The sequence below is a fragment of the Acinonyx jubatus genome, chromosome B1, assembly GCF_027475565.1.
Source record: "Acinonyx jubatus isolate Ajub_Pintada_27869175 chromosome B1, VMU_Ajub_asm_v1.0, whole genome shotgun sequence".
Taxonomy (NCBI): domain Eukaryota; kingdom Metazoa; phylum Chordata; class Mammalia; order Carnivora; family Felidae; genus Acinonyx; species Acinonyx jubatus.
In genome coordinates, this window is record NC_069382.1 from 36,720,444 (window position 1) to 36,792,532 (window position 72,089).

The 72,089-nt window shown below is 38.7% G+C and overlaps 1 protein-coding gene across 1 annotated transcript; it reads left to right on the forward strand.

Moving 5' to 3' along the window:
- Nucleotides 1-16,490: 16,490 nt before the first annotated feature.
- SLC18A1 (solute carrier family 18 member A1) lies at nt 16,491-38,472 on the forward strand. The gene is made up of 14 exons (XM_027077493.2): nt 16,491-16,709; nt 17,343-17,706; nt 18,303-18,361; nt 20,975-21,058; nt 22,198-22,290; nt 23,852-23,941; nt 24,190-24,233; nt 26,510-26,570; nt 26,654-26,749; nt 33,326-33,404; nt 34,306-34,357; nt 35,866-35,929; nt 36,189-36,308; nt 37,554-38,472. Exons 1-14 carry the CDS (start codon nt 16,586-16,588, stop codon nt 37,640-37,642), a joined length of 1,419 nt encoding a protein of 472 aa, XP_026933294.1. The 5' UTR covers nt 16,491-16,585; the 3' UTR covers nt 37,643-38,472.
- Nucleotides 38,473-72,089: the final 33,617 nt, after the last annotated feature.

Here is a 72,089-nt window from a genome sequence, read left to right on the forward strand (position 1 = left end):
TAAATAAAATAGCCAGTAGTAGAATTACCAGATTGTATGGTATTTCTAGTTTTAATTTTTTTAAGAACTTACATATTGTTTTCCATAGTAGCTGTACCATTTATATTCCTACCAAGAATGCATAGGGTTTAGTTTTTCTCCATATCCTTACCAACACTTTGTTATTTCTTTTCTTCTTGATACTAGCTATTCTGACTGGTGTGAGGTGATACCTCATTATGGCTTTGATTTGCATTTCCCTGATGATTAGTAATGTTGAGTATCTTTTCATGTGTCTGTTGACCATCTGTATGCATTCTTTGAGAAAGTATCTATTCAGGTCCTCTGCCTATTTTTAATTGGATTATTTGGGGGTTTTTTGGTGTTGAGTTGTATAATTTCTTTGTATAGTTTGGATATTAACCCTTTGTTGGATATACCATTTGCAAAGATCTTCTCCCAAGTTAGTAGGTTGTCTTTTATTTTGTTGATGGCTTCCTTTGCTGTGCAAAAGCTTTTTGTTTTCGTGTAGTCCTAATAGTTTATTTTTGCTTTTGTTTCCCTTACCTCAAGAGACAGATCCATGAATATGCTGCTAAAGCTGCTGTCAAAGAGATGACAGGCCTATGTTTTCTTCTAGGAATTTAATGGTTCCAACTTTCACATTTAGATCTTTAATCCTTTCAAGTTTATTTTTCTGCATGGTATAAGAAAGTGATCCAGTTTCATTCTTTTGCATATAGCTGTTCAGTTTTCCCAGCACCATTTATTGAAAACACTGTCTTTCCCCCATTGGATATTCTTGCTTTCCTTGTTGTAGATTAATTGATCTCATAAGTGTGGGTTTGTTTTTGCACTCTCTATTTTGTTCTATTGATCTATGTGTCTATTTTTATGTCAGCACCATACTATTTTGATTACTATAGTGTTGTAGTATATCTTGAAATCTGGGATGGTGATACTGCCATCTTTGTTCTTCTTTCTCAAGACTGCTTTGGTTATTTGGGTCTTTGTACCTCCCTACAAATTTTAGTATTATTTGTTCTAGTTCTGTGAAAAATGTTATTGGTATTTTTATAGGATTGCATTGAATCTGTAGATTGCTTTGGGTGGTATGGACATTTTAACAACATTAATTCTTCCAATCTATGAGCATAGGATATCTTTTCATTTGTTTGTGTTATTTTCAGTTTCTTTCATCAGTGTCTTATAGTTTTTAAAGTACAGGTCTTTGACCTCTGTGGCTAAGTTTATTCCTGGGTACAGTTGTAAACAGAATTGTTTTCTTAATTTCTCTTTCTGCTACTTCATTATTAGTATATAGAAATGCAACAGATTTCTATATACTAATTTTATGTTCTAAATTTAGTGAATCCATTTATTACTTCTAATAGATTTTTGGTAGAAGGATTCTACATTTAATGGATATTGGTATGCATATAATATATAGCTAGTAGACTTTTTTTTAAAGTTTATTTATTTATTTTTAGAGAGAGAGAGAGAGAGAGAGAGTAAGGTAGGGGCTGAAAGAGAGGGAGAGAATCCCAAGTAAGGTTCCATGCTGTCAATGTGGAGCGTGACACAGGGTTCAATCTCACAAGCTATGAGATCAGGATCTGAGCCAAAATCAACAGTCTGATGCTTAACCAACTGAGTTATCCAGGGGCCCCTAGCTAGTGGATTTTAAGTATATGGAACTATTTGTACAAAATAATAGTGAGTAAAATGAGCTAAACACAAATATAGACCAATTGTAATAACATAAAACACCTTTGTACGTTGATAAAAATCAGGAGACATTGTGCAGTGATATAAATAATTGATATTGCAATTTTTTAGGAGGTATCATTATTTTCTTTTTAAATGGACATTAATAATCCAAACTCACATACACTCACACAGACAGCTTGACCTGAGGAAAGGGGTGAAATTCAGTATTAGGGTTAAGAGGCTCTGGAGCTAGACAGATTTAATTTAAATCCTGATTTTATTAGTTCTATAACCTTGAACAAAAATTTGTTTATTTATTCTTTCTAGGTCTCATTTGCAAACTGAGAATCATAATACTACCTTCCTAATAAATAGTCCCCCTATGCTGGTTATTGTCCTTTTCTTATTTGTTGAAATCCTGTCCTGACTTTACCCACAAGGAATGCAAGACCAGCTGGCCCTAGCAGTAGGGAATGTGGTCAGAACATGAGACTCAGAGTCACCAGCCCCAGATTCAGTGTGGACTATCTCCTAACGCACAGTGTAACTGTGGGCTGATCCTCAATTCCTTTTGTCTCTGAGTCTCCATATGTCAGTTGGGAAGATTTTATGTGATAGTTCTCAAGGATTTAAAAAGAGGGCTTTTAGAAATCAACATCTCAGAAAAAAAGGCAAAAGCTTATTCTTTTATTACAAAAGATTATTGTGGAAGAAAATCAGAGAAGGGAAGTAAAAAAAAAAAAAAAGCTCATGCTAGTGACCTAATTTTCCCCATAGAAGGTGTGTCTCTTTTCATTTGCTGGAAAATTTTGATCAAGGAAAGCATTATAAAGACAAACCACAACAGAGTATAAAACAGAGCTGTACATTTCCAGGCAACAAGGCAAAAACTAGCATGAGATCATCAATATAGAATTTTGGGCATCAGATGGGAAATTAATTCCTGCATAGGTGTGTGTATTTTCTCTTTCTTGTTGTTAATGTTGGTTATTTTGTAATTCTGACCGTCAGATGCAAAGTGAGCTTTATAGGCTGAAAACTGTATTGACTTCCTGAAAACAGATCTCTGGTTCTATTCTATATTATTTTCATTGTCACTAAGATCACTGATGTGTTGTGGAAAGAGAGGGAACAATAGAGGGCCCCCTACAATCAGAATAATGACTACTGAGCAAATGGTGCAAATATTTAAACTTACAAATCCGAGACAAAGACAATGGTTGGAAGTTCCTTTATCAGGTGCTGCTTGTATCATTGCTTAGCAGTGTGAAATGGGAAGAGGTTTGAAACTCTAGGTAACTTTTGTCAAAGCCTTTCTTTTGTTGCCAGATCAAAATGGCCTTTTCTCATCCCAAACGTATCCATCCGTTTATCCATCAGTTGGATAAATGCTGATGTGTCTATTTGATGGAGCATTATTCAGACACCAAGGCAGATAGAAAAATATTTTAAGCATGGGAAATTTTTCACAATACAGTATTAAGTCAAAATTCTATATGGAATGGCATATACAGTATAATGTCTATTATCTGTATGTGAATACATACCCTCAGAGAAAATATTGGAAAGGAATACATACACATATTAACAGTGACAATCTCTGAGTTATGGAAGGTTTGGTATTCTGTCAATATACGGTATATATATACATATATATACTATATGTATATACTATATATATACTATATATACACATATATACATGTATATATATACACACATATATACATATATGTACAGTATATATATATATATATATATATATAGCATGAGCCTCCATTGCATTTTTTAATCTGCAATAAAATTAAGAATGTTAAGATGCTTCTGTTTAAAATGGTACAGTTTTTGTTTTAACGGGCAGATTTGACTAGTGGTAAATAAGCATACAATCAGGCAAATGAAAAGTTTTATATTATAGAGATTTGAGAGGAAGCTGGGTCAAAGAAAGTAGTGACAGATGACACAGAGTCAGCATTTGATGAGAACTCATTGTTTTACCTCAAAGACTAGAGGTCTTGGGATAGACCTTACAAATCAACTAGACTTAACTCTCTAATTTACAGGCTAAGAAACTCAGGGAAGTAAAGTGATTTTTCCAAGTTCCAGAAGCAAGGTTGTAGAAGGGCTAAAACCTTCTACTTCACTAGACTTTAGATCTTAGAATTTCCTAGACCTTAGGTCATCCTTTTTGGTTTGTTTGTTTGTTTGTTTTTGCTCCATAGCTTCCATAGCTGCCCAGTTCTGGCTCTATCACCCGTGTATACATTTCTTTTAAGTCTGGCAGATTCCTTCTGATGCAGGGCAAATATAGGGTCTGTTCTATCCCTATTTAGGAGACTTTTGGAAGACCAAATTAATTCTAAGAGAGGTGGGGGTTTCTGATTCTTTGAAATAAGAATCCAAGGCCCAGGCACTGACCTGGTGTCTGTCTGAAACCTCTACTCTGGTTGCAAAGATGACCTGGGGACAAGCTACACTTAGAACATCTGGGATTCTCAGGAAAAAACCTAGGGACTTATTCTGCTCTGGATCAACTCTAATTTACCAATAGTTGTCATGGCAGTGTGCCTGTACTATCTCAATGTCTGTATCTGACCATCACTAAGAAAGCCTTATGTCCCAGCTTACTTACAACATGCTTATTAGAGAAGTACGGTTAAAACTTGAATGATATTTTCTATCAACAAGTGCATAAGTGAATACTGATAATGAACTCAGCATGGTTCTAGGCACTGGAAAACCTTGGAAACACTGAAGGACATGTTTCTGCTCCCAAGTGGTAAGTGCATTGGACTGAGCTTTGTGCTTTTAGCCAAACAGTTTCTTTAAGCCTGTAACAAATTGTTAAAGCAAAGGTGACATATTTGTAAAATGTTATTTATAAGAATCTAAAGGTTAAATTGTGGAGACAATATTAGCACACTTGATCCAACAAAAACAACATGCAAAACAGCATGAAATGTCATGCTGATTGTCTAACTAGTAAGAGAAAAGTCAGCTAAGATTTGCTTAGGTTAGGGTGGTCTCCACAGAAAGGCAGATCTTTGAGAAGATTTGGATTAGAAGAATGTTAGTCAGGTGTCTGATGTGAGTCTTGAGCAAGGCACATAAATTCTCATGGTAAGCAAGAAGTAATAGCTCTGAAGCAGTTCCTGGTAGATATTCAATTTAGAACAGAAATTTATTTTAGGGAACTTAGTGTTTGTAAATTCCATCCCAAAACAGAGTTTAGTTGGAGCAAAGTCAATGTTTTACTGTTCCTTTGATAAATAAATTCATGGAATCTAATATTATGTGTCTACTATGTGACAGGCACTCTTACAGGCACTTATTGCTAATCTACTCATTGAACCTCCACCACAAACTCTATAAGTTGGCAAACCAACGCACAAAAACAAAAAACAAAAAACAAAAAACAAAAAACAGGTAGTTTGTGCAAAGTCTCATAGCTAGTGAATAGCAGAACCAGGACCCAAACCTTGCTAATTCAGGTGCTTCTTTTCTTTTCTTTTTTTTTTATTTTTTTTAATGTTTTTACTTATTTTTGAGAGAGAGAAGGACAGACAGAGCACAAACTGGAGAGGGGGCAGAGAGAGGGAGACACAGAATCTGAAGCAGGTTCCAGGCTCTGAGCTGTCAGCACAGAGCCCGATGTGGGGGTCGAACTCACAAACTGCGAGATCATAACCTGAGCTAAAGTCAGATGCTTAACTGAGTAAGCCACCCAGGTGCCCCACAGGTGCTTCTTTTAGACTTCCTGGTGTTTATAGAAAGATATTTACAGAAAATATGGCCCTTGTTTTTAAGATAGTACCACTGGCCTTTCATACCCTTCTGAAGTCATGGATATTTCTACAGACTCTTTGATCCAGTGCAATGGTGCATGAGATAATAGATTTTTCATCTCTGGTCTATGAATTAAAGTTAATAAGGAACCAATGCTAAGGCCAAGATCCCAAGGGTCAATGGTGAATTTCAAAACTCTCCCTCTGCTTGCTGAATTCTGCTCACACAGTCAAGATGGGTGGGAGCTGAATTCCATATAGAAAGTGGAATTTTCTTATGTTTACACACACACACACACACACACACACATATATATATATATATATATATATATATATATATATATATATATAATTTCTTTTTTTTTTTGAGAGAAAGCTGGGGAGAGGCAGAAAGGAAAAGAGAAATCCCCAGCAGGCTCTGGGCTGTCAGCACAGAATCACACATGGAGATTGAACTCATGAACCTTGAGATCATGATTGGAGTGGAAACCAAGAGTCAGATGCTTAACAGCTTAACCAACAGAGACACCCAGGCACCCCTCCTTATTCCCATTCTTAAGCAACGAGGCTCTGGAAAGTGCAAGTGTCCTTCAGGGTATCTAATACCTTGCCAGTCTTATGTGATGCTCAGTGAAGCAAAAAAGTTCATCAGCATCTCATCATCATTATCACCAACAGCAACAACAAATAGTTATATTGAGTACTTCAACTGGGGAAGATGCCAGATGCTATGTAGAATGCAAAGATAAGGAAGATAAACCCCTGCCCTTAAGTAGTACACGTTCTAGCAGCAGATAATTGCAATGCAAAGAAAAATGCCACAAGTGGAATAAAGTATTATATCTCTGCTTCTGGCTTTTGGCCAGTCTTGTTCTTAACCAATTCCTGCATGGCAGTGGGCACTAAAGAAAAGGAGATGGAAAAGTGCTCACTGGTAACTGTACTGGGGCTTCATTTCCTAAGCATGGTGGGTCACACTGGGCTTGGGTCACACTGGGCTTGAGTCACACTGGGCAGAGATGATACACACTGATAATTTGGGGGAAACACCCAGGCTGAAACTTGATAACAAGGGAGGATTTTTGAAGTGACATACTGAGAGGCAATAAAAAACTAGGAAGAAGGGAGGGACTTCACCAGGTTAAGTTAGAAGAATGTAGAAAGTATAAGATAGACAGTCATGTAGAGAAAAGAGGCTTAGGTCTCTACCAAGGAAACAAAGGACTGAGGTAGCAGGTGAGAAGCAACAGCCAGAAAAGCCTCTTAAGGGCAAATTCTGCAAAGACAATCTACCACTTAGTTTTGCCTTGTAATGGGACAGATGCAGGCTTCTCCTGGTAGCCCTGGCTAAAGGAAATCCAGACTGAGTTTGAAGGCACCTGGCTCTATAGATGAGAAAGCTGGTTTCACAGAGGCAGATTTTATACCTTCTTTGGTCTTAAACATTTCTAAGTCTGCTGTCTCTATAGGCAAGGCTATCTTCTCAAGAGCAATCAAGAGATGTTGGTTGGGAGTGGGGGAGTGCTGAATTTCCCTAGCTCCAGTGTACTTATTTATTTACTATCCAGTTTGTCACCAGGGTCCCTACAATACAGTTACTCAATGAAGTTCCAGCTTGTTTTAGGTTTGGTTTTAAACCACCTTGTGTCCCTTGATCTGAAACAAACTCTTTCCTCACTTTACCAAGCATAGCAATTCCCTACAGTTTTGGACACAAATCCACCCCTACAGGGTCTACAATGCCATGTAGATCATAGCCATAAAGTAACATCTTCCTGGCCTTCTTTTCAGAAGCCTATGACCGAAACCAAAAGCTTCTAGTCTGAGGCTGGAACTCTGGCATATACTTGGTATAAGAGGAAGTCTGAACTGTTTGTTAAGTGTTTCAACAGCAAGAAAAACAGGAAGCAATGAAAAACAAAAGCACCCTCTAGGTCTGAGCTAGAGGACTATCTGCTCTGGCAGGCCATGTCAGGCACAATTAAAGGTAAGTATAATTAGGTTATGCATGTTATTTGTCTGGAGAAAGAGCTGTCTTTTCTGATGATGCTGTGTGCTAGCCACTTTAACTGGAGTGATAACCACTCTCAAAGAGCCTCAAACGTTCATCTCCATCCCAAATTGCTCTCAATAACCTGCTCTGGCTAAAAATCATTAGTTTGTATCAAGGATTCAGAGTTCACCAGCTCAAATGCATATAGACTGGTGACTTTTTATCTTTACATTTTCTATTAATTTAGATAATAAATAATCACCCATAATTTGCCACTTAGCATAACCACTAATATAATTTAAATATATTTATCCTATGATATGGAGTTTTTATAGGTATATAATTACAATATACATAAAATTTTGAACACTTTTTGGTCATGGCACAATATGCATAAAATTCATTATCTTAACATTTTTTGGACATGAAGTTCAGTAGTATTAAGTATACTCACATTATTGTGCAACCAATCTTATTCTTCATCTTGTAAAACTGAAACTCTATATAAATTAAACACCAATTCCTCATTTCCTCCTCTTCCCCAGACCCTGGAAACTACCATTCTACTTTCTGTTTTTATGAATTTTGACACTCTAGATACCTCCTATAAGTGGAGTCATACAGTATATGTCTTTTTGTGACTGGCTTATTTTACTTGTTAGCATAAGGTCCTCAAGATTCACCCTTAAGATTAGCATGTGTCAGAATTGCCTTCCTTTTAAAGGGTGAATAATAGCCCACTGTATGGATATACCATATATGTTTATCCATTCACACATCAATGAATATTGGGGTTACGCCTACCTTTTGGAAATTGTGCATAATTCTGTCATGAATTTACATAAAGTGTTATGTCCTACCTTTCACTTCCCATTATATCTAGGCATAACATAGATAAATTTTTCTAGATTGATATATATAGTTTTCATAATAATCTTTTCTTCTCTGTTTTAATAGCAACATGATAGTTCTTCAATACCATGTACTTAAACATCTAAAAATTTTTTTAACATTTATTTATTTTTGAGAGACAGAGACAGAGTGCTAGTGGGGTACAGGCAGAGAGAGAGAGAGAGGGAGACACAGACCCTGAAGCCAGCTCCAGTCAGCCCAGAGCCCAAAACGGGGCTCAAACCCACCAGCTGTGAGATCATGACCTGAGCCAAAGCTGGATGTTTAACCAACTAAGCTACCCAGATGGCCCTTAAGCATTTTTTATAGTTGAATATTTGATGTTTGACATGTCCAATTTTCCCCTAAATGCTATGGTAAAAGTTTTGTAGTTATCATGTTCTTTCCATATTTTAGCTTATGTTTTTTAGAATAGATTTCTTAGAAGTGAAATTTTGGGTCAAAAGATATGAATATTTTATGACTTAAATGACAAAAGTTAGAAACCCACATTGCTTTCTAAAGAATTGTATCTGTTTGCATAGCTTCAAATAGTATATATGAATTTCTATTTAATTATACACACATCAGCTTTATTTTTTTTACATTAAGAAATTAAACAGGAGAATGAAAAAAATACTAGAAGTGATAAATGAATTCAGTAAAGTCACAGGATACAAAATCAAGGTACAGAAATCCATTTAATTTCTATACACTAATAATGAAGCAGCAGAAAGAGAAATTAACTGAATAATTCCATTTACAATTGCACCAAAAATAATATATCTAAGAATAAACTTAACCAAAGAGGTGAAAGACCTGTACTTTGAAAACTATGAAACACTGGTGAAAGAAATTGAAGATGACACAAAGAAAAAGAAAGACATTCCATGCTCATGGATCAGAAAAACAAGTATTGTTAAAATGTCTATACTACCCAAAGCAATCTACACACTTAATGCAATTCTTATCAAATTACCAACAGCTTTTTACACAGTACTAAAACAAACAATCCTAAAATTTGTATGGAACCACAAAAGACTCTGAATAGTCAAAGCCATCTTGAAAACAAAACAAAACAAAACAAATAAAACCTAGAGGTAAAACAATTCCAGACTTCAAGTTACATTACAAAGCTATAGTGATCAAAACAGTATGGTACAATCACAAAAACAGAGACCTAAAAATAAACCTACAATTATAAGGTCAATTAATCTTTGACAAAGGAGGCAAGAATATGCAATAGGAAAAAGACAGTCTCTTCAACAAATGGTAGTGGAAAACTGGACAGCTACATGTAAAAGAGTGAACCTGGACCACTTTTTATTCCATACACAAAAATAAACTCAAAATGGGTTGAGGACCTAAAATGTGAGACCTGAAACCACAAAAATTCTAGAAGAGAGCATAGGCAGTAAATTCTCTGACATTGGTTGTAGCAACATCCTTCTAGATATGTCTCTTGAGGCAGGGGAAACAAAAGCAAAAACACACTATTGGGACTACATTAAAATAAAAAACTTTTGCACAGTGAAGAAAACAATCACTAAAATTAAAAGGGAACCTACTGGATGAGGGAAAATATTTGCAAGTCAGAGACAGACAAACACCACATGATTTCAGTTAAATGGGGAATTTAAGAAACAAAAAAATGAACAAAGAAAAAAAATGATACAAACCAAAAAAAAAAGAAAGAAAAAGAAAAGAAAAATAGACTCTTAAGTATAGAGAACAAAATGATGGTTACCAAAGGGCAGATGGGTGGGGAATGGGTGAAATAAGTTAAAGGGGATTAAGAGTATATTGTCTTGATGAGCACTGAGTAATGTATGGAATTTTTGAATCACTATATTGTACACATGAAACTAATATAACACTGTATGTTATCTATATTGGAATTAAAATGAATAAAATTAAACAGGAGGAAGATAAAAGCTCATTCCTATTTACTAGACAAAACTCTGACTGTTAAGAATGATGAGTCTTTGTGAGAATACCCCAGATTTGGCTAGCCTATAAATGCTAATATGGTCACAGTCAATCCATATAAATATAAACATATATATGTATTAGAAATATGACTTACATAATGGGTGCTCAATAAATGGTAGCTATAATTATTGTCGCTGTTGTTTCTATTAATGCCCCAAGTATGATGATTTTCAGTCTGTATCTGGTCTCTCAGGCCCTCAGCTCCTGTAAACCATAGTTTTCTGGTTATGTGGGGCATTCTCAGTTCTAAAGTATCTCCGAACAGCTTTTTCTTCCTGCAAAGATGCTTCATCTGAGCCCTCTGCTGTTGGTGCTCACTACTAGTCATAGCTTTGCTTTGCTGGTGGTTTCCCTAAGCTCCCAGAGTTCCAGAACCACACTAAGGGTAGACAGCATGATGACAGAAGTGTCACATGGGCTTCAAATAGGACATCACCTTATGAGTGTCTATATTAATAAGGCTCCTCCATCTTTTGGCCCCAACCCCCTCTCTTCACAAAGGCTCAGGCCACAGGGTATGTAAGGGGGGGAAGTACATCATGCTCCCTGCAGTAGGCAGAATAATGCCTCTGGAGATGTCCACATTCTAATCCTGGAACTTGTGAATATGTTACCTTACATGGTAAAGAGCCTTTATGGATGTGATTAAATTCAGGATCTTGAGATGGAGGAAATTATTTTGGATTATCTGGATGGGCTTAGTGCAATTACATGAGTTCTTAAAAGTTAAGGGAATAGACAGAAGCTAAGAATTGAGGGAGGGAGAGAGAGAGAGAGAGAGAGTTAAATGAGTTAGTGCCTTGTTGCTGACTTTGAAGGTGGAAAGGAGCTGCAAGCCAAGAAACTCAGGCCATCTCTAGAAGCTAAAAAAGTCAAAGGAACAGAGCTTCTCCTAAAGCTTCAAGAAGAACTGCATTTCTGCCAACACCTCGATTTTTAGCCCAATAAAGCCTGTTTTGAAATTTTGACCTTTATATCTCTAAGATAATAAATATGTGTTGTTTTAAGTCATTAAATTTGTGGTTATTTGTTATAGCAGCAACAGGAAACTCATATGCTCCCTTAAATATCCTTGCCTCTTCACCTTATTTCTCTTTCTAGATTTCCTTTAAAGCTCTTTCCTTCTTTTTTGCCCCTAAATTGAAAGTCTTCAAGTTATTTAAAAACAATTAGGAGAAACCATAGGTGGAAACTACTGTTGCTACTCTTGCCCTTTTGTAAACTGTTAATGTTTTTGACCCACTGATGACTCTTAGTGTCAGAAAAATATAAATCTGTAGTGCCACTCCAAGACCCCACAGTGAGTCAAACTCTCTCATGTAGCCATTCATTCAGTCATCCATCCAAGAAATATTTACTGAAGGCCAATATGTGCCTGGCAATCAGCTAGCACCTTTATGCAAAAAATGGCAGCATGAACTATGTCTTTACAGAAGCCATAGAAGTTGGATTTTTATGATTTGAGAACAACTTGCATAGTTTTTTGTTTGTTTGTTTGTTTTGTTTTGTTTTGTTTTGTTTTGATCCTGTGGGTGTTCCAGGATTTGTTTCTTTCCAGAAGGCAATTGGGGTATATGGAGTCTCTTTGACTAGGTAGCAAGGGACAGGAGCTGTACTGTGGCTTCATTCTATCTTCCAATTTACATTCAGATCCAGGCAAGAGTTAATTAGTTCAATGATAGATAAGCACAGAGGAAAAACAACACAGCCCAGTCCATCTTCGCATAGGATAATTTCCCCTTCACTTTATCCTCTCTAGTCCTGCCTTCCTGCTTCTGACTGCAGGGAACAAAGGGTCTGAATGAAACCTGTTGGAGGTTCCAATTAAATCTTTGTGGACAAAGGGCTCACATGACATCCTCAGATAACAGGTGGCAATAAATACATCAGCACATCTACTCAGAGAACAGAGTCCCTGCTGAACAGCTAACAGCTGCCAATAACTCCTTGAGTACCTCACAAAAGATGGGCTTTAAGGTAAGATGTTTCTCTTCCTGAACACATTTAATCCTTCCTTATAATTTGCATCCTCAACAAAGAATTTTGACTAAAATTCCCTAGTAAACTAAGTTTACTACGATTGGTTGGCAAATTCTTGATTTGGTTTTGTTGGTTTCGTTATATATTTTTTGATCTGTCCATATAGTACTTATTCCATTTTACATGTAGTTTTCTATTGCTTTTTTTTCTTAGTCTCTTATTTTTTTCCTTATGTATCCCAGGTTAAATTTGTATTTAGATATACCTTATTTATATAGAGAAATGAAGGATCTTAAATGATTGCATGCATTTTCTGGTTAAAACTTATCTGAGAATTTGGTTCAGTGGGGGAACCTCTTGGTCAATTAGAACTGTCATATGGATGATGTTTTTCTCTCAGCTCTGGTCTTAGAACAGAACAGAGTAGCTCAGTACTTAGGATACTCCCAACATTTGAGGCCCACTGTTGAACTCCAGTGATAATCATTTAAATTATTTACTTCTTATATTATGAAAATAGTTTAAAATATTTAGAAATTATAGAAAAGCAAAAAGAAAATAATTTAAGCAGTGATTATAATAGCTGACACTGGGTGTGTATCTTTCTAATCTTTCAAAATATGCACATTTTTTATTTTTTATGTACTTAAGATCAAGCTGCAAATACAGTTTGTTTTTTAACTGTATTTCCAAGTCATTAAAATCATTTGAAAAAAATGATTTTAAGAGCTGTTTATATTCCACCATTAAAATGTTTTATTTTTTCACTGATATCAATAATTTGGCAATTAATAATTTTAAACATAAATCTTTGGGTGCACTTTTGATCTTTTCTTTAAGATAGGCTCTTAGAAGTGGGGTTACCAAATCAAAGGTTACATAATTTTAGAGCCTGATATATTTCATGACAGTAATATATTTTAAAATTTATATAATTGTCATTGTTGATACCACAACAGAAGCCACACACACAAAAATAAAAGTATTCCCAGAAACTGTTATTACCTGAAGTTTAAAAAAAATACTGTGACTTAATGCTGATTAATGACATGAAATCTTAAGGAAAGAACTAGCCATGACAGTATTTTATTTACACATAGTAACACACCTTTCTGAGCAGGGATTTATAGCTCAGACAAAATAGGAGTGTTTCAAGTACCACAGAGCAAGGGAAGATGGTGGAATATAATCCTGCAAGTTAAAAAACTTGGAGCATTATTACAGTTTAATACTAATTGTGTCACCTGAGACAGATGTCCTAACTTCCTGAGTCTCAGATTTCTCATCTGTGAGATGACAGTGTTGGTCTAGGTCAGGTTGAGGCACATGAGATATTTTGGGGTGGTACAGACCATAGGCTATAATTTTGGGTTGGTACATAGGCATAAACCATATTTTTTTTCAAATGTTTATTTTTGAGAGAGAAAGAGAGAGAGAGAGAAGGATAGAGGATCCAAAGTGGGCTCTGTCCTGTCAGCAGAAAGCCCTATGTGGAGCTCAAACCCACAAACAGTGAGATCATGACCTGAGTCGAAGTCTGATGCTTAACTGACTGAGCCACCCAGGAACCCCACCATACTTTTTTCTTTTCTTTTGTATGGCATATTTATTTCTTAAAACAACAGTATTTTGATTTTTAAAAAGAGTTGATTTAGAGAAAAAGATTAAACAAGTGATAATACAAGTAGTCCTCAGATATTAACATAAACCATTGAAGTGATAGGCAAATGTCTGACATGTGACAAAGAGAGTTAGGTGAATAGAGCTAGAGTCTGCTTAATGTGCTAGGTAGAATTCCAAACAAATGAAGCAACAAAAAAAAAGAAATCAAGTAATTGATACCATTAACAATTGCACCCCAAACCATAAGATACCTAGGAATAAACTTACCTGAAGAAGGAAAAGATTTGTACTCTGAAAACTATAGAACACTTATGAAAGAAGTTGAAGAGGATACAAAGAAATGGAACAAATTCTGAGCTCATGGATTGGAAGGACAAACATGTTAAAATGTATATACTACTCCAAGTAATCTATTTAATGCAATCCCTATCCTAAAATTTATGTGGAAACACAAAAGACTCTGACTAGCCAAAGCAATCCTGAAAAAAAAAGCAAAGCTGGAGGCATCATGATTCTGGATTTCTAGTTATGTTACAAAGCTGTAGTCATCAAGACAACATGGTACTGGCACAAAAACACATAGATCAATGCAACATAAGAAAACCCAGAAATAGACCCACAACCACATGGTCAACTAATATTCAACAGGTAGGAAAGAATATCCAATGGAAAAAAGTCAGTCTCTTCGACAAATGATGTTGGAAAAACTGGACGGTGAAGTGCAGAAGAATGACACTGGACCACTTTCTTACAGCATACACAAAAGTAAATTCAAAATGGATGAACGACCTAAATGTGAGACAGGAAACCATCAAAATCCTAGAGAAGAGTAGAGGCAGCAACCTCTCTGACCTCAGCCATGGCAACTGCTTACTGGACATGTCTCCAGAGACAAGGGAAACAAAAGCAAAAATGAATTGCTGGAACTTAAGATAAAAAGCTTCTGCAAAGCAAAAAGAAATAATCAACAAAACTAAAAGGTAGCCTATGGAATGAGAGAGGATATTTGCAAATGACATATGTGATAAAGGGTTAGTATCCAAAATCTATAAAGAACTTCTCAAACTCAACACCCAAAAAACAAAAATCCAATTAGAAATTGGGCAGAGACATGAATAGACATTTTTCCAAAGAAGATATCCAGATAGCTAACAGACACATGAAAAGATGTTCAATGTCACTCATCATCAGGGAAATGCAAATCAAAACCATGATGAGATACCACCTCACACCTATCAGAATGCCTAAAGTTAATAACACAAGAAGCAATAGGTGTTTGTGAGGCTATCGGGAAAGAGGAACCCTCTTGCATTTTTGGCAGGAATGCAAACTGGTGCAGCCATTCTGGAAAACAGTATGGAAGTTCCTCAAAATTTAAAAACAGAACTACCCTATGATCCAGCAATTGCAGTACTAGGTATTTATCCAAAGGATATAAAAATACAGATTCAAAGGGGGCACATGCACCCTGATGTTTATAGCAGCATTATCAACAGTAGCCAAACTATGGAAAGAGCCCAAATGTCCATAAACTGATAAATGGATAAAGAAGATGTGATACACACACGCTCACACACACACACACACACACACACTGGATTATTACACAGAATTCAAAAAGAATGAAATCTTGGGGCACCTGGGTGGCTCAGTTTGACATTTGGTTAAGCGTTTGACTTTGGCTCAGGTCATGATCTCAGTTTGTAAGTTTGAGCCCTGCATCAGGCTCTGCCCTGGTGTTGCACTGGTAGTGCAGAGACTGCTGGGGATTCTCTCTCTCCATCTCTCTCTGTCTCTCCTCTGCTTGTGGTCTCTCTCTCAAAATAAATAAATAAACCTAAAATTTTTTTAAAAAAGAATTAAATCTTGCCATTTGCAACAGCATGGATGGGGCTAGAAAGTATTATGCTAAGTGAAATAAGTCAGTCAGAGAAAGACAAATACCGTGATTTCACTCATCCGTGGAATTTAAGAAACAAAAAGATGAACATATGGGAAAGGGGAAAAAGGGAGGGGGAATGAACCATAACAGATTCTTTCTCATAGAGAACAAACTGAGAGTTGATGGAAGGAAGTGGGTGGGGGATGAGCTAGAAGGATGATGGGTATTAAGAAGGGCACTTGTTATGATGAGCACTGGGTGTTGTATGTAAGTGATGAACCACTGGATTGTACTCCTGAAACCAACATTGTACTGTATTTAGTGCAACTAAGTAGAATTTAAATAAAATAATATTTATATTTTTAATATATTATATATTTAAATATGTATATATGTATATATATAAAGAATTCAAATAAAAATTTAAATAAAAATTTGAAAAAAAGAAAAAAAATATGCTAGGTAGAATTCCAGATATAAAAAGCTGGTAAGCAGTGCTTTCTTATAAGGCATTCCAGGAACCCAGTAGAATTGTTGAGATGTATAAGTGAACAGAGACACAGGCATGGAAATGGTTCAAATACCATTCTAGTATCTGCAACTATTTGCACTTTTTTATTTTAATCGTGAGTTCCACTTGTCTGGGCAGGATTTCTCCTCTCTTCTGTAAAGGCTGCAGAAGACCTATAGCTGTAAGAGGACCTTCCATAAGAAACTGGAGAAGACACCTTCAGCCCAGCTCTCACCATGCTCAGGATAGTTTGGGATGCTCCTCAGCAGTTGTTAAAGAAGAGGAGAGAGTCCCGGAAGCTGGTACTGGTGGTGGTGTTTGTTGCTCTGCTCCTGGACAACATGCTACTTACTGTAGTGGGTATGTTTGGATGTCTCTGCCCTGGGGGTTAATTTGCTCTGGGCTCCAGCAGGGAGCACACACCCTGCTAAAATTTAGCAGTGAGTGGACTTGAAAAACACAAAAGGTAAATGAGGTTCAGAAGTGTTCTGTGACTTCCCTACTAATAGATGCTAAGTTGGGGTTCAAGCTCTGTCCAACTGATCCCAGAGCTAGACCTTCTTGCACTATACCTCCCTGACCCTACCATCTCCATTCTTTGCCATCTCTGTATGAAAGCTGAAACAGTAAGACAAAGCTTGCCTTGTTCAACCTCAGCTGTGAAAGTGAGCATCTGGTGAGTTGAAAATTTCCCCACTCTCTGTATGTATGTTTGAGAAAAATTGTGAAAACTCCATAAATAATGATTTTGTGATTAAAAATAAATGTTAGTGAGTAGGTGATTGGCCCATACAGAATCCAGGAGTAATGTGACCAATTTTATGTTAGTTGGAATTTACTTAATCTAAAAGGATAATTTGGATGGCACAGTCTTTTAGTAGGCTTCAAATCATGTCACATGGAGCATGATATAGAGCCTATAGTAATGTCTTTGAACCAATTAGCATTAAAAAGTATCCTTAGCCCTCATCACTTGTCCTTCTTGACTTTCAGTGCCCATTGTACCCAACTTCCTATATGCCACAGAGTTCAAAGAAATCAACACTCCTCTGCACCTTGGCACCACCACAGTTTCCCAGCATGTCCTTACTCCTCGTGCCTTTTCCACAATCTTCTCCTTCTTTGGAAATGACACCATGGCTATTAAAGAAAGTGCACCCAGTGGCACAGCATGGACAGATCGCACTTCTGGTACCATCCCTCCTCTAGTCACTGAAGCCATCCCAGCACAACAAAACAACTGCTTGCAAGGCACAGAGTTTTTGGAGGAAGAGAACATACGGGTTGGGGTTCTGTTTGCTTCAAAGGCTCTGATGCAACTTCTGGTCAACCCATTCGTGGGACCTTTCATCAACAGGTATCTCAATAAGTTCAGTGCTCTACATGGTACTCACTGGCTCAGAAGTAAGAGGATGGGCTGTGGTATCATAAAGGTAGTTAGAGGAAGAAAAGAACTCACTTGTCTATCTCTGGGGAGTCAGCTGTTTACCCAAAGGATAACATGGTATTGATGAAATGCCATGGAGCTCAAATTTTCTTAATGATGTAATGACTATTGAGTACCAAGAAAAGAACCAGTGGTCAGAAGTATACTGTTGATGTTATTTCAGTGCTCTGGAACATATCTCAAAGGCAGGACTACTGCAATCTAGAACACTGGTTTGTTAGAAGTGTTTGGGATTACCCTGATGTTTCAAAGGGATATATACTCTGACTAGGGCATCCTTCCTGGAAAAAAAGATTTTGGCCCTGGTCTCTGGGTAAATTTGCATATTTGTTTATTTGCTTATACACATTCATATGTCATATTCATCTCTAAACTTGCATTCAGAGACATGTTTTCCATGTACTCAATAACTGCATTTCTATTCCCAATTATAAGAAAAAAATATATAGTCCAAGTATATGGATGCCTATTGGGACTGTATCTTTTTCTTTTTAATTCTCTTTTAGGATTGGATATCACATCCCCATGTTTGTTGGCTTTGTTATCCTGTTTCTCTCCACAGTTAGTAAGTAATTTGCTTCATCTTTTATTTCATTCATTGATTACCTTTGATTTTATCACATGCACTACAATAAAGAGAGTAGGGTCAAGCTAGCTAGGTAGTATCTAAATAGCCTGACACTGATTTAAATATTTTGCTGCTTTTGATATGGGGACTAGAGCAGTAGTGGCAAATCATTCTACTTGGAATTTGTATATTCTGCTATAGAAGAAAAGACACTTTGCTTCCATCAGCTGGGGAAAATTGTAAATACTTTTTAAATAGGTGGGCTATAGTGTGTGTGTGTGTGTGTGTGTGTGTGTGTGTGTGTGTGTGTATCAGTAGTCCCTTGAATGAGTTTAGTACAAACCTCCCATATTTGGGGAAAGGTTGTATTATTTTGATACACAAAGGTAAAGGGCCACCAGCAAAGAATCTAAATTGGACAATAGCAACTGGATAATACCAAAGAGTCTACTGCCTTCAAGTAAAGACATTAAAGGTTATAGCTTAGAGAAATAATTTTGTTTAAAAAAAAAACAAGAAAAAGAAAAACAGTCTATCCAGTATAATATAAATATTCTAATAAAATAGAGATGGAATAAAAACAGTAAGTGAACAAAATATGTCTGGAAATTGACCATGAGAATTAAAATAAGAAGGAATGAAGGGGGGTGGGAGGTTAATACAGGAGAAGGTAGCTTGCCTCTGCTTACTCTGCTTCCAGTAACATTATTTCCTTCTCTCTCCTGTTTTTCTTATCACCTTTTTGTTACTTTTCTGCTTTTTCTATTGCCCCTCTTCACGTTTTCTTCCCTTTCAGCATAGGGCTTAACTCTTATCAACCAATGCTTAACGGGAATTTGTTGCATTCAGGGGTGGAAAGCTGCAAAGAGAAGAAGCTTGATGTGTGAAGTTCTGAGAACTGCAGCTTACTTGTGAAAATTCTAGCTAAATAAAAGAAAATGAGGAAATTCAAGTTAGAAATGTTTATTGAACTTGTAGAATCTCAGTCCATGCCACATAATAGATTAAAAATGAATAGGATTCTGTTTTATCAAATGAGACCATAATTCTCACCAAAAAAAATTTGTAGAGCACACATATTATGTCTTGATGGCAAAAGCCATTGAGGGGAGTTAAAGAATGAAATGACATGGTTCCAGTCCAGAGGTTTATGATGTGTGTCTGGGGAGATAAAACAAGCACCCTGCAAAATAAGATAATGCTATAGTATCCCAAACTCTTTAGTATAAGGTCCTTGCTTGATTCTCTGCAATTAAATAATAATTATTGTTTCTATGTTATAACCAGTGTTGCTATACTGAATTGGCCTAATTCTAGCAAATGTTTGGTCTTTACAGAATTTTATGTGGCATCTCTTTAGGGTTTTTTAAATACTGAAAAGAGGTTGCTGATGCCCATTATTACCCTTAAGGGCCTCCAGCTTAGACCTATGCTTAATGTAATTAGGGTGAAATGGCAGACCATGTTTGGGGGCAAAGTGAGAAAGAAATTGTTTTGGTTTTCCTACATAGGGTTACCAACCATTCTATTTTGCTTGAGATTCAGGGGCCTTCCAGAATGCAAACTCTTTGGCAAACTGTAACAAGTTGGTAACTCCATTCTCAAAGAAAATAGGAATAGCCAATCTTGAACAGACTGAAAATCAGAAAGCTTAGGAGAAGGCATTAGAAAGCCAGCAAAGAGAAACCAAGTCCATGCATGTTTGAGAGACTGTGATCACGTCAGGAAGTAATGGGAGAAAATTATAAGACAGCAAACAACCAAACACATCTGTAATGAAAGGGTAAATGGATTCAAATTCTGCTGATTCAAATACTTTGGGAGAGAGTCTTCTTTCTTTCAGGGACATTGTCCTGAAATGGAGGTGAGACATGTCTAGATTTACCAAGCTTACCACCAACACCCTGTAATTTATTTTTTGATAATGTATTTCTATTTGGTACTCAGTTTTTTGTATGCTAGTCTTGAGTAGGCTGAACCTCTTAAAGGGCATGAACTGGATGTTTTCTTTATTTCACATCTGCTACAGAGTCTGTATATGATAGATGTGTGTTTGGTATTACTTAACACATACTCACTGGTTTGATTTGGTTAAAAGATCTTCCAGGTAAAATAAGAGGAAATACCTGATTGGATCACAGGATATTATTTTCTACCCAATGCCAATGGTCCTTCAATTACACATAGCTTTTGTCCCCTCACTTTAGATGACCCAATGGAGCCCAACAATGGCAAAGGTCAAATGTGGGTGTTGAATATAAAGGATTGAGAAGTAGGATCTAAAGGCATTAAAGTTTTTGGACAGCCATGATTCCAATGGACAGGATGTTGAGCTTTGGACAGGAAATGTGGAAATCCAGCCTTCCATCCACTGTGTGGTGAATTGGTTTATGTCTCTGTGGTTTCTCAGTTTTCATGTCAATGAAAATTAAATCCTAAATAAGGCATAGGAGATTAGAAAGACAACTCCAAAAACAGAGAGCAGTGATCATGCTTTATTAAAACATATATTTAGTGGCTTATATCTATAATATCATGGGCATATTTTCTGGTGGCCAGGGATAAAGACAATTTGCTAACTGGAGCATTCTTGCTGTTCTCTTTACTCAGTGTTTGCTTTTTCTGGTACCTATACCCTACTTTTTGTGGCTCGAACCCTTCAAGGCATTGGATCCTCATTTTCTTCTGTTGCAGGTAATACTGACATCTTATGCACACACACACAGACACACACACACACACGCACACACACACAACACACACCCCCATACATCTCTTACCATCTTCAGACCCTATAAGATTTATATGAATAGATAAGAAGTATCCTAGTAGGAAGAAATTATGATTCAAAAACAAGACAATTGCGTCACCTGGGTGACTCAATTAGTTAAGTGTCTAACTCTTGATTCTGGCTCAGGTCATGATCTCACAGTTGTAGCATCAAGCCCTGCATCAGGTTCCATGCTGACAACGTGGAGCCTTCTTGGGATTCTCTATTCCCAACCCCCCCCACCTCCCCCTCCTCTCAAAAATAAAATAAATAAACATTAAAAGAATAAACAAAAACAATATAATTGTAGTTATTGGCAGTGTTATAAATACCTAAGCCTGACATAACTTCCTCTGATAATATTTGGATATAGCCATCTTAGGTCCAAGTAAGCTCAGTAAGACCATGCAGTAGGCCAGGTTTGTATTTAATGCTACTCTATGGTCTTTTCTCTGTCCCCCTCTTAACATTTTATAGAAAGAATAATGTGAATACTACCAGTAACCCTATCACACTTTGCAAAGTATCATCAAATACAACATTTAATGTAATCCTATGAAGTAGATATTTTATGCCATTTTTCACATGAATAACTGACCTGAAAGCCCAACCCATGCTGTCTTCCAGATACTCTGTTTATGTCTTCCTTGAGCACCTCCATTGAATAGAATAGTGTTCTGTGTTTATAGATTTTTTCCTTTTTTGACCTACTTCATATACATTCCTTCAGGAAAATAAGGTAGGGAATGATAAAATGCAATGAAATGCAGAATCAATGGACAGTGGTATTCTGTATTACCCTTCCCAGAGACTTTTACACTTCCAACAATATTGTGAGCAGAAGGAGACAGCAATGTGAGAGTTTGGGGGACCAGTGAGGACAGTATTTATAAAGTACTATGCATTAAGTTTTATAAAAACCCTCAAACTGGAACTCTAGGTAAGATGATCCCTGAAGATATAATAGGGATAGAAGACTAAGAACTAATAGACCAAGAATTCAGTGAAAGAGGCAGACAGAGGGCTCCTGTATGCTAACTCCATTATGTAACTCTTCTTTCAGGTCTTGGGATGCTGGCAAGTGTCTACACTGATGACTATGAGAGAGGGCATGCCATGGGAATTGCCTTGGGGGGCCTGGCTTTGGGAGTGCTGAGTAAGCGTAACCTGGACCCAAATCTAGGTTCAGAGGGTAGGGTAGTGCATACTCTTTGAAGATGGCTCCAGGAGGCAGGTGTTTCTAAGTTCAAGGAAGACAGTATTTTTTTTCCCTTTTCTATCCAATTACATGTGGAGTCCTTCTGAAATGTTTCCCAAAAAAGGCAAAGTCTCTTTCCCCTTAAGAAGCTTAATAGCCCATGAGGGCCTGGGAATGGTCCAGAAACCTAGTCTATTCAAGTTGAGCAAATATACCCATGTTAGCAGCCACTGTCTCACCTCCATTTCCACACGTGGCTAGTGCTCTCAAAATGAAAGGAGCTCCTTGACAGATTTTGTGCTAAATATATTGCAGACATAATCTCTCTTAGTCATCACACCACTATAAAGGAGGAATTATTGTCTTCATTATACAGATGAGAACTAAAAAGTTTAAGCAACCATCCAAGATTACACATACAGAAAATGCCAGAGCCAGGATATAGACTCACATTTTCTGGCCTAAAAACCCAAGCTGTAACATACTTCCTTTGAGGTTCATCTCTCATATGATTCATTTGACTAGTCCAACAAGTCAAATATTTTACGGAGCACTTATTTCATGCCAAGCACAATGTTAGGACAGAGGGGATATGGGTAAGAAGCCTCACACATTGTTTCTCCCCTCCTTGCAATCTAATTGAGGGAAAAACACCAAAGGTCTGTTCCCTGGTCCATACCCCACCTCCCACCACAACCATGGGAGAAGAGGGAACAAAAACCCTGTTCTTTGTTAATATCCATTTTCCCACCCAAGCTAAAATTTTGGTTCATCTTGGTCTCCTTTATCACTTCTCACTCTCAAATGGATAAGCCCAGTATATTCTGTATAGCCACTTCCTCAAGGTTGGTTCCTCATCACATCTCAGTTGGAACCAGCCTACTGCCTGATCTTGTTCACCTTCTTTTCTTCCCCCAAGTTGCCACCAGAAAAAATGTCCTATGCCCAGAGCTGGTGGCATTTCTTCCCTGCTAAAAAACATGTTTCTCCATAGCTCACAAGGCCAAATACATGCTTTATCTGGCTATATGGGGCACTTGACTATTTGGCATCAACATTCCCCACCTCTACTCTTTCTCTCTCAAATACTCACATTCTAGTGACTGAACACTGAACTGACTTCATTCTATTTCTTCTCCAACTACAGTCTCTTTTATGACACCTCAATGTTCTTCACTTATGCTTCTTCCCCACCTGTATTATCCACTTGACAAAGCCCTTGTGGCCACCTGAACTCACTGCACTGTGTTTACACAGCACTTTGTAGATTGAAACTTTCCTGTTGAACTTTACTTTTCACCATGTTCTAATTATTTGGGTCATCCCACCCCACCCCAATCACATGAATTTTCTCTGTTTGAAAGTAAGCCCCTGGGAACCAGGTCTTCTTCATCTCTGAATCCCCTCATGTGGAGCTCAGTGCCTAGGAGAGCTTTGGTAAATCTCATTGGATATATGTGGACAAATCACACCAACTAGGAATTGACCCTTACCTCTGAAATCTGTTTTTCCTTTCCAGTGGGAGCTCCTTTTGGAAGTGTGATGTATGTGTTTGTTGGGCGGTCTTCACCCTTCCTTATATTGGCCTTTCTGGCACTACTAAATGGAGGTAAGTCACCATAAGAGATCACCAGACAGATGATAGCTTAAATCAGGTTGGCAATGTACTCTGCTATGGTGTCAGTCTTGACATACTTGAAAAATCAAGGACTGCCCCATTCTTGGAAAGAAGGAAGAAATTCAGAGAGTTAGATCTCTACATGATAGGGTGATAATAGCAGTATGGCTGTTACTGGAGTTTCCAAATAATCAGTGGACAAACTAAACTATCTCTTTCTCTGCCTCTTTCTTTCTTAGCACTCCAGCTGTGTATCCTACAGCCTTCCAAAGTCTCTCCTGAGGTAAGAGGGCACCAAGCTCCATTGCCAAGGGATATATAGAGTGGTTAAGTGCTGAGACCCAGTCTCCCCTAGATCATCCCTGTCAAACCATAAGAAGAAAGGTGAAGAAGAGTGGAGTGATGGAAAGTGAGAACTATATCTGGATTCCAAGATAGTTCCATATTTAGGGTAATGTTGGGGATGGTGAGGGAGTCTGGTTTGATGTTGGACAAAGATGGAGGAAGGACCTTATGAAAAATGAAAGAAACATTACAGAATTTATATATATGAACTCAGAACAAGAGGAAATGACATTGGGACCTGTGAATTCATGGTTATAACACCTCAGAGCTAGAGAAGACTTTAGATGCTGTTCAATCTCTCCACCAAGAGCATCTTTGCACACTATCATCCTATCATGATTAAATATCAGAGTTGGTATTTGTCTGACCCCAAGCCAAAGACGGCTCTGAGAAATTCATATCAAACCACATACAATAAAAGACAAGTAAATACAAAAAAATGTGGGAAAGTTTGATCTAAAAACCTTGATTTTATAGCCACGTCAGACAGAAGTGTGGGTAATATGGGAACACACTACTTGCAATTGGGATCTGAAGTGGGGGCAGTCTTGCGGGACCAAGTTGTTAATCTGTGGGGTCTGTGCTAACTCCAAGTACTTAGTGTCAGAACTGAATTACATTCTAGGACAACCAATTGGTGCCCACAAAGAACTGAAGAGTTGCTTGGTGAAAGTTCCCACATTCAGTGTCAAAAGTGTTGTGAGAGGAGAAATTATTTTCCTTTAATATCTTTTTCAATAATTTTGACTTAGATGGTAATGTTACAGATATGCAAAAAATTCAATTATTATTTTTCTGGCTGTATGAAACGCCATTGTGCATGTACCATATTTTATTCAATCTCATAGATTTGAACATTTAGGTAGTTTCTAGTACTTTGCAATTATAAATAGTGCTACAATTAATAACTTTATGTATATGCATTTTTATTACATTGGAAGTAATCTATAGAATAAATTTCTAGAGGTGGAATTTTTGGGCCAAAGGGCTTTTTGGACTTCTTTATGTGTATTTTATGATTTAGGTTTGTCTCTTTAATTTGAATTATATATTTAGTTTTAATATCTCTGAATATTTCAATCCACCCCTGTGTGTATGCACAGATGATTATCATACCAAAACTATTCATTCTATTACAAGATAAGATGTAGTTAGCACCATGGATTAAGGCACAGAATTCAGGAAGTTTGAAAGGGGGAGAAGCTCCAGCTACTGAGTCATGGAATACTGTGGAAAAGAAGGAGCTATTTAAGTTTGACTATGAAGAAGGGTAGAATTTGGATGATTTGGACCTGTAGAGAGAAGGAAGATAGTTTAGGCAAAAATAACCACGAAGTTAGTTAGGCAAAAATAACCCACTGAATGAATGGGAAGAAGATGGAATGACTGAGTTTAGCTGGAATAAAAATTTGCTGGGGGTAGACAGAAGTTAGAACTGAATATTTAAAACTTTATTTTATTTTTATTTTTATTTTTTAAAGTTTATTTTGGTATATAGAGAGAGCATGAGCAGAGGAGGGGCAGAGAGAGAGGGGGAGAGGGAATCCCAAGCAGGCTCTGCACATCAGTGTGGAGTCTAACGCAGGGCTCAAACTCAAGAACCACAAAACCATGACCTGAGCTAAAGCGAAGAGTTGGACGCTTAACAGGCTGAGCCACCAGGTGCCCATAGGCTCACATTTTAATCTAGATATTCAAACACTTTCTGCTACACTTGTCTAGTATGGCTCAAAATGGTTAGAATAAAGCATTCAGAATGCTTGAGAAGCTTTCTAAGTTATCACCTCTGTGTTCACCTTTGGGATTCAGTACTTTGCCTGTGGTTCTCCCAGGGCAAACATTAATGCCAGTGAGATCTAGTGGTAAGGCCCAAGACCAGAAGTCCAGACATCCATTGTCCAAAGCTGGTCTTGCTGACAATCCACTCTCATATGGTTGATGATCATTTGAAGGCAGGAATCATGTATGGAATATGTTGTCCTACTCTTTATGACTACTACATTGTCTGTCTTACACACAGGAGGTAAACTGCCAGGTGACTCTGTGACATTGGGCAAGTCACTTTATCTCCTTTAACTTGTGTGTCTGCTCTCTTCAGTAAAGGAGCTGACATAGATGGTCTCTAAGGTCCTGTCTGCATATTCTCAGATTCTATGAAAATAGGAGAGATGTACACTGTACAAATGGATGTTTTTTTGTTGTGCATGTTCTCAGAGTGCCAAGGGGACTCCACTGCTTACACTTCTCAAAGACCCTTATATCCTGGTGGCTGCAGGTAAGCTGACAATGCCTCCCTTTGGGATAGGAAGAGTCCGGGCTTCAGGGTAGCCATGGGGGCTCACAGAAATGTCTCTCCAGGCTCCCTCTGCTTTGCTAACATGGGAGTGGCCATGCTGGAGCCCACACTGCCCCTCTGGATGATGCAGACCATGTGTTCCCCTGAGTGGCAGTTAGGTAAGTGACCTTATTCCCCAACTTGGGCTTGGCCAGAGGTGTGTGCCATGGCCATTTCTCAGGTAATTGAGAAGCATTATCAGGTCCAGGTCTTCAGGGTCACAATGTGCTTCCTTTGTCACCACTTTTCTTTTTTTTTTTTTATTTGTATTTTCTCTTTCCATACTTATAAATTGAGCCTGAGTGGCCAGGCAGTACCTCCAAGAAGCATCCTGAGATGGGCAGGGTGGGAGGGATTGAGAGGGGCTATGGAGTCAACACGCCCAGCTAAGTCATAGAATGATCAATAATTTTTAGTCAAAAGACCTCAGTTTTCATTTCAGCTCCATTGATTGGCTATGCAAACTTATGCAAACCACATCAATTTTCTGAGAATAATTTTTTTCATCTCTGAAGAGGGCATCAGAATACTGTCTAGTTCAAAGGGTAATATGAGGAATACATGTTATAATTTATAGAAATGCTTTGCACCTGTGGAATATTAATATGCACCACCATTAACATCCACACTTTTCTCTCTTCAACTCTCCTTCCTTTAGATTACCCTTTTGCTATCTTTTTACCTCTAACAAGGTGTTTATGGAGTATGTTGTTCTGTGAGAAGGGCCTCTAGCCTCCTCTGATTCATGGTGAGAGGTACTCATGACTCATCTGAGCTTAGATGAGTTTAGGTTCAGGAAGCCTAAGAAAAGGGAACATAGAAGGCTACATGTCATTCAGTCACTGTAGAGAGGAGAAGCTTATGGGACCAGAGGGGAAGTTGATATGAATCTGATAAAATTCAGTATACGATAAAAAGCACTAAATCTAATTTTTTAGGGGACAATTCTAAGCAAGGCTCCAAGCTGCACTCCTAGCTTCAAATTGAATTTTTCTGGGCTGCGACTACCTCTGACCATGACAATTAATTGAATTGGTGTTTGTAATAGAAAAGTATCCTCTGCTCCAAGGCTCTGCTGGCTCAGGCTCTTGGTGCAGGTGGGCAAATACAGCTCAGAACAACTCCTCTTCAGCCTTTCTTCACCCTATAGGAGAGAAAAGCGAACCAGCCTTCAATAACTGCTGAATTGTTGACTTTGGGTTTAACTGTAATTGTCATGACAGTTTCTTTTAGGGACCACTATTTCCTCTAGGTACAGAAAAGCATAGAGAGGCTAGTTACACCAAAAGAAATTCACTGGGCTGATTCCACATAGTCCCTTATGGAGGTGAGGCTGCAGCAGAAAGCCCTCTGGAGAGTAAGTCAAAACACCAATAAGGCTTTGTCTCCCACCATCCTTTACAACTTTCCTCAATGCTATCTGCGTCTGTAAGTCTAGCTTCAAAAAGTCTCACATCATCTGGAAAGCTTGTTAAAATTCTGAGTGTTGGGCCCCACCCAGAAATTCGACAGAATCAAGTTTGCATTTTCATAAGTTTCCTGGTGATGTTGATGTGGTATCAGTGACCACACTGAAAAATATTGCACTAAATGGAGACAACCTCTCATGGTTGTTAGGAGTTGAAGACAGCAGTTTTGAGGGTGCTTTGTAGTCTGTGACCGGACACTTTTTAAGTGACCCAGCACTCTAAGTGGAGGAAACAGCGCAGGCTTTGGAGATAGGCCCACTTGGGTTTGAATCCTGATTACTTACTGGTTGTAACCTTGGATAAGTTATTTAACCTCTTCATACCACTTCACACCACTTTTTTTTTCCCATTTGTAAAAAGGGAGATGTTTTCAGGGTTGTTTTCAGGATTAAATAGATCTATGTATTCTAAAGGGATTAGCATAGTACATAGAATACAGGATAGTTATACTCAGCAAATAAAAATTATTATTTTCATCATTATTTTTCTAGAAATTATTTAGACAGTCACAGATATGTGTAATTTCCTGCTCCTTTGAAGATATGCTGTGAAAAATATATGTTTGTCTGTAGACATATAGTTTGTAACACCTATTTTGCACAAAATACTATTGAAATGCAACCTATACCCAGATCCTAAAGAACAAGCCACGTTAGTTGAGGAAAATCTCATTTAGAAAATTCCATGTCATTCAAAGCAATATTAAGGAGATGTATTTAAGTGGCTAGTGGGATTCTTAGAGATGCTCATTTCCAGATCTCAGGTAAAAAATGGAGTAGGTATACTTTTAAATTTTTAAAAGCAATTAAAAATAAACAACTGGGTAAAGTTTTGCTGCCCTGTACAAATAGACAAATACACTAAGATATGCTTCACTTTCACCCCATTGAAGAGAATATTAAAGTCAAACAAGCCATTGACCAGTAACTGGTGAATTGTTGTACTTTGGGTTTCATTGTAATCATCATGACAGTTTCCATCAGGCAACACTGCTTCATATAGCTACAGAAAGGCATAGAGAGCCTAGTGAGACTTGAAGAAACTCACACTGCATTCTCTACAGTCCCTTATGCCAGAGCCATCTGTGCTTTCACACCACTGGTATGGGTAGTGGAGACACAGGAAGTCGGAAGGAGAAGGCCTGGGTTCAAGTCCTGATCCTGCTACTCACTGGTTATGATGTTAACAGTTAAGGCTGGTGCTCTGAGGGCACTTATTGTGTCCCAGACACTGTGAAAAATGGTTGGCATACATTATCTCAAAGCTCACAACGAGCCCATCTGGTAGGAATGATTATTAACACCATATTTCATATGTGCAGTATGGAGGGCATTTTTTGGGATGAGCACTGGATGTCATATATAAGAGATGAATCACTGGGTTCTACTCCTGAAGCCAAGACTACATTGTATGTTAACTAACTTGAATTTTAAAAAAAAGAAATTTCTTAATCTTACCCAATTTCCTATTTTCCCCTCCAAAAATTCCCTGGCTTTGTAGAACCTCCTGTCATTGACATGTGTCCCAGTGCCTTCATCTTCTTCTCCAAACACTTCCTTCATCTTCTCTTGCCCTGAAACCCTAATGTTTCCTGAGAACACCCTTTCCCAGCCCTCTTGATGGAAGTCCGCATTCCTCTAGACTTTGCTTACTTTTGCTGCTGCTGGATCATTTCTTCTTAATTCTCCTTCAAAGACCCAAACTCCCTTGAAGATCATGTCATCATATTATACCCTCCTCTACCTCTCTTCATTGCAATCACCTATTGACCCCTTACTTACCCATTCGCATTCATTAAAGTTGTCAATACCTGGTTAATATTCTTTTATCCTTTACACCTATAGCCACTTTTGGTGGCTTCAATATCCAGGTGGAGAACTTTACCAACATCTTGGCCTATTCCTTAATCTACTTTCTTACAATAGTCTTTTGCAATTTTTTTTCTCCTCTCCACCTCAACCAATCAAACCTTTAATTGTATCACCTTTGAAATTTCAATTCCAAGCTTTCAGGTTATCAACTCACATATTCCCTGCTCAGGTATTCTAATATCTCCATATCAACAAATTTTGGCTACTCTAAGCTCACCAATCCATTGGCCTCAATTCTTTTCCTATTTCCATCATTTCTCATATCCTCACTTATTCATTTACTCAGCTTGGATTCCATCATGATGTTAGACCTTTGAAAGCATTGCTAATTCCTTTGCCTTTCTCTCCCTCTAGGGTTGTCAGCTGGCACAGCATTAATTCTGGTTAAGCCAATCTGTTTTCCCACTCCTTGTCTGCACATGAGTAGTGGATTGGGGCTGTAGGAAAACACACAACTAGGCTCTCAGTTTAACCTTATATTTATGGCTACAAATCTAAAGTAGGTTTTCATAGGAGCACCTGGGTTGTTCAGTTGGTTAAGTGTCTGACTCTTGATCTCAGCTCAGGGTCATGAGTTCAAGCCCCGCATTGGGCTCATTGCTGGTTGTGGAGTCTACTTTACAAAAATTGAAGTAGGTTTTCATATTACCCAACAGCATTTTTCTAAGTCCCCAGTTTTGTTCTCCTTCCAACTTTCTGAAATGATAATTTTACCCTTATCCACTCAAACTTCCTCTGTACCCTGATTCCTTTACCTTCATCCTTCTCATCTCCTATTCATTGAGAAAATAGAAGCAATGAGATAGGAACTCACATATTCCCTGCACTTGTACCCACATTCGTTGCCTTCTGTTTATGGTTGAAGCATCCCAACTCCTTCAGAGGCCAAGCTACTTCTACTGCTGCTACAACCACAACAACTAATACTATTACTACTACTACCACCACTATCACCACCATCACCACCCTCACCCCCACCTGCCCCCAGCACCACTATTACTACTTTTTCTTCTTCTTCCTCCTCCCCCCATCTCCATCTCTTTCTTCTCCTCCTCCCTCGCTCAACTCCCTCTTCCACCTCCTTTTTTTTTTTTATCTTCTTCCTTCTCCTCCTCCTCTTTCTTCTCCTTCTCTTCCTCTTCTTTCTTCTTCTACTTCTTCTTTTTCTGCATTCCATCCCTTCTCAACCACTTCTTTCGCTACTTCTTATTACCTTTGTTAGCTCTTCTTCTTTTGCTAACTTTTAAAGTTGAGAGTCCCTGAAGGTTCAGACCTTGGATTTCTATTCTTCTCTATCTGATATTTCAGAGGTGATCCCAGCCCTCCCTATGGCTTTAAGAACCATGTATAAACCAATGAGTCAAACATTTATATCTGTGCTTAGGATCTGTCCTTGGAAGTCTAGACTTGTATGTTCACAGCCTGACATCTCCAGTTGGATATTTAATACACATTTCAAACCTTTCATGTTTTTCCCCCAAGCTCTTCCTCTACCAAATTAAGTAAGACAAAATTAAGTAGTACACCAAATTAAGACAAAAAAGAGTGATCCTTGATTTCTTTCTTTCCCTCACTCCCACTATGCTCACGCCTAATCCGACAGAAAATTCCACTGACTCTACCACCTCTGATTTTATTTACTTCTTTCTACTGTGACCTCTAAGCTGAAGCATTGTCACTTTCCTCTTGGGTTCTACAAATAATCTTCTGACTTCCATGCTTGTCCTGTGATCCCATTCTTCTAACCATAACCAGAGGACTTTTTTTTTAATGTTTATTTATTTTTGAGACAGAGAGAGACACAGCATGAACGGGGGAGGGGCAGAGAGGGAGGGAGACACAGAATTGGAAGCAGGCTCCAGGCTCCGAGCCATCAGCCCAGAGCCCGACGCGGGGCTCGAACCCGCGGACTGAGAGATCGTGACCTGAGCTGAAGTCGGACGCTCAACCAACTGAGCCACCCAGGCGCCCCCCAGAGGACTTTTAAAAATGTAAATTAAAATATGTCGTTTCCCTCCAAAGTTTCCCATTGCACTTGGAATAAATCCCAAATTCTAGGCCTATATTTTCTTTCTTTCTTTTTTTTTTTTACTTAAATTCAAGTTAGTTAACATACAGTGTAGCCTTGGCTTCAGGAGTAGACCCCAGTAATTCATCTCTTACATATGACACCCAGTGCTCATCCTGAAAAGTGCCCTCCTTAATGCCCATTACCCATTTAACCCATTCCCCCATAGACCTACATTTTTTTTATCACTCTTCACTTTGCTCATTGTGTTTCAGCCACACAGACTTCCTTTTTTTTTTCCTATAACAGACGAATAGTTTCTTCTTTAAGGTATTTGCATTAGATGTGTTTTTCCCCCTGCTTTGAATGCTCTGCTTTGATTCGCAAATCTCAGTTTAAATGTCATCTCCTCAAAAAAGCATTCAACTCCCAAACTGAAGTTAGCCTTGTTCCTGGTCACTTCCATGTCACCACATTAAATTTTCTTCACAGAATTTATCATTTTACAAAATTATCTTTTTTCATTCATTTGTTTGTGTGTTTATTATTTTCTGGCTCCCCTCTCTTGGAATGTAAACTCTCCAAAAGCTAAGATTTTGTCTATCTTATTTACCCCCTCTAATCCTAGAACACTTGAGACATAGTAAAAGCTCATTAAAAGTAAACTGAATGAATGAATGAGACTCAGAGAGGGTAAGTTGCCCAAAGTCACAGAGCTAAAAAGTAGCGAAACTAGTTTGAACCCCAAACTGTGTGGCTCCAAAGCCCATGATCTAAACCACCTGGCTCTACAGTGAGAGAAAGCAATGTAGCTGGTGCTTCAGTTTACAAAATACTTTTACATACATTATACAATTTACTTCTCAGTGTAAATTGGTATGATAGAGTCATAGCTTTGTTTTTGCCAGATGTATATACCAAAGCTCAGAAAGATTTAGTAACATACCCAAGATCATTACCAGAGCAATAGAAAGAATGGTGAATAGCAAGGCAGGAATTTCACATCCCAAGATATATTTATTTCTCTCTCTAATGCTGATGATCTTATGATGATAATCAAAAGGATTTTATACATGAGAATGGCTCATTAGAGCCATTCTTCAAGAAGTTTAAGTGGGGAGCTTGGAACACATTGTATTAAAGCTAAACAAAGCCCTACTCCTGAGGAAAATGGAGGTGAGAGCCTTATGTCAACTTCTCTGGGTTTGCACAAGGATCTCCAAACCACAAAACAAAGTGGCTTGGGGTCCTTGAAGGTAATAGGGGGACTTAACTGTCTTGTAGGAAATAAATTATATAATAGTTAACTGGGAATGTCCTAAGATGAGGACCTTTGTCTTTCCACAGGTCTAGCTTTTTTGCCTGCCAGTGTGTCCTACCTCATTGGCACCAACCTCTTTGGTGTGTTGGCAAACAAGATGGGTCGGTATGTAACCTGGGAATCTGTGGAGAATAAAAAGAATGTAGGATGAGAGAGCCTTTTGAGGTTGTCCCTGAGCTTAGGATAATGAATAGCTTCTCTGATATTTAAAGTTTAGAACAAGTACACATAGATAAAAGCTGCGCACAGGGAGGATGAGGGTGGGTAGTTGGTGAGGACAATATAGAGAAAGTATGGCCCTGAGCTGGTTGTGAGGGATAACCTTTATTTTCAGTTGTTTGTTGTCTAGTTGAAGTGCTAAAATAACCCCACAGAGAACAGTCATGAGAAAGCTCAGTACTTTGGGGGCAGTGGTTATCAGATTGTGTTCCATAGATCCCTAGAGAGTTCTAGAGGGACCTCAGAGGCCATCAAGTGGAAAAGGTTGAGGGCTAAAAATATGAGTATGGATTCTGTTCAACTACAGTGAGAACAGCTTTAATTTTATCTTTGGAGCTCAGCATAAAGATTTAAAAAATAAGTTCTTAAAACCCCTGCTATAGGAAGTCAGAAAAGGAAAGAAGTATGGTATTTTCTGTGGCTTTTGAGATGAACCTTGAAGACCAGAAAAAAATATGAATAGGGGAGATATAGTGTGAACTGGGAGTAGCATGAATTAAGTTTGAGGGTTACTACCAAGGGGCAAGTACATTCTGAGTAAGTTGATTCCTCTTCTAGAGGAAGAAATAATATGTTCTGTTGCACCTCCTCTGCTTCTACTATGGAAAGAGATATGGAGCCTGGAATAGATGAAGGCAATGAAAAAACAGGGAAAGATCTCTCACCTGGTTATAAACAAGTCATATAGAGATGTCTTCATCTTCTCACATCCCAAGGGATTCCTGGAATTAGGGGTGGTAGGAATATTTCCCTTTAGCACTATTTGCTGATGGCTTTTTTCTTCCAGGTGGCTCTGCTCCATGATTGGGATGATGGTTATAGGTACCAGCTTGCTTTGTGTAAGTATAAGTCTAGGAGAGAGAGAGAGAGAGAGAGAGAGAGAGAGAGAGAGAGAGAGAGACATTTAAAGACCATTTTCTTTAAAATGAACGGAGGGTTAACTTGGCAATGATTGTTGGCAGGACTGTTTCTGCATAGGTAGGAATTGAGAACTGGGAGAGATGCCATCAGGCATCCCATTAAAGGAGGAGGGAAGGAGGGAGGAAGTGTAATTGGGGCAGCTGTAGCCAGAGGTCTGAGGTCCTATGTATGGGCACATGAAACTATCCAAGTTGGTATCTATTTCTGGGGCCAACAGAGTGATGAATTTTATGACTTAATTTATTCATCCCACCATGACAGGACCCTAGGGGAACCATCATCTGAGTTGCAGGCTCTGGTGCCAGAATATTTGGTATAAAAAGAAAGAAAGAAGAGCTTTCCTATTTTCAAGAGCCCCCTTCAAGCTCTCTAAACCTTCATTTTCTCCTCTCCATAATGGGAATCATCAGCACAATTGTCTCCTAGGCTTGAGGGAGATGAGACTAGAGCTGTAAAGCACTGAATACAGTGTTCAAGAAAGGCTGGAGGTCCTGATCAGGAACATGAGCTCCACATTCATTCTTAGATTTTCCACTTGCTGCTCTTTGTGACTTTTATGTCACCTCTTTTTGCTCAGTATCCCCATCTGTGTAGAGAGGATTCTGTTAGCATTTCATAGGGCTGTCCATATAAATAGCAACAGTGTCTGACACATAGTGAGCCCACAGTAAATCTTAAGACAACTGCTGGTAAAATATAAATACCCCTTGGGAATAATCCTTAAAATTGTGTTTAGCCACTAACATCTAAGTGGTATTTTAAACCTCTGAGGGGTTAATGTTTTGGGGCAGGTGTAGGTAACAGATGCTCAAGGAGAGAGGGAGGTAAGGAATCAGCAAAAGAGGAAAGGAAGGCTCTCAGTGGAGCACTGGTAAGGCAAAATAATGAGTTTCACAAGCTTGCTGATATAGCACCCCAAACATGCCACCTGCCCCTCTAGATTATGGGTAATTTGTTGTTGGTGTATTTTGTCTTGCTCCAGTGGCTACCAAGTTAGAATTTAACTAAAACCTTTGAATGTTCCTAATAGAAAAGGGAGGAAACACTATTCAATGAATAGTGAGGACAGAAATGTATGTCTGGGGCAGGGGGGTGGGCGGTGGTTAAAGTAGGGGGAGGGCTCATTCAACAGAAGCTCAAGCACTGTTATAGTATAATGGAGTCAAATTTGAGGTTTAGACTTAATCTTGCCTCTTATTAGATCTTAACTTTGGATAGGATGTTTAATCCAAATGGCACCAATCTAGCTTTCATATCTTTAAATTGGAAGTAAAGATTCTTCTTCATAAGGAGATGTGAGAATCCAGATAGATAATACATGTGGTACACAGCACATGGCTAATAAATGCATTTCATATGAAAACGCTTTGTTTCTGTGGTGATTCAGCTGGACTCCTGATGAACTCTTCTCCCTTCCCTGTTGCAGGTTCCTCTGGCTTATAATATTTTTGGTCTCATTGGCCCCAATGCAGGACTTGGCTTTTCCATAGGTAAGAGTACTTTTAAAGGAGATAAGAACCTCCTGAATTTTGGCTTTGGGTCAGATAAGAGGAGGTATATGAAAAGGCAGAAGGAGCAGGAGGGCAGCTGGCAAAGATGTGGACTTCTAACTCCTATCAGGAATAGGTGTCAGTGCTGAGTGGGAGGATAGCAGGCAAAAAGACGAAAGGAGAATAAGAAGGAAAGATGCCACAAAAAGGGAAGGGACTGTGAGTAGAGCTGACAGTGTCCTGTTTCCTCTGGCTACAGGTATGGTGGATTCCTCTGTGATGCCCATCATGGGACACCTGGTGGACCTGCGTCATACCTCAGTGTATGGGAGTGTCTATGCCATAGCTGATGTAGCTTTTTGCATGGGTTTTGCTATAGGTATGTTGGCAGGGGAGAAGGGAGCACCCAGGACCTGGTTCCCATTTTCTCTTGTTTACTGTTTACCAACTGGAAATAGAGTCAGAAGGCTGATTCTCCTAAGGTTCTGGAGATATTTGACTTCAGGACATCCTTTGGGTCACCTATTGCCCCTTGCATGGTGTCTTCTATGTGATCAAGGCTCAATAAATACTGGTAAATTTGGTTTATTTCTCACAGGCCCATCCACTGGGGGAGCCATTGTGCATGCCATTGGCTTCCCCTGGCTTATGGTCATCATTGGGGTCATCAACATCATGTATGCTCCTCTCTGTTACTACCTGAGAAGCCCCCCAGCCAAGGAGGAAAAGCTGGTAAGGGGCTCTGACTGCTGCTAAAAAAATAATAATCTGGGTTTTTTTTTCCATATCTCTCTCACATTGTTTTTATCCTATGCCATTTCCTCCCTCTTTGAATGTTTTTCTGCTTTGCCATATTTTCTGATCTAATTTTCACCTTTATCTTTCCTTTGTTTTCTTCCTTATTTTCCCTTTTCTATATAACCACTTTGCTTCTTACATCAGGTGGTTAAAAAGGGTCCTAAGTAAAGAAGAACAATGAAAAGCTTAGGTGCGGGGGCCATCAAAAGCATCCTGTACTTTAGTTACTAGCAAAATATGAGTTACCAAATTATTTCCGCAAAGAAGGCAAAATTCCACCAGGCTAATTCATTCATTAATTCATTCATTCATGTCTGCCATTATATATATATATATATATATATATATATATATATATATACATTTTTTTTTGTCTGCCATTATCTTTACCAGGTCATCATTTAAAGTACAAAACCCAGGGAAGAGAACCACAACATATGATTTTAGTTAATAAGATACTTTCCTTTTATTGCAGCATGAGCACCCTAAGGGTGCTTAGTGATGGATATGGGGGCTGCTCAAAGGGATGGAAGAAGACAGAGGGGTCTGATAGGGGATTGTTCCAGTTTCAGCTGACTCCCTGCTATAGCTTGTATTACCACTGTTAAGATTCAATTAAAAGCATTCCAGATATTTCTCTTGACTAGAGTTGCTACACCTAGGTGCCTTGGGAGGCCTGTGCCTGTAAACGAAGCAGAAAAAGAATCCTACCCCATTTCTTGAGTCTTTCTTGAACAATACTAGACTTGAGTAAGCTAGTGAGGGAAGGGAACTGGGAGACTGGTAAAATATATGCAGTAATTTCTCTTCCTGACTCTTGCTTCAGGCAATTCTGAGCCAGAACTGCCCCATGGAGACCCGGATATGTGCAACTCAGAAGCCCACAAGGGAATTTCCTCTGGGGGAAGACAGTGACGAGGAGCCTGGCAGTAAGCAGTAGCAGCAGAAAGTGGTCTCTGAGCCTTGTCACATGTTCGATCCATGAGCCTTGGACTTCAGTGACCAAAGAGTGACCACCTCTTTCCCTAATCATGAGATGTCTATGGGCTGCTCAACAGGCTTTACTTCCCTCTCCCCTGAGTATACCTCCCCCTACCCCCGACTTCCATGAGTGCCATTCCCCGGTTCTCTCCTTATCAACGTAACCCATAGCTCTTCCTCTAATGCTTTGCTACCTCAGCTGGCCCATCTTTTATGGGAGGACATAGCTATGCTTTCTCCTAAGCTGTTGTAAGCCTGATTAAACTTGAGCTGTGGTGGATTCTGCAAGGAGTGACTCATTCCATTGAAACAGCTTTGAGCACAGTGTGCCCCTGAAACCAATGGGGTAAATGACAAACTGCATTTCATCTATTATCTGATATTCTTTGGCACATCCCCAACAGACCATAAAACTTTGTCCTCTGTTCCTCCATTTGGTTTTTCCTGAGTTTTCTCAGCTGAGTTGAGAAAGTTTCCTCAACATTGTACTGCTGCCAAATTGCCAATGTGGGAAATTGTTTGCCTGGTTCTTAGAAGCTGAGTAGTTTTTCTGTGGCTAAACCTAGAGCTGCTAAAGTGACTTTGTCCTCGGTGAATGGATGGCCGGGTTTCTACCTTTCCTAAACTTCTTTCACTTTTAGAAATAAAAGCAGGAGGGCAGAAAAAAGAAAACATTTTTTTATCCAAGATTTTATCAGAGGAAGTGAAAAGAAACTCCCCTGAAATCCCTTCAAACAGTGGATTTCCTAATACAAATATTATAATGAGGAATTGTTCTCACTTGTTAATGAATAAGTTATTAGCTAATTCAGACATAGTAAACTAGATGCTCTTTTATAGCAAAAGAGAATGTGTGGGCAAATACATAGGTCCTATAAATATTTTGACATTTTGCTACCTTTTTCAAACATTTATTAAATGTGGGGTTTTAAAGAGATGAGAGTCATGGCACCCACTTGTAAATAGCTTCCCATGTATTTTAGCAAATAGGATATACACAGTATGAAAATGATCATTAATGCAAGTTAGTATACATTCTGTGTTAAATGTGTTAAAGTACAAAGAGGCAGAAATGCTCATAGTCTGGGTGGGAATAATGGTAGAGATAGAGGCAGAGGTAGAAATGGAAAGACCCACAGGTGCAAGCTGTGAGGTACTTGGATATCAGATTGAAATGTTAATGGTGTCTGGCTTTGATTATTACATTTCTTTGCAGGAGTTTGTTGGGCTCAGTACAAACTCCAAATTACTGGAACAAGTGCAAGCTGAACCTCTGTGAATCCTTATTACTTGGACAATGGATAGCTGATTTATGGATATGTTTTTAGAGGGTTAGTATTAACTAGACTTACCTGATTTTTAAAACCAGATGTGCTTATATTGTCCTTTAGTCAAGATGATATTGTCTCAGAATTTGAAGAGCCCAAAGGTAAAATTAGAAAATCCTTTGTCAGAATATGTAAGCTGTAACTAAAAATGTACACTGAGTGAATGGCCACTGGATCCCTGTACAAAAGTGGGAGTGAGGTAAGGTAGGGCGCAGAAGAGTCAGGGGTACTGATAATGATACACTCTTACATGTGGAGGAGAATTTATAATAAAGACTGGGCTTATTACAAAAATTGTACCACATTTATAAAGTAGGAAGAATTTTTAAATTTAAATTTTAGTTAACATACAGTGCAATATTGGTTTCAGGAGTAGAACTCAGTGATTCATCCTTACATACCACACCCAGTGTTCATCACAAGTGCCCTCCTTAATACCCATCACCCATCTAGCCATCTTCCACCTACCTCCCTCTGTCAACTTTCAGTTTGTTCTATATCATAAAGAGTCTCACTTAAATTTAAACAATAATAAATTAATTAATAATAAAAGAGTCTCTTGTGGTTTGTTTCCCTCTCTTCTCAAAAATAGGAAGAATTTTTTAAAGAACTCATCTCAGGGATGCCTGGGTGGCTTAGTCGGCTGAGCGTCCAACTTTGGCTCAGGTCATGATCTCACAGTTTGTGAGTTCAAGCCCCATGTCAGGCTCTGTGCTGATAGCTCAGAGCCTGGAGCCTGCTTCGTATCCTGTGTGTGTGTGTCTCTCTCTTCCCCTCCTCTGCTCACGTTCTCTCTCTCTCTCTCTTTCTCAAAAATAAATAAACATTAAAAGAATAAAATAATAAAGAGGAACTCATCCTTGACTTGTCGGTTAGCATTGTTTAAGCAATATAAAACATATATTTAAGGGAAAAACAATGGATATAATTTATTGTAATTATAATTTATTATAGAAAAGTCAATAACACATACTACAAAGTAAGTCAGGGAGCATTTTTTATTTTAGATCACAAATAGATCATAAACATAGTCTATGTTTGGAAGAGTAAAAAAAGGAGAATCCTATAAAAATAGAAAATGGGATTGGTCTTTATTCATGGCTCTATATATGATATGAAGAAAAGAATGTATTATAAATTTTCCACATTCATAAGTGATACTAAGTTCTTCTAAAAATGAAAATATCAATCCAGCAAAATGAGCCACAATATATATTTTTTAAATAGCATACAATGTCAGATGACCTTCCCTGTGGAAAAGATGATGTGCATTTTCTCATTTGGAAAGAGAGGAGTTGAAGAGACCATAAACATGTTTATATGATGATGGGCTCTGAATTATCAATTATGGTGCAGCAGAAAAGACAGTGGGACTAGTGAGACATTGTGTTCAACAGGCCAGTGAAACAATAGGCACTCTAAGAGGGACTGTTGGAAACAAACCAAAAGACATTAGTTTCCAAAATACAAAACCTGGGTGGAAGCCACAGCACCACAAATTAAGGCAGTGACTGTGGAGTCAGAGAAAGTGCAGAGGGGACTCTGATGAATGTGTGGCAGGAAGAGCGGCGTGGAGAAAGACAGAAAGATTTTTTTTTTAAATAAACTTCATGCCCAGTGTGGAGCCCGATGAGGGGCTTGAACCCATGACTCTGAGACCAAGACCTGAGATAAGATAAAGAGTTGGATACTTAACTGACTGAGACACTCATGTACCCCAAGACAGGAAAATTCTTACAGGGAGGGACCCAAATCTGGGGGATATGATTAAGGTAGCTAAAATATTTAAGAAAGTCCCAGTCTTAGTGATCACAGAGTCTAAGAACACTTCCACAAAGAACCACTCTAAAAGCAATAGAAAACTGATAGTTAATATTAGGGAATATTATCTTTTACTGTGTTGTTTTACTTGCAGAATTTATTATTCCAAGATATAGCCCAAACTGACTTGACCCTATTCCTGGAGAAAGCTCTGTAACGCTTGTGTGAGTCTGTCCTCTGAGGCTGACACAAAGAAAGGGGAATGCAGTCCTTCCACCTAACATCCCTGAATATCTCTGGATGGGATGTGGCAGATTACCTCTGTTGTCTTTAATACCCGTTAGTTCTCTCCAAGTATGCTGAGCTTTATAGGCAGTGCACCAGAGCCACTGTTACACAACTCAGTCTTACAGAGTTCATCCCTGCAGCCTTGTCTGTAGGAGAAAAACATTTTCTGAAACAAAGGAGGATTGGAACAAAGTAGCTTTGGAACACAGCACTCTCCATACTTGTATTGAAGGTCTTAAGAGAGGAATGGTTGTAGGTCATAAGGTGATAGAAGGAAAATTAAGTCAGGAGTAGACAGGCCTAATCCTAATGTTTTCATCTAGCTCCCCCACATTTTAGTTGTGTGGCCTGGAGTGGATCATTTCATATCTCTGGGCTTTTGCATCACTATCTGCAGAACTTTATATGTTTTCTTTCTCCATTGGATTATGTGGGGGCACTTCCACTGAGGGCCAGAGGCAGGGCCTTTGTGAGCCTGAGTCAAAGCTGAGAGGTCACTCCAATGTTACACATCACCTCAGAAATACAAATGTCCCTTGAGGTTTGAATTTCTGCTTTCAGGAAATTACTGGAAATAAAATGTATTCCTCTTCCTCTTTCTTCTCCTCCCCCTTTTTGTCTTTGTTCTTCTTCCTTTATAGAGTGAAGAGCACAGTGGTAGCAGAGGCAAGAGGAGTGATCAAGGACTATTTGCATTTATCCTTCAAAGTGAGTTATCATAAAGTATCCTGAAATTACAAGAGACAAGAGTGAAGTTGAATGGAATCTTGCTTCTTTTGGTTACTCAGACTCTTGGCCTAGTTCAATAACTGACAACTGTTCTTAAAGGAAGGGTTGCAAAGTCCTGTGTGTGTTCTGGGTCAGGAGACAGAGTGGAGGACACAACAGATAGCTTGGGAAATCTTCAGAAGAAAACAAGAAAGGTAAGGTGTAGTGCATGACAATGTGGAGATGGCCTGGTGCTCAACCTACATCTACCATGGAATCATATCATGGAATGTCAAGGCCCTGGGGAGAGGAAACAAAGCAGTGGTAGAACTCCACTACATAAAGGAAATGTTATAATAGAAAATTCCTTATTTGTTAAGTGGGAATAATAGTAGTGCTTTCACAACAGAGCTGTAATGAGGATTAAATAAGATAATAAATGAATAAGAACACATTTTATAAACCATAAAGTATTTAAGTGCTATTTTCTTCTATCAGTTATTCCAACTCTTTCAGCTCACAGAAGAGGAAGCTGAGATTCAGTAAGGGAAAACAAGCTGCCTAAGATCACACAGCTAGAAGGAGGCATAATCTGCATTCAAATCCCTTACAGATATATGATCTGCAAGTATTTTCTCCTATTCTGTGGGTTGTCTTTTCACTCTCTTGATACTCTCCTTTGGTGCACAAATGCTTGTAGTTCTGATGAATTCCAGGTATCATTTTTTTTTCTTTACAGCTTTATGCTAATTTATGACCATGAAGATTTATATGTGTATTTTATTCTAACAGTTTTTAGGTTTAGCTCATCTCTAACCCATTTTGTGTTTGTTTTTGTATACGGTGTGATGTAGGGGTTTCACTTCATTCTTTTACATGTGGATTTCCAATTTTCCCAGTATCACTTCTTGAAAATACTATTTTTTCACCATTGAATTTTCTCAGAACTTGTTTTGAAAGTTAGTTTGGAGGAATATGGCGGTGTAGGAGGACGCTGGGCTCACCGCATCCTGCTGATCACTTAGATTGCACCCACACCTGCCTAAATAACCCAGAAAACCATCAGAAGATGAGCAGAATGGATTCTCTGGAGCCAAGCGTAGACGAGAGGCCCACGGAAGAGGGTAGGAAGGGTGGAGAGGCAGTACGCGCTCCACAGACTGGCAGGAGGGAGCCGGGGTGGTGGAGGGGCAGCCCGCTGGCAAAGCAGAGCCCTCAAGTCTGGCTTGCAAAAGCGGAGGGGCTGGATGGAGTGTGTTCAGACAGCAAGTGGGACTTAACATCTGGAAGGTTATAAGCTAAAAGCTCTGCTCGGAGAGCAGGAGGGCTGGAGAACTATGGGAGGGAGAGTTGTTGAGCCCCGGATGACAGAGCTCAGCATGGCGGGGAACAAAGGCGCTTGCCAGTGCCATCTCCCTTGCCCATCCTCCAGCCAAAATCCCAAAGGGAACCAGTTCCTGTCAGGGAACTTGCTTGCACCACGCAAACACCCAATGCTGTGCTTCTGCAGATCCATCCCTATGGCGGCAGGTCTGACTCCCTGCCGGTGGTGCAGGGCCCCTCCCAAAAAGTGAGCTGAGCCTGCCCCTCCTGCCCCCATGCACCTTGCTGATCCACCCCAGCTAATAGGCCAGATGCCCAGCACCACAAGCCTGGCAGTGTGCAAGTAGCCCAGACGGGCCACGCCAACCCACAGTGAATCCGCTCCTAGGAGAGGGGAAGAGAAGCCACACACCAGTCTGACTGTGGCCCCAGCAGTGGGCTGGGGGCAAACATCAGGTCTGACTGTGGCCCCACCCACCCACGCAAGTTATTCAAGACAGCACAGGGGAAGTGCCCCGCAGTTCCACACCACTCCAGGGACTATCCAAAATGACGAAACGGAAGAATTCCCCTCAAGAGAATCTCCAGGAAATAACAACAGCTAACGAACTGATCAAAAAGGACTTAAACAATATAACAGAAAGTGAATTTAGAATACTAGTCATAAAATTAATCGCTGGGCTTAAAAACAGTATACAGGACAGCAGAGAATCTATTGCTACAGAGATAGGGACTAAGGAACAGTTAGGAGGAGCTAAAAAATGCTATAAATGAGTTGCAAAATAAAATGGAGGTGACCACAGCTCGGATTGAAGAGGCAGAGGAGAGAATAGGTGAATTAGAAGATAAAATTATGGAAAAAGAAGAAGCTGAGAAAAAGAGAGATAAAAAAAATCCAGGAGTATGAGGAGAGAATTAAAGAACCAAGTGATGCACTAAAGAGAAATAATCTACACATAATTAGTATTCCAGAGGAGGAAGAGAGAGGGAAAAGTGCTGAAGGTGTACTTGAAGAAATCATAGCTGAGAACTTCCCGGATCTGGGGAAGGGAAAAGGCATAAATCTAAGAAGCACAGAGAAGTCCCTTCAGACGTAACTTGAATTGATCTTCTGCACGACATATCATAGTGAAACTGGCAAAATACAAGGATAAAGAGAACATTCTAAAAGCAGCTAGGGAGGGGCGCCTGGGTGGCTCAGTCAGTTAAGCGTCCGACTTTAGCTCAGGTCATGATCTCACGGTCCGTGTGTTCAAGCCCCGCGTCAAGCTCTGTGCTGACTGCTCAGAGCCTGGAGCCTGTTTCAGATTCTGTGTCTTCCTCTCTCTCTGACCCTCCCCCATTCATGCTCTGTCTCTCTCTGTCTCAAAAATAAATAAACGTTAAAAAAATAAAAAAAATAAATAAAATAAAAGCAGCTAGGGATAAACGTGCTCTAACATATAAAGGGAGACTGATAAGACTCGTGACCGATCTCTCTACTGAAACCTGGCAAGCCAGAAAGGAATGGCAGGTAGATCTTCAATGTGATGAACAGAAAAAAAATATGCAGCCGAGAATCCTTTATCCAGTAAGTCTATCATTTACAATAGAAGGAGAGATAAAGGTCTTCCCAAACAAACAAAAACTGAAGGAATTCATCATCACTAAACCAGCCCTACAAGAGATCCTAACGGGGGTTCCTGTGAGACAAAGTACCAGAGACATCGTTACAAGCATGAAACCTACGGACATCACAATGACTCTAAACTCATATCTTTCTATAATAACACTGAATGTAAATGGACTAAATGTGCCAACCAAAAGACATAGGGTATCAGAATAGATAAAAAAAGAAACAAGACCCATCTATTTTCTGTCTACAAGAGACTCATTTTAGACCTGAGGACACCTTCAGATTGAAAGTGAGGGGATGGAGAACTATATGTCATGTTACTGGAAGTCAAAAGAAGGCTGTAGTAGCCATACTTATATCAGACAAACTAGACTTTCAATTAAAGGCTGTAACAAGAGATGAAGAAGGGCATTGTATAATAATTACAGGGTCTATCCATCAGGAAGAGCTAACAATTATAAATGTCTATGCGACGAATACAGGAGCCCCCAAATATATAAAACAATTACAAACATAAGCAACCTTATTGATAAGAATGTGGTAATTGCAGGGGACTTTAACACCCTACCTACAACAATGGATGGATCATCTAGAAACAGGATTAATAAAGAAACAAGGGCTCTGAATGATACATTGGATCAGATAGACTTGACAGATATATTTAGAACTCTACATCCCAAAGCAACAGAATATACTTTCTTCTCAAGTGCACATGGAACATTCTCCAAGATAGATCACATTCTGGGTCACAAAACAGCCCTTCATAAGTATACAAGAATTGAGATCATACCATGAATACTTTCAGACCACAATGCTATGAAGCTTGAGATCAAAAACAGGAAAAAGTCTGGAAAACCTCCAAAAGCATGGAGGTTAAAGAACACCCTACGAAAGAATGAGTGGGTCAACCAGGCAATTAAAGAAGAAATTTAAAAATATATGGAAACAAACAAAAATGAAAATACAACAACCAAACGCTTTGGGATGCAGTGAAGGCAGTCCTGAGAGGAAAATACATTGCCATCCAGGCGTATCTCAAGAAACAAGAAAAATCCCAAATACAAAATCTAACAGCACACCTAAAGGAAATAGAAGCAGAACAGAAAAGACAGCCTAAACCCAGCAGAAGAAGAGAAATAATAAAGATCAGAGCAGAAATAAACAATATAGAATCTAAAAAAACTGTAGAGAAGATCAAGGAAACCAAGAGTTGGTTTTTTGAAAAAAATAAACAAAATTGACAAACCTCTAGCCAGGCTTCTCAAAAAGAAAAGGGAGATGACCCAAATAGATAAAATCATGAGTGAAAATGGAATGATTACAACCAATCCCTCAGAAATACAAGCAATTGCCAGGGAATACTATGAAAAACTATATGCCAACAAACTGGACAACCTGGAAGAAATGGACAAATTCCAAACACCCACACACTTCCAAAACTCAATCAGGAGGAAATAGAAAGCTTGAACAGACCCATAACCAGTGAATAAATTGAATCAGTTATCAAAAATCTTCCAACAAATAAGAGTCCAGGACCAGATGGCTTCCCTGGGGAGTTCTACCAGACATTTAAAGGAGAGATAATACCTAAACTTCTCAAGCTATTCCAAAAAATAGAAAGGGAAGGAAAACTTCCAGACTCATTCTATGAAGCCAGTATTACTTTGATTCCCAAACCAGACAGAGACCCAGTAACAAAAGAGAAATACAGGCCAATATGCCTGATGAATATGGATGCAAAAATTCTCAATAAGATACTAGCAAATCGAATTCAACAGCATGTAAAAAAAGTTATTCACCATGAATAAGTGGGATTCATTTCTGGGCTGCAGGGCTGGTTCAACATTCACAAATCAATCAATGTGATACATCACATTAATAAAAGAAAAGGTAAGAACCATATGATCCTGTCAATTGATGCAGAAAAAGCATTTGACAAAACTTAGCATCCTTTCTTAATAAAAACCTTCGAGAAAGTCGGGATAGAAGGAACATATTTAAACATCATAAAATCCATTTATGAAAAGCCCACAGCTAGTATCATCCTCAATGGGGAAAAACTGAGAGCTTTCTCCTTGAAATCAGGAACACGACAGGGATGTCCACTCTCACCGCTGTTGTTTAACATAGTGTTGGGAGTTCTAGCATCAGCAATCAGACAACAAAAGGAAATCAAAGACATCAAAATTGGCAAAGATGAAGTTAAGCTTTCACTTTTTGCAGATGACATGATATTACACATGGAAAACCCGATAGATTCCGCCAAAAGTCTGCTAGAACTGATACATGAATTCAGCAAAGTCGCAGGATACAAAATCAATGTACAGAAATCAGTTGCATTCTTATACACTAATAATGAAGCAACAGGAAGACAAATAAAGAAACTGATCCCATTCACAATTGCACCAAGAAGCATAAAATACCTAGGAATAAACCTAACCAAAGATGTAAAAGAACTGTATGCTGAAAACTATAGAAAGCTTATGAAGGAAATTGAAGAAGATATAAGGAAATGGAAAAACATTCCATGCTCATGGGTTGGAAGAATAAATATTGTCAAAATGTCAATACTACCCAAAGCTATCTACACATTCAATGCAATCCCAAACAAAATTGCACCAGCATTCTTCTCGAAGCTAGAACAAGCAATCCTACAATTAGTATGGAACCATAAAAGGCCCCGAATAGCCAAAGTAATTTTGAAGAAGACCAAAGCAGGAGGCACCACAATCCCAGACTTTAGCCTCTACTACAAAGCTGTAATCATCAAGACAGTATGGTATTGGTACAAAAACAGACATATAGACCAATGGAATAGAATAGAAACTCCAGAACTACATCCACAAAAGTATGGCCAACTAATCTTTGACAAAGCAGGAAATAATATCCAATGGAAAAAAGACAATCTCTTTAACAAATGGTGCTGGGAGAACTGTACAGCAACATGCAGAAAGATGAAACTAGACCACTTCCTTACACCATTCACAAAAACAAACTCAAAATGGATAAAGAACCTGAATATGAGACAGGAAACCATCAAAACCCTAGAGGAGAAAGCAGGAAAAGACCTCTCTGACCTCAGCCGTAGCAACTTCTTACTTGACACATCCCCAAAGGCAAGGGAATTAAAAGCAAAAATGAACTATTGGGACCTCATGAAGATAAAAACTTGTGCACATATTGGTCAAAGGGCTAGTATCCAAAATCTATAAAGTGCTCAACAAACTCCACATCTGAAAAACAAATGATCCAGTGAAGAAATGGGCAGAAAACATGAATAGACACTTCTCTAAAGAAGACATCCGGATGGCCAACAGGCACATGAAAAGATGCTCAACGTCACTCCTCATCAGGGAAATACAAATCAAAACCACACTCAGATATCACCTCACGCCAGTCAGAGTGGCCAAAATGAACAAATCAGGAGACTCTAGATGCTGGGGAGGATGTGGAGAAATGGGAATCCTCTTGCACTGTTGGTGGGAATGCAAACTGGTGTAGCCGCTCTGGAAAACAGTGTGGAGGTTCCTCAAAAAATTAAAAATACACCCACCCTGTGACCCAGCCATAGACTGGTAGGAATTTACTCAAGGGATACAGGAGTACTGATGCATAGGGGCACTTGAACCCCAATATTTATAGCAGCAGCCTCAACAATAGCCAAATTATGGAAAGGGCCAAAATGTCCATCAACTGATGAATGGATAAAGAAATTGTGATAAAGAAATTGTGATGAATGGATAAAGAAATTATATACGCAATGGAATACTACATGGCAATGAGAAAGAATGAAATATGGCCTTTTGTAGCAACGTGGATGGAACTGGAGAGTGTTACGCTAAGTGAAATAAGTCATACCGAGAAAGATAGATATCGTATGTTTTCACCCTTATGTGGATCCTGAGAAACTTAACAGAAGACCATAGGGGAGGGGAAGGAAAAAAAAAAAGAGGTTAGAGAGGGAGGGAACCAAAACATAAGAGACTCTTAAAAACTGAGAACAAACTGAGGATTGATGAGGGGTGGGAGGGAGGAGAGGGTGAGTGATGGGTATGAGGAGGGCACCTTTTGGGATGAGCACTGGGTGTTGTATGGAAACCAATTTGACAATAAATTTCATATTAAAAATAAAAAATTAACTAACTAAATAAATAAATATCCTACCCAATAAGCAAAAAAAATAAAAAATACAGCTTGAAGTCAGGAATTGTGATGCCTTCCACTTTGCTTTCCTTTTTCAACATCACATTGGCTATTTGAGATCTTTTCTGGTTCCATACAAATTTTAGGATTATTTGTGCTAGCTTTGTGAAAAATTCTGGTGATATTTTGATAGGGATTGCATTGAATGTGTAGACTGCTTTGGGCAGTGTATATATTTTAACAATATTTGTTCTTCAGATCCATGAACATAGAATGTTTTTCAATTCTTTGTGTAACCTTCAATTTCTTTCATAAGATTTCTATAGTTTTCAACTTACAGATCTTTTACCGCTTTGTTTAAGTTTTTTCCTAGGTAACTTATGGTTTTTGATGCAGTTGTAAATGGGATTGATTCCTTGATTTCTCTTTCTGTTGTTTCATTATAGATGTATAGAAATGCAACAGATTTCTGAACATTGATTTTGTATTGTGCAAATTTACTAACTTCTTCTATCAGTTCCAGTAATTTTTTAGTGGAGATTTTTTGTTTCTTTTTTTTTGTTTTTTTTCTGGTTTTCTACACAGAGCATCGTGACATCTGCAAATAGTAAAAATTTGACTTCTTCCTTGCCTATTTGGATGCCTTTTTAAGTATTTTCACTGTGTGATTGCTGAGGATAGGGCTTTCAGTACAATGTTAAATAGTAACGATAGAACAAAAAGTCTGTCTTGTTCCTGACCTTAGGAGGAAAGTTCTCAGTTTTTCCCCCATTGAGTATTTTTAAAAAATATAATTTATTGTCAAACTGGTTTCCATACAACACCCAGTGCTCATCCCAACAAGTGCCCTTCTCCCTGCCCGTCACCCACTTTCCCCTCCCCCAACCCCCGTCTACTCTTAGTTTGTTCTCAGTTCTTAAGAGTCTCTTACCCCATTGAGGATTATATTAGCTGTGGGTCTTTCATATATGGCCTTTATGATATTGAGGTATGTTCTCTCTGTTCCTACTTTGTTGAGGGTTTTTACCAAAAATGGATTTTGTATTTTGTCTAATGCTATTTATGCATCTACTGAAAAGATCCTATAGTTCTTATGCTTTCTTTTATTAATGTGGAGTATTGCATTCACTGACTTGCAACTATTGAATCAGCCCTGCAGCTCAGGAATAAATCCCACTTGATCGTGCTGAATGATTATTTTAATGTACTGTTGGATTTGATTTTCTAATATTTTGTTGAGAATTTTTGTATCCATGTTCATCAGGCATATTGGTCTGTAATTCTACTTTTTACTGTGGTTTTAGTCTGGTTTTGAATCAAGGTAATGCTGTATTCATAGAAGGAGTTTGGAAGTTTTCCCTCCACTTCTATTCTTTGGATCAATTTGAGAAGAATAGGTATTAACTCTTCTTAAAATGTGTGATAGATTTCCCCTGGTAATGCATCTGGCCCTGGACTTTTGATTTTGGGAGATTTTTTTGATTACTGATTCATTACTGATGAACCCATACTGTTGATTATGGGTCTGTTCAAATTTTCTATTTATTCCTGTTCCAGTTTTGGTAGTTTGTATGCTTCTAGGAATTTGCCCATTTCTTCCATACTGCCCTACTTTTTGGCATATAAGTTTCATAATATTCTCTTATAATTATTTGTATTTCTGTGGTGTTGAGCATGATATATCCTCTTTCATTTATGATTTTATTAATTTGTGTCTTTTCTCTTTTCTTTTTGAATAGTCTGGCTAGGAGGGTATCAATTTTATTAATTCTTTCTAAGAACCAGTTCTTAGTTTTATTTATCTATGTACTTTTTTGTTTCTATATTATTTATTTCTGCTCTAATCTTTATTTTCCTGATTCTTCATGTTTTAGGCTTTATTTGTTGTTCCTTTCCTAGCTGCTTTAGATGTAAGGTTGGGTTGCGTATTTGAGACTTTTCTTGTTTCTTGATATAGGCCTGTATTGCAATATACTTCCTTCTGAGGACTGCCTTGCTTCATCCAAAAGGGTTTTGACTGTCATGTTTTCATTTTTATTTGCTCCAACGTACTTTCTAAAAATTTCTTCTTTAATTTTCTGGTTAACCCATTCTTTTTTTAGTAATTTATTCTTTAACCTTCATGTATTCTTAGTGTTTCCAAATTTTTTCTTGTGTTTTACTTCAAGATTCATAGTGTTGTGGTCTAAAAATATGCATGATATGATATCAGTCTTTTTGTGCTTGTTGAGGGCTGATTTATGATCCAGTATGTGATCTATTTTGGAGATTATTCCATGTGAACTTGAAAATAATGTGTATTCTGCTGCTTTAGGAAGAAATGTTCCGAATATATCTGTTAAGTCCATCTGGTCTAATGTGTCCTTCAACGCTACTGTTTCCTTGTTGATTTTCTACTTAGATAATATGTCCATAAGTATGTAAGTGTGTTGTTAAAGTCCCCAAATATTATTGTATTGTTATCAATGAGTTTCTTTATATTTGTTATTGATTGATTTGTATTTTTGGGTGTTCCAAATTGAGGGCATAAATATTTATAATTGTTATATCTTCCTGATGGATAGACTTCTTAATTATGATGTAATGCCCTTATTCATCTCTTGCTATAGTCTTTGGTTTAAAATCTAATAGTCTAGGGTGGGGGAAGCTAAGATGGTGGAACAGCATGGAAGTTTTCTGTGTGTCTTGCGTCCATGAAATACAGCCAGATCAACACTAAACCATCCTACACACCTAGAAAACTGATTGCAGGATTAACACAACAATCTGCACAACCTGAACCACAGAATTCAGCAGATAAGTGGTGCAGAGAGGTGAACTTGGGGAGAGAGAAACCTGTGGTGGTCAGGGAGCTGCTTTTGCAGACAGAGAGAGGACAGAGACTGGGGGGAGGGGAGAATACAGGAAAAGCACCCCTCCCCTAAAGCAGCTGGAGAGAAAGTGGAAAATTGGAAACAGCCACAGGGACTAAACTAAAAATGGAGAAAGGAGAAAGAAGAAAGGAGAGGGTTTAAATTCCATTAAGACTGTAAACAATGGGAGCACAAAGTCTGCAACTATGCAGTTTGATACTTGGCGGTGCTCTGGTGGGAAGGGCAAATCCCCAGGAACAGAGCAGGGTCCAGGAGGTTCTCGGGCCACAGGGGAAAAGCGGTTCCACTGCTGGGAGCACAATTGGTAGAGACTGTTGAAACCACCTGGTCCCAACAGACCTCAGAAAATGGCCACATTGGCTGGTGCTGGAACAAGGCCATTAAGGGTGAAGCCTGGTGCCAGATGTGTGTTGTGATTTTCCATAATCCCTGAAAAGCTGCTGCTACACTATCTCACAAACTTTTTCTGGGGTGGGCTGGCACCTGGCCACAGTCTTGGGGCTCTGGCAGCAGCAGGATCCAGCAAGCATTCCTGGGTGCATCAGACATTTGGCCATTGTTTGTCCATTGCTCAATGAGACCCTCCCACAGAGGGGTGGAATAGGTAAATCCCACAGTCCTTCAGAAACACAGGGCAGGGAAAACAGCTGCATCTCAGACAAGACTCAGGAGGGAGGTACTGCCTTAGGCTTGGTCACGGACAGTGAAGAAATGGGGAGTGGATGAAAGCTGAAGACAGAGGACGGGTGAGTGATTGCGGATGGGAGAGAACTGAGTTCCCATACTAGAGACTGAGTAGTTGGGTGACACCATTTTCACCACTTGCGCACATGCACATAGGCACCTATGAGTGCCGCAGCAGTCCACCCCAGTGGGCTAGTCGCACCATCAAGTGGAGAATGCAGCTGCTATGCTGAGCCCTGCCCAACTGGGCCAACCTCGCTCCTCAAGGACACAAGTCTCACCGCCTACTTAGTTTATGAACTATATTGCACTACATAGTCTGACTTCTAGGGGAAAACGAAATAATTTCAGTCCTATTTCAATCTGTTAGCAGGTCCATCTATTCCATTTTCTTTTTTTTTCTCTTTTACACTATTCTTTTTCTTGAATACAGAAAGAAAAAAAATCATTTTTATTTTCAATTTTTATTAAAAATATTTTTCTTTAATTTTTATTACTATATTTCTTACTTTTGTGTACTTTTTTCAAATTCTACCTTACTTTCATCATTCTATTTTAGTCTACTTCAGTGTATTCACCTTTTCAATTTTTCAAACGATTTCCTTGTTTTCTTTTTTCTCTACTTCATTTCTTTTCTTTTTCTTGAATGCAGAAAGTGAAAAACTTCATTTTTACCTTCAATTCCTATTAAAATATTTTTCTTTAATTTTTTTCCTACTATATTTTTTACTTTTGTGTAAATTTTTCAAATTCTATTTTACTCCTATCATTTCATTTTAGTCTACTTCAGTGTAATCATTTTTTCAAACTCTCAAACGATTTCTTCCCCCCACCTTTTTTTTCTCTAATCTGTCAAACCACTTTCAACACCCAGACCGAAACACACCTAGGATCTAGCATCATTTATTAGATTTTGTATGTGTGTGTGTTTAATTTTTTAATTTTAATATTTTTTAATTTTAATTTTTTTAATTTTAATTTTTGTACCTCATTAATTCCTTTTCTTCCTTCAAAATGACAAAATGAAGGAATTCACCCCAAAAGAAAGAACACAAAGAAACAACGGACAGGGATTTAACCAACACAGATACAAGAAAGATGTCTGAACCAGAATTTAGAATCACGATAATAAGAATGCTATCTGGAGTCAAAAGTGGATTAGAATCCCTTTCTGCAGAGAAAAAAGAAGTAAAAAATAGAATGAAATTAAAAATGCTATAACTGAGCTGCAATCATGGATGGATGCAGAGGTGGCAAGGATGGATGAGGCAGAACAGAGAATCAGTGATATAAAGGACAAACTTATAGAGCATAATGAAGCAGAAAAAAAGAGGGAGATTAAGGCAAAAGAGCACAGAATTAGAGACATCAGTGACTCATTAAAAAGGAACAACGTCATAATCATAAGGGTCCTAGAAGAGGAAGAGAGAAATAGGGGTAGAAGGGTTATGTGAGCAAATCATAGTGGAAAACTTTCCTAACCTGGGGAAAGACACAGACATCAAAATCCAGGAAGCACAGAGGACCCCCATTAGATTCAACAAAAACCAACCATCAACAAGGCATATCATAGTCAAATTCACAAAATACTCAGGCAAGGAGAGAATCATGAAAGCAGCAAGGGAAAAAAGTCCCTAACCTACAAGGGAAGACAGATCAGGTTTGCAGCAGACCTAGCCACAGAAACTTGGCAGGCAAGAAAGGAGTGGCAGGATATATTCAATGTGCTGAATCAGAAAAATATGCAGCCAAGAATTCTTTACCCAGAAAGGCTGTAATTCAAAATAGAAGGAGAGATACAAAGTTTCCCACACAAACAAAAATTAAAGGAGTTTGTGACCACTAAACCAGCCCTGCAAGAAATTTTAACGGGGACTCTCTGAGGTGAGAAAAGAGTAAAAATATGAAATATATATAATATATATATGATAAATGTCATATATATATATATATCAAAAGCAACAAAGATTAGAAAGGACCAGAGAACTCCACCAGAAACTCGAATTCTACAAGCATCATAATAGCAATAAATTCATAGCTTTCAGTACTTACTCTAAATGTCAAAGGACTCAATGCTCCAATCAAAAGACATAGGGTAACAGAATGGATAAGAAAACAAGATCCATCTATATGCTATTCACAAGAGACCCACTTTAGACCTAAAGACACCTTCAGATTGAAAATAAGGGGATGGAGAACAATCTATCATGCTAATGGTCAACAAAAGAACGCTGGAGTAGCCATACTTACATCAGACAATCTAGACTTTAAAATAAAGACTGTATCAAGAGATGTAGAAGGGCGTTATATAATAATCAAGGGGTCTATCCACCAATTGTAAACATTAACATTTAACAATTGTAACAATTGTTACAATTGTAACATTAATTGTAAACATTAATGCACCAAATGTGAAAGCACCCAAATATATAAATCGATTAATCACAAACATAAAGAAACTCTTTGATAGTAATACCATAATAGTAGGAGACTTCAACACCCCACTCACAGAAATGGACAGATCATCTAATCAAAAAATCAACAAGGAAACAATGGCTTTGAATGACACACTGACCAGATGGACTTAACAGATATATTCAGAACATTTCATCCTAAAGCATCAGAATACCCATTCTTCTCCAGTGCACCTGGAACGTTCTCCAGAATAGACCATATACTGGGACAAAAGTCAGCCCTAAGTAAGTACAAAAAGATCGAGATCATACCGTGCATATTTGTGACCACCACACTATGAAACTCGAAATCAACCACAAGATGAAATTTGGAAAGGTAGCAAATACTTGGAGACTGAAGAACATCCTACTAAAGAATGAATGGGCTAACCAAGAAGTTAAAGAGGAAATTAAAGGGTATATGGAAGTCAATGAACATGATAACAGCACAACCCAAAACCTCTGGGATGCAGCAAAGGCAGTCATAACAGGAAAGTATATAGCAATCCAGGCCTTCCTAAAGAAGGAAGAAAGATCTCAGATACACAACCTAACCTTACGCCTTAAGGAGCTGGAAAAAGAACAGCAAATAAAACCCCAAAACAGCAGAAGACAGGTAATAATAAAGATTAGAGAAGAAATTGATGCTATTGAAACAAACAAACAAAAAAAACAGTAGAACAGATTACTGAAACCAGAAACTGGTTCTTTGAAAGAATTAACAAAATTGATAAACAACTAGCCAGTTTGATCAAAAAGAAAAAAAAGGAAAGGACCCAAATAAGTAAAATCAAGAATGAAAGAGGTGAGCTCACAACCAACACAGCAGAAATAAAAACAATAATAAGAGAATATTATGAGCAATTATATGCCAATAAAATGGGCAATCTGGAAGAAATGGACAAATTCCTAGAAATATACACACTACCAAAACTGAAACAGGAAGAGCTAGAAAATCTGAACAGACCCATAACCAGTAAGGAAATCAAATTAGTAATCAAAAATCTGCCAAATAACAAGAGTCCAGGGCCAGATGGCTTTCCAGGGGAATTCTACCAAACATTTAAGGAAGAGTTGACACCTATTTTCTTGAAGGTGTTCCAGAAAGTAGAAATGGAAGGAAAGATCCAAACTCTTTCTATGAAGCCAGCATTACCTTGATTACAAAACTAGACAGAGACCCCACTAAAAAAGGAGAACTATAGACCAATTTCCCTGATGAACATGGATGCAAAAATCCTCAACAAGATATTAGCCAACCGGATCCAACAATACACTAAAAAAATTATTCACCACGACCAAGTGGGATTTATACCTGGGATGCAGGGCTGGTTCAACATCCACGAAACAATTAATGTGATTCGTCACATCAATAAAAGAAAGGACAATAACCACACGATCCTCTCAATAGATGCAGAAAAAGCATTTGACAACATACAGCATCCTTTCTTGATAAAAACCCTCAAGAAGGTAGGGATAGATGGAGCATACCTCGAGATCATAAAAGCATTATATGAGTGACACAACGCTAATATCATCCTCAATGGGGAAAAACTGGGAGCTTTCCCCCTAAGGTCAGGAACAAGACAGGGATGTCCACTCTTCGCCACTGTTATTCAACATAGTGTTGTAAGTCAGCCTCTGCAATCAGACAACACAAAGAAATAAAAGGCATCCAAATTGGCCAGGAGGAAGTCAAACGTTCATTCTTCACAGATGACATGATACTCTACATGGAAAACCCAAAAGATTCCACCAAAAACTGCTAGAATTGATTCATGAATTCAGCAATGTTGCAGGATATGAAATCAATGCACAGAAATCGGCTGTATTCCTATACACCAACAATGAAGTGACAGAAAGAGAAATCAAGGAATCGATCCCATTTATAGTTACACAAGAAACCATAAAATACCTAGGAATAAATCTAACCAGAGAGGTGAAAAATCTATACACTGAAAACTATAGAAAACTTATGAAAGAAATTGAAGAAGGCACAAAAAAATGGAAAAAGATTCCATGCTCCTGGTTAGGAAGAACAAATATTGTTAAAGTGTCGATACTACCCAAAGGAATCTACATATTCAATGCGATCCCTATCAGAGTGACACCAGCATTCTTCACAGAGCTAGAACAGATAATCCTAAAATTTGTATGGAATCAGAAAAGACCCTGAAGAGCCAAAGCAATCCTGAAAAAGAAAAACAAAGCAGGAGGCATCACAATCCCAGACTTCAAACTATTACTACAAAGCTGTAACCATCAAGACAATATGGTACTGGCACAAGAACAGACACCCAGATCAATGGAACAGAACAGAGAACCCAGAAATGGACCCACAAACATACAGCCAACTAATCTTTGACAAAGCAGGGAAGAATATCCAATGGAATAAAGACAGTCTCTTCAGCAAATGGTGCTGGGAAAACTGGACAGCGACATGCAGAAGAAGGAACCTGGACCACTTTCCTACACCGTACACAAAAATAAACTCAAAGTGGATGAAAGACCTCAATGTAAGACAGGAAGCCATCAAAATCCTCAAGGAGAAAGCAGGCAAAAACCTCTTTGTTCTTGCCCGCAGCAATTTCTTATTCAACACGTCTCTGGAGGCAAGGGAAAAAAAGCAAAAATGAACTACTGGGACCTCATCAAAATAAAAAATCTTCTGCACAGTGAAGGAAACAATCAGCAAAACTAAAAGGCAACCGACAGAATGGGAGAAGATATTTGCAAATGACATATCAGATTAAGGGTTAGTATCCAAAATCTATACAGAATTTATCAAACTCAACACCCAAAAAACAAAGAATCCAGTGAAGAAATGAGCAATAGACATGAAGAGACACTTCTCCCAACAAGACATCCAGATGGCAAGCCAACACATGAGAAAATGCTCAACATCACTCATCATCAGGGAAATACAAATCAAAACCACCATGAATTACCACCTTACACCTGTCAGAATGGCTAACGTTAACACCTCAGGCAACAACAGATGTTGGTGAGGATGCGGAGAAAGAGGATCTCTGTTGCATTGTTGGTGGGAATGCAAACTGGTGCAGCCATGCTGGAAAACAGTATGGAAGTTCCTCAAAAAGCTAAAAATAGAACTACCCTACGACCCAGCAATTGCACTACTAGGCATTTATCCACGGAATATAGGTGTGCTGTTTCAAAGGAATACATGCACCCCATGTTTATAGCAGCACTATCAACAATATCCAAAGTATGGAAAGAGCCCCAATGTCCATCGATGGATGAATGGATAAAGAAAAGGTGGTATATATATATACAATGGAGTATTACTCAGCAATCACAAAGAATGAAATCTTGCCATTTGCAACTACATGGATGGAACCGGAGGATGTTATGCTAAGTGAAATTAGTCAGTCAGAGAAAGACAAAAATCATGTGACTTCGCTCATATGAGGACTTTAAGAGAAAAAACAGATGAACATAAGGGAAGGGAAACAAAAATAATATAAAAACAGGGCGGGGGACAAAACAGAAGAGACTCATAAATATGGAAAACAAACTGAGAATTATGGGGGTGTGTGGGAGGGGGATTGGCTAAATGGGTAAGGGACACTAAGGAATCTACTGCTGAAATCATTGTTGCACTATATGCTAACTAATTTGGATGTAAATGTAATAAAATAAAAATTAAAAACAGTTTAAAAAATAAAATAAATTCTAATAGTCTGATATAAGTGTGGCTACTCCAGCTTTCTTTTGACATCCAATAGCATTATAGATGGCTCTGCATTCCCTCATTTTCAGATCAGCAGGTGTCTTTAGGGATAAAATCAGTCTCTTGTAGGCAGCATATAGATGGGTCAGTTTTGTTTTGTTTTGTTTTGTTGTTTTGTTGTGTTTTTTTAAAACCCATTCTCATACCCTGTCTCCTTTGATTGGAGCACTTAGTCCATTTACATTCAGATTGATTAATGAAAGATATGGATGTATTGCCATTGTGTTACATGTAAAATTGGTGTTTCTGGTGATGTCCTCTGTTCCTTTCTATTCTTTGGTCACTTTGGTGTTTTTCTCCAACTTTCTGTGTCCCCTTTAATATTTCTTGCAGTGTTGGTTTTGTGGTCATGAACTCCTTTATTACTTTTTGTCTGGAAACTCTTTATTTCTACTTCTATTCTGAATGACAGCCTTGCTGGATAAAGGCTATTCTTGGCTGCATATTTTTCCATTCGGCATATTGAATATATCCTGCCATTTCCTTCTGGCCTGCCAGTTTCTGTGGACAGATATGCTGTGAACTTGATCTGTCTTCCATTGTAGGTTAAGGACAGTTTTTCCCTTGCTGCTTTCAGGATTCTGTCTTTGTGTATTTTGGAATTTGACTATGATATGTCTTGGTGATGACTGGTTTTTGTTTAATTTAATGGGAGTTTTCAGTGCTTCTTGGATTTCAATGTCTGTGTTCTTTCCCAGATTAGGGAAATTTTCAGCTATAATTTGCTCAACTAAACCTTCTGCCCCTTTTCTCTCTCTTCATCTTCTGTGACTCCTATGATACAAATGTTATTATGTTTGAAGTGGTTGCTGAGTTATCTAAGTCTACATTCATGATCCAGTACCTTTCTTTTCCTCTTCTTTTAAGCTTCATTATTTTCAATAAGTTTATCTTCTATATCACTGATTCATTCCTGTGTTTCATCAATCCTTGCTCTCATGGCATTTATTCGGATTTGCATCTGGGTCATAGCATTTTAAATTTCAGTCATATTAGATTTTACTTCTTTTATCTCTGTAATAAGGTATTCTCTAGGTTCTTCTGTGTCTTTTTTTCCAAGCCCAGCTAGTATCCTTATAATTGTTATTTCAAATTCTAGTTCAGACATCTTATCTATATCCTTATTGATTAAATCCTGGGCTGTTACTTTTACTTCCCGTTCTTTCTCTTAATGTGAATTCCTCCACCTGGTCATTTTGTCCACAAGAAACAAACAAACAAACAAAAAACAACAACAAAAAAAGGGAACTAGATCTTAGGTGTGTTTTAATCTGCTTGTTACAAGAAGTTAGATCCAAAAGATAAAAATAATAAAATAAAATAATTAAAAAAAAAATTTTAACGTTTATTCATTTTTGAGAGAGAGACAGAGACAGAGTGTGAGTGGGGGAGGGGCAGAGAGAGGGAGACACAGAATCTGAAGCAGGCTCCAGGCTCTGAACTGTCAGCACAGGGCCCGACACAGGGTGCTAACTCACAAACCATGAGATCATGAGCTGAGCCGAAATCGGACACTTAACTGAATGAGCCACCCAGGTGTCCCTAAAATAAAATAATTTTTTAAAGTTCACTTATTTATTTTGAGTGAGAGAGTGAGCAGGGGAGGGCTAGAGAAGGAAAGACAGAATCTCAAGCAGGCTCCACATTGTCAGCACAGAGCCTGAGGTGAGGCTCAAACCCACGAACTATGAGATCATGACCTGAGCCAAACCGAGTCAGATTCTTAACTGACTGAGTCTCCCAGGTACACAAAATAAAATATTTTAAAAATTTATATAGTAGGAATGAATCACTGGATTCTACTCCCGAAATCATTATTGTACTATATTATTTGGATATAAATTAAAAAATAAAAATAAATAATAAAAAATTATATATATGTATGCTAGATCCTAGATGGTTTGGTGTGCTTGTTGAAAGAACCTAGATGCAAAAAAATAAATAAATACATACATATATACATACATACATACATACGTAAAAAAATACATAAATACAAAAATAAAAAATGTAAATAATTAAAATAAACAAAATAAAAAATAAAAAGGGTCACCTCCATGGCTCAGTTGGTGAAGCATCAGACTCTTGATTTTGGCTCAGGTCATGATCTCATGGTTCATGAGACAGAGCCCTGTGTCAGGCTCTGCATTGACAGTGCAGAACCTGCTTGGGATTCTCTCTCTTTCCCTCTCTGCTCTGCTCCCTCTCTCTTTCTCTCAAAACAAATAAATAAACCTTAAAAAATTTTAATTAAAATGAAAATAGAAATTATAATAGATAAATAAAAGTTAAAAATAAAATAAAAAGGGTCTCAATTCTATTTCCCTTAGAGCTGAAGTTTCGTAGCACTCTGGTCTGTGGATTTGGTGTGTGTGTGAGGGTTTTGTGCTGGTCTTCTGGGGGAGGGGCCTGTCACACCAATTCTCAAGGGGATTTGCCCTAGTGTAGCTGCACCTGCCAGGCACAAGGTGGCCAGGCTTGGGGTAAATGGCTCTGGCCTCCCCTAGGTGGCGCTGTTTTGTTCCCTGAAGCTGTCAGCGCTGATGGGTTGGGTGTAAATTGTATGGTCTCCGGAGCAGGGAGTTCTCACCCAGCACCCTTCAGAAAGCCCTTACAGAAGAGCAATTGCCTCTCCTGTGTCAGATCCTTGCCTTCACCCTGCCTTCATCTCAGCTATCCGCCTGCCAGGCCCTGCAGGATTCTTGTGCTTTATCTCAGGTGCGCAGCTGGGTTCCAAGACTCCAAATTTTAGAGAACTGGAGGGTGTGGTCCTGCACCGATCCCCTGGAGGAAGGTCCCTCTGTGGTGTTGCCACCTGCCGGTTTGTCTCAGAAATCAGGCACGCGACCATACAGCAGCTTGGAGTATATGGCAAAGTGCAGCAGAAAGCTAGCACCAAGACTCACTGCTCTCAGCCAGTGCCCTCATTCTTATGCTAGTGAACGGGGCAGCTCAATGGCAACCGATGGGTGCCTGGCCCCTAGAGAGATCATGTCCCCTTTTCCAAAGGCACTCCAAGCAGGGGAATTGCTTTTCCCCCAACTCAGGGGATCCAGGGATCCTCAGACCATGCTGCCTGTTCTCTACCCTCATTCTCCACCAGAACACTGCTAAGCCAATCAGTTGCCAACCTGGTGATGTCTCCGACTTCTGCAACTTTAGGCTCTGCACTCTGCTGCTTATAAAAACTTGTGGTAGTCCTCCTGTCTCCTATTCCCAGTCGATGGTTTGTGGGAAGAATTTTTCTTGTGCAATTCCCCATCTCTCTCTCTCCTTTCTTCTTCTCTATCAGGGCTCCTTCTCCATTGCAGCGCCCACAGCCATTCTCTCCCTCAAATCAACTATCTGCAGTTCCTACCTTCCATAATGTGGTGGGGTTTTTTTTCACCTCTAGATGTGCGTTTTTTGCTCTCTCAGTCTTCAAATCAGTGTCTTGGGTGTTCAAAATGAGTTGATATTTATATATTTGTTTGAAGGACAAGGCAAGCCTAGGGCCTCCCTACTCCTCTGCCATCTTAACTCCTTGTCCAGCTCAACTTTTAATATGTAATATTTCCATGAAAGTTTCAGATGGGGGAACTGAAGGGGTTCAGGACAGATCCTCCATCCCCAACCCAGAATGTGCCACTTTGGCATATGGATTTTTTTGAGCTGAAGTCACTTGAGATCCTTTTGAGTTTCAAAAGAAACTTCTGTCCCTCCCTTAACCACATAGAAGAATATAAATTAAGGGTCTTTCCCAGAATAATAGTTATTTACAGATATAAATTTTATCTGAGTGGCCCATCTGTATGTCCATGCAAACATCTAATTACCAAACATCTGCTCTTCTTAGCACCCTGTCAAGTGCATTCCCTTCCTCTGAAATCCCAGATCCCACCCCCTTTTCCTTAGTTCAGAATGACATATATACCTTATTTTGCCTGTCTTTGGTATTTCTATGTCTATGTGGGTTCTCCAAATGTATGCCTATTAAATTTTTTTTCCTGTTAATCTGTCTCATGTAAACTTGTTTATTACTGAAGCTAGAAGTATCTTTGAGGAGACAGGTATTCCTGCTCCCCAACAAATTGTAGGGTCTCAATTGCCTTCAGCTCAAATTATCTTCCTCTAAAGTGCTCCATTTTTGGGTAGCCTGCTCTTGGCACTTAAACAACTATAAGATAATATATTCATATTGTTTTAAGCCACTATATTTGTGATAATTTGTCACAGTAGCAATATAAAACTAAGGCACATGCAATAGTTGATGGAGAGAATGTTGAGTAAATGGGTAAGAGGATGGAATTAGGAAAGATTCATTTTGTAGATATCCACCAGGAGGAGCCCTAACCACACTATGGAAACCTAGCTCCTAGGACACTTGCAGCTTTTTCAATTTTAGGGAGTTTTCTTTAGGCATAGAAAACTGTCACTCCCCAAAAAGTCTCAAGGGAAAATTATGAAGTGTTTGTTTTTATAATTTTTCTTTTTTCAATTCAGAATGCACAAGCATCCAGAGGCTGTGTATAGCTAGTCCCACTTTTGGGATTGGGCTCAGCTCTCTGCTGATTCTTACCTGGCCTGGGGTTCCTGAGGCAGCTCCCTAGTGCTAAACTGCCAGCTGGCTTTCTGCAAAATAAAACTTAACTAACCCTTTCATTTAAAAACAACTGGTGAATAAGCTAAGTTATGCTACCCTGTTCATTGCTTCTGCTTCCCCTTTTATTTACTTCCATCTCTCTCTTTTCCTCCTTCCTGAAAGCCCTTAAAAGAATTTAAATGCATTAGTTCATTCATTCATCCATTCATTCATCCATCTATCCATTCATTCATTAGTTCATGTACTTTCATGATCATCATTATCATTTATTTGGCTCCTACGATGTATCAGTGACTGTACTGGAAAAACAAAGTTAGATAAAACCTGGCTCTTACCTGTCCAGTAACTCATTAAAGGGGGTTTTGGGGGTGGGGCTCTATTAGCAGAAGGATTACAGTGTTGCAGATGCACAAAGGACACCTCAGTTCCACCATTCTTGTGGGAAGGAGTCAGGGGAGAAGAGAGGTACTTGGTCAGAGGAGGTAATATTTAGGTTGGACCTTGAGGGACAGGTAAGAGTGTGCTTCTGACAAAGGGAAGTGAACAGCACAGATGGGGAGGCATAGCTTTTCAGGAGTGACAGGTTCTTCTGAGAGTCTGGAAGGCCGAATGAATGGTGGGATTGGTTGCAGGCTATACAACAAAGAACTGTACAGCAAGGTTCCTTGTAAAGAGGCTTAAAGGCCATTCCATGGAATTCAGATACTAACTTATAGTGCAACAGAATTATTTAAAATTTTTATCATGTCCTGATATGGCCATGTTTGTACTTTCAAAGAATCTCTTTGACAGCCATGTAGAGATTCCACTGAGATGGAAAGATATTATCAGCAGCACATCAGTTGGGAATCTCTTTATTACAAGTGAGAAAAGAGAAGAATTCAAAAGGGGCAGTAGCAGAGATAACAGAGGAGACAGGATGAGTAAAAAAAAAGTAGAATTTATAGGACTTTGTGTGGATGAATGTGGAGACTGAGGAATAGAAGGAGGTGTCAAAAAATATGGCTTCCTGCCTCCAGTTTATGACATGGTTTTCTATGGTGATGCCTTTGGCCAAGAGTGAGAATAAAGAAGGAGAAACAGCAAGGGATCAACTTTTAATTAGAGCCATTGAGACATTCAGGCAAAGAAGAGGGAAAAACAGACCAGCATCAACAAATCTGGAAAAAATAAAATAAAATTGCCTAAAACTGAGAAAGAAGCAGTTCAATGAAGTGGTGATCAGTAGCATTGAATTCCATGGAAAGGCCGGGTAGGAAAAAGGCTGAAAAAAAATACTATTATAGGTAACAACTAGGAGTCTCTTAGGAGGGCTTGGTTTAGTGGACATGAGAACTGGCCATAGGAGGATAAAGACATATAGCAGCGCTGTGATACTTCTTTTACAGAGTTGGAACACTGAAGAGGAGACTATAAGTAGGGGAAGGGGGACAGGCAGAAGTATAGAAAGTTTTTGTTTTTGTTTTTAAATGGGGAGAGTTGAATGCTTTATGGGGGCTGAGGAGAAGTCTACAAATAGGAAGAGAGTGAATGCAGATAAATACAATGTAAACAACCAAAGAAACGATTATGATATGATTACCAGCAGGCAGTGCTGGCAAGCTATTGAGGGAAACTTTTCAGTAAGCAACACCCCTGAAATCCTACCAAGTGGGCCATGGTCTCCTCCTTGCCTGAATGGGCAGCCCTGGCTCTTGCATGACCCAGAGGAAGGGATTGTATGAGGGCTCTGATTTCTGGGAAAGACTGAGAGAGATGTGGAGACTTACATACTTGTCCTGCCAATAGTCACACTAGGTAAGCCAGGTCACCTTTATGCCTCAGTTTTATCCTGTGGGAAAATGAGATTAACATCTGCTTTTCAGGGGCTGTGGTGACACTTAACAGCATGCACCTGAAACATTGCCTTCTGATGTGGCAAGCAAATTGTAGGTTTCTTATTTTCATACTTATTCCTAATAAGGAGTCCCTTACAATAAGATTTCTTCCTTCTCGGGGTACCTGAGTGGCTCAGTAGGTAAAGTGCCTGACTCTGGATTTCAGTTCAGGTCATGATCTCATGGCTTGTGGGTTCAAGCCCTGCATCAGGCTCTGTGCTAGTTGCACAGAGCCTGCTTCGGATTGTCTCCCTCTCTCTCTGCCCCTCCCCTGCTTGTGATCTCTCTCTCTCTCTCTCTCTCTCTCTCAATAAATAAACTTAAAAAAATATTTCTTTCTTCTCAAGTGTTGACAGCAGTCCTGATGGTGTTTGCTCATTTCCATGTTTATATGTACCTGTAGATCTTCTCTATACACATCCACATCTGGGCTCTTTGAGCCAGGAAATGGAGCCTCTAGTTACTGCAGTTTGCTTGATATTTAGTACAGAATTAGATAGATTGAGTGTTCAAAAACTCAGCTAGAACTCTCTCATTCAGTAGGCTTCAGGGTAGAGTTGGGTGAACCAGTCACATGAAAAACCATGTTTACCATTAGAAAAATACTGGTCCTGCCATATTTCTTAGAAAGGCCTCCCTGGTGAGTCAGTACATTAGCCTGTATTGATCTCCCACAGGAGCGGAGCAGCAGACTCTCCTGGTATAGGCCTTGCAAACAATTTCTCTGCCCATACACAGTTCCTGGTGTCCAGTAGTATTTAGCTAACCCAAATTTATATTTTCCAAATTGAAAATCCAGTCTGCTTGTTTTAGGAATCTTGTTTTTCCCCTTTCTGTAAGGATAAGGCTCCAAAACTTTTCCGATTGAACACTTAAACTTAATTCATCCAGGGAATTGTGGATGAGGTAAGGGTAATAGGAGATTTGAACCTAAAGTGAGCTGATAGTGAATGGGGCTGACAGGGAGAAGAAAGTGGCAGCTAGCAGGGCTCTCAGGTACTCTGGAGTTATCTCTGAGACCCTCACAGCACCTAACCTATGCGTTGGACATAGAAGTTACTCAAAACATTTTTGATGAGGAAGTGAATAAGTGAGGGTATGAATGAATGAATCTAGCTCATTTACTCAAGAGGCAAAGACCAACATGGAGTAACAATGGAAATGGGCTTGGAAAGAGATATACTGGTAGCTCACACTGCTGGGGACAGAGTAAGGTAAATATGTGGGCCAGCATGTATGTTTCAGTATGTGTCTAAAGCCCATAAGCCTTGGAATTTGGTATACTCAACCTCATAGAACTCCAAATGTCTGTGTCACTCGCATTTCACACCCACTGATATGATGTAGGAAAAATGGAATTTAAAATATTGAGAAAATCATTCCTAAAAAGACTTCTTAGTTCCTGTCTTTGGCTTGGAGAGGCCAAGTAGGGAATTATTCTAGCAAAACCACCCACCAGACTTGCTCAGTTGGGACATGTAAGCACCACTTGTCAAACTTGGGATTGAGAACAAGAGAATCCTGGGAATCTGTGGAATTGGCTGATGCAAAGGTTGAATAGAGCAAGTATAGTATTAACCTAAGTTAAAGGTTATTGTAATTTATTCATGGTGTTGTGATTTGTTTCTCTTTAGGAGCTTCCAGGCTTAGCTCAGTGAGTTGGACTGCATTCTTAGTGGCTATGTCAGCAGTGGCCACCACTAGGAAGCTAGGTCACACAGCCAAGAGAGTCTGCACTAGGTGTCTACAGCAGGGAGCAGTAAACTTTAACAAAGTCTAAAAGCTGCCTCAAACAAGCCACAGGATGATTCAGTCCAGAAGCATCAGGTCAGTCAAAGTCCTTGATTTGGGGTAATTTATCCCCAGTATTATCCCTTTGTGGCCCTGACCAATTGAGCTTTGTCATAAGTAGCCTATAAAACCTTGTATCCTGCCACAAATAAAAGGGCCCACTTTCGTCTCCTTTCTTCCTGAGCATCTAGGGATATTTTACCTTTAGGGTGATAGGGAGGTCACCGAGACCACTTTACTTAGACATTTATTCAGCTGTTCATTTATTCTCTTGGTTTAAAAAGTTTCCAGTATTACGAGTTGCCTTAATTCTTACACAAAGCATCTTGATTTAAGCATGAAAAGGTATGCCATTAAATGTGTGGAGAAATATCTTCAAATTCCCTAGGTAATTACCAGTAGGTCCAAAGCCTTTCAAATCAGGGACAGTTGCACCTCGGGGACCCTGGTTCTCCTTTCCAGAGCCATTTCCCTAGCACAGTGAGTCTCCAGGCTTCATCAGGAAAGATCAAGTGCTCCCTTCTTCCCTAGTAATCTAGGGCAACAGGGGCCTATCCCATGTGAGAGATACTACTGGATTGAGAGAGATTAATGGAAAGGATCAAGAATAAGCACAAATATGAGAAACACTGGAAGCATTGAGCCCCAAGCCTAGTTCTATAGCAAAGACAGTAAAGAATGTATGCAGCATGGTTGTAAGGAATCCCTCACTGATCTAATGAGGAGAGATGGGAAGAGACTCCTCCCAATGAGAAGAGCAAGGAGGGCATTTCTAACAGAGAAGAGCAGGAGGGCATTTCTTTGTTGTGCATTTACACTCCAGCCCTCTATAATGGAACTACTTTTTAGTATCCTCAGAACTTCAGGAACCAAATTCCCCTTAGTTGCAATAAAAGAATTTCTACTAAGTTATATCTTATAACAAATAACATCTGAATGGGATTTCAGGTGAGGGGATTAGTATTTGTTATGTAATCAAGGCCAAACTCCTCAAATAGTTACATATGCAGAGTGCTGTTTTAAACATAGCAAGGAATATAGAGTTGAAAAAGGTATGAACCTACTTCTCCATAAGTCCTTAGCTGGTAAATGAGCAAGATCCACATGCCAATAACTAGAAAAAGAACAGAGTAGTTAAGAACAAGACCCAGGCCTAAGCAGCATGATGTGGAAGTATGATGATGGAGAGATCAATTCAATGAGTGTGATCTGCTAAGGCTTATTAAAGCCTAAACAAGGCTGTGAATGCCCTGTTTTGCCAGATTCAGGGCAGGGATTAAGGTAAGGGGAATAAGCCATTTTGAGTAGGGTACAAAACGCAAAAGAGTGCCACTAAAAAAAACTCAGTTATCAGACAAGTGAATAAGGAAATATATACACATATATAATGTGTACAATGGAATATTCTGCAGCCATAAAAAAGGATGAGATAACATGGATGGACCAAAGGGGTATTATGCTAAGTGAAATAAGTCAGACTGAAAAAGACAAATACTTTATGATTCCACTCATAAGTGGAATCTAAAAAAATAAAACAAAACAAACAAAAAAACAAAAACAAATGAATAAACAAACAAAAAGTAGAATCGGACCTATCAATACAGAGAAACACTCATGGTTGCCAGAGGGGAGGGAGATGGGGGATGGGCAAAATGGGTGAAAGCAAGAGGGGGATACAGGGCTCCAGTTATGGAATAAGTCATGGGAATAAAGGCACAGCAAAAGGAATACAGTCAATGATAATCTAATAGCAGTATGTGGTGACAGATGGTAGCTACACTTGTGAACATAGCATAGTGCATAAATTTGTCAAATCACTAAGTTACACACCTAAAACTAATATAACATTATGTGTCAACTGTACTCCAAGAAAAAGAAATAAAAAAGGGGGAAAAACCCCCTCAGTTATCAAGATAAATAGTATTTTCATGAAATATATATATATATTTTTAAAATTAAACACAAAAGAGCCCATGATGAATAGAATATCAACATTTCAGTAAAGAAAGAATGTTTGTTTTGTAATGCTGCATTCTTATATAATGGGAACAGTAATTTTCAATCAGCTCCTGGTACCCAATCCCCTACCATATAAATTTATGAGGATTGACAATGACCTGCAAACAGATTGGGAAACACAGAGATTTATAGATAGTCATGTTTTTTTTTTTATTATAGAGATTTTATTAACTTTTGCATTTGATTCCAAATATGAGAACATATTTTGGTAAGTATATATGAGGGTGTGTATTTTTCCTTTTGCCTTGACTCCAATTTGGATAGCTTGACACAGCACTGGCCAGGTTGGTAAAGAGGGAAGGGACATGTGGAAGAAGGATAGCTTGAGCAAAGTTAGGAACCACTAGACTGTTCAAACTCCATGGGGTTATGGATAACATGTATGAGATGTTACAATAAGAGAGAAGGCTGAATAGGTTAAAGAAGAGAAATTGTAGAGGGTTTTCAAAATTTTTCTGAAGACGTTTGTAATTAATGTTGTAGACTCTTTTAAAGGACCATCCAATGTTTCTGAATAAGGATGCTAAGAACAGTCACTTGGGACCAATAAGTGCAGGGGCAGTAGAGAGCAGTGATCAGAGAGGCAGGAAACAGAATGCTCAGAGAGCAGCCAGTGGAGAAGAAGAAATGGGAAGGCACTCCAAATCAGGCTTAGGTCCTCAGGTTAAAACTGAGCTCTTAATAATATGCTTTCTATGGATAACATCTGCCAAACTAACATCCGCTTGAGGACAGAAAATGCATTGTGGTCTTTTTCCCCATTGAGGAACAGCAGCCCCACTGAATTAGGTCACTTGTCTAATACTTACACACTTATTTTCATCAGCTGCTGACATCTCCTGGCCACCTGGCCTTCCTCAATTTCTACGTGGAAGTGCAATGAGTTCCCAGAAGTCAGTCCCTTCCGTCTTGCTATTCTTGGAATTGTTTCAGGACGCATTTCAGAGAGTCAGAACCCTACCACACATGCAGGGAAGAAGTGGGAAACAAGCTCTCAGCCATTTTGGGAGGCTTTTTATTTTCTTTCCCATATAGAAGTGGAAGCGCTAAGGGAAAAATAAAGCTTTTGCAAAATGTGGACTGATTAAGAAAAGAAAACTTATTTTGTAAAATGCTTATATTGTTAAACCTCACCAATTCTGACTCAGCTTCCTAAAAAATCACAGTGGTTCAGGATGAAGGATAAACTGACATTAACCTTTGCAATTATGAAGAAAGGGCTCCTGTGAAGAAATCGTGTAAACAAGATAGCAGGTTGGAGTTTCAAACTATGTCGGAAGGATGAAAAACTAACTTAAATTTTATCAAGAGTAAGGAATACACATGAATATCCAATTACTAGGGGAATGGGCAAATAATTTCTATTTATACATTAAAGTCTCAAAAAGAATTTTATTGAACAAAATTTTTAGGAAACATTATTCTACTTAGAATATGGTTTTGAGGATAAAAACTGGACCTCTTGAATTATTTTCAAAAAAATACTTCCATAAATATAGACAGATCTTTCTTCAATTGGTCTGAAAGATTAAGTTCAAAGGAGACCAATTAATATTTTGAATATCAAGCCCTGTGGGGGATGCTAAGGTGTTTAAGGCCTTGATCTCCAGGAGTGTAAGGTATCCTGTTGGGAAAGTAGGAAGTAAAACAAGAGAAGTTACCCAGAAAAAGACTTAAAATATTTGTCTGAGTTAGCGCAGGCTGCCATAACAAAATACTGTAAACTAGCTAGCTTAAGCAACTGAAGTTTTATTTTCTCCCAGTTTTGGAGCCTGAAAGTCCTCCTGAAGATCAGGGGCCAGCATGGTTGGATTCTGGTAATGAGCCTCTCTCTGGCTTACTGATGGCCATCATCCTGCCTTGTTCTCACATGCCCTTTCCTTAGTGCCTGCCAATAGGGAGGGTAGGAAGTGGGTGGGGAGATGGGGAGAGGGAGAGAATAGAGAGAGAGAACTCATGTCTTATCTTATAAAAGCACTAATCTCATGAGGCCAGGGCACCTGCCCTCATCACTTCTTCTAACACTAATTATTTCCCCAAGGTCCCTCTCCAAATACCATCACAGTGAGGTGTAGGATTCCAACATATGAATTTTAGAGGCATGCAAACATTCAGTCCATAACATTATTGAAGATTACAATTGCAGAAGATTGACTGATTGAAGTGAAAAATACAGGAAATTTCTGAGTCAATTCAAAGGATAGAGACATCACTTCGTGTGAAGGAAGGTACTATGGAAGCTATAGGGTTTGAGCATCACTCTCAAGAAGAAGTTGATTTCAGTTGGGCTAAAAATCCCAGAAATATATCTTAAGAAAATGAAACAGATATTTTGAACAAAACACCAGTGACAGTGGCAGAGGCAGGCAATGGGACAGGAAATAAGTCCCATATTAATCAAAATGGGAGCCAAAGGAGCTGCATACTGGTCCTGGGTTGTAAGAAACCTCAAAAGCCAGGTTGGAGAAAGCTGGCATTTATCTTGCTGGTGGTAGGAAAGGGAGCTCCTTGACAATTATCGTCTAGGAAGATGATGTTGGCAGGGCTATGCGCGACAGAGGGCAGACTGGGGAGGAGGCTGCAGGAGTGCCCCCTACCATAGGAGGAGAGCCTGAAACAGTGTCTCAGATCTTGCATTGTAGTTGCCATATTGTAGCTGTTAATTCCTGACTTCATTTTCTCTCAGAATTGAGGAGATTGCACAATTTGGTGTAGGGTGCAGAAATCCAAGGAACTCTTTCAAAATTTTTATCTTGTTTGGACCAAAGAAATGAAAGAACAGCATGAGGAGAGCCAAGAATCATACAACAGCCCAGATAGACCATAATCAGATATCCCAAGGTGCTAGATACATACAATCTTGAGGAAATATTCTGCACTAGAGAGATCACTGTGGGATTAAAGTGCTCACTGGTGGAAATCTTTCTTTGTATAGTAGGAAGCATGAAGACACTGACAGTACTTCTATGTTTTCTCCCCTACACAGAGGGGAAAGGAACTAGAGAAAGCAGAGGGAATTGGTCTGGTTTTGTAAGATTTACTTTTCCACTAAAAAGCAAAACAACAAAATATACCACATTCCCTTTCTATCCAAACAGGATATCACTGGATAGCTCTTTCAAAATCATTTCATAACTCATAGTGCTGAGCCAAATGCTCCTAAAATATATGACTATGTCTCC

Bases quoted from the DNA above. Each gene is read 5' to 3' on its own strand.
- SLC18A1 (XM_027077493.2), top strand. From the start codon at position 16,586: ATGCTCAGGATAGTTTGGGATGCTCCTCAGCAGTTGTTAAAGAAGAGG. The intron at 17,707-18,302 runs GTATCTCAATAA...ATTCTCTTTTAG, and splicing joins GTGGGACCTTTCATCAACAG to GATTGGATATCACATCCCCA. The intron at 21,059-22,197 runs GTAATACTGACA...CTCTTCTTTCAG, and splicing joins CTCATTTTCTTCTGTTGCAG to GTCTTGGGATGCTGGCAAGT.